This window comes from Eriocheir sinensis, chromosome 15, assembly GCF_024679095.1.
Source record: "Eriocheir sinensis breed Jianghai 21 chromosome 15, ASM2467909v1, whole genome shotgun sequence".
Classification (NCBI taxonomy): Eukaryota; Metazoa; Arthropoda; class Malacostraca; order Decapoda; family Varunidae; genus Eriocheir; species Eriocheir sinensis.
In genome coordinates this window covers 13,952,214-14,024,302 of record NC_066523.1, presented here as the reverse complement: position 1 = coordinate 14,024,302, position 72,089 = coordinate 13,952,214, and the positions used below count along the sequence as shown (strand labels likewise).

Here is a 72,089-nt window from a genome sequence, read left to right as displayed (position 1 = left end):
CTCCATTTTCACCTCTCACACATCTTTCTATTCGACCCCATTCTTGCTTCCTTTCAGCGATATCCCATTCCACTGAGCTGACGTCTTGACCCTATTCCAGTTATATTCCAGTTACAAGTCCATTTCATCTTTTCGCTAATTGCTCTTCCCTAATTACTCTTCATTCCAGGAGTTTTCATAATTGTAGAGCATCACATAACTAGTCCTTCCTCGGTACATCCCTTTCCGTTCCTCTTCCAGTTACAGTTCATTCATGACTATTATTTCGGTAACGCAGCACGCATTCCACTTTCAGTAAGACTACGCGCGAAACCACTTTCTTTAACACACTTTCCTTTCCCATTCCAGTAACGCTTTACACTTGCCCCATTCTACCTTTTATACTCTGTTCTGGTAACACTCGCTTTCTCCCTCCAATATATATATCACTATAAGCTTTGCTCTTTCCGTAGTATTCCACGCCCTTTACCTCTTTTCAGCACTGTTTCATGATTTCCTGTACCACAACATGCTTTTCCTTTGCAATGAAACCTCACTCTGGCTCCCCTTTTAGCATGAGTAAACTTTATGCTCTCCTCTTGTACCTCACCCCACAGCCTTCCACTTCCACCTAACACCACCGTCAAAACACACCCAAGACCATATATACCTCGTCATATAAATGTTCCAACAACGCCCAAACTCCCTTGCTACTCTGGAACCTCTCCCGCTTATTCCCCCCCCACCCCACACACACACACACACTCCTGTTCACACACACACACACACACACACACACACACACACACACACGCACACGCACACGCAAAGGTAACATGCACACAGTCACCTCCTCACCCTCATATCACACGCGCGACAATGATCTGGTGTTCAAAACCAGCGCTTGAAAATCACGGATCGGCATCACGGCTTGTCCTCCACCCAGCCGCTGACATCCTCGCAGGCGACGATCAGGACAAACACACGACTTGTAATATTAATGGGTGCGTCAGCCGCCCCTTGATTTAGGCGTGGTGATGGATTTATGGGCGGCGAGGGTGAAGGCAATGGAAGGGGAAGCAAAGGAGATGGTGGCCGCCAGTGATTAGTGCTTTGAAAAATTAATGAAGAGGTCCCTCGGGTAAACAGGCGGCCCCTTCCGATCGCGCAAACACACACACACACACACAAACACAAAGACACACACACACACACACACACACACAGTCTCGTTTGAGAATAACATTGATGAATAACAGGAGTGGGTGATAGAACAGAGCCCTGTGGAACACCATTGTTGATAGGTTTAGGGGAAGAACAGTGGCCGTCTACCATTTTTTACAGTGAAAAAAGGGATTAGTGTGCGGCATCAGTCCAGCTCATTACACCGCCGCGTCACGAGGACCACAATCTGTTTCTTTCCCTATTGACCTCAGACCCACCCAGGACTTCCGAGATGATTTTAATCGTAGTCTTCTTATTGTTCTTTCCCTATAATGAAATGGTTTTGAATTTAGCTGCTTGTTTTCTTGCATCCCGAGCCCAGGGTCTCTACGTTCCATGATATAGGAAACAGAAGAGCGATGTTGCACTCAGCATGTCTTGACTGGGAGTGACTTAGTTTTACGGAAATGAGACAAATCAATGCCTAGAAAAACAAAAGCCCGCAGTATGATGTTTCTATTGATACAAAAGGCAGACTGTGCCCTCAAAAAATAATCAAGTTAATGGTGTCAGAAAACCATGGGGATCAGGAATAGGAGATCGTATCCCATTTTCTTATAGTAACCAAGAAGCAAATGCCACGATCTGGACCCCTTCAGCACCCACCAGACGTTAATTAATGTCACTGGGGAGGAGAGGAAAGGTTAAGCGGGGCTGGTGCGTGCTCGATGTTGGACTTCGAACGCCTTCCTTTGTACGCATTGACTTTTACATTGTTGCTGCATCGCTCAGAGCATTGTTTTATCGATCCTTATTGACCATTACATTGTTGCTGCATCGCTCAGAGCATTGTTTTATCGATCCTTATTGACCATTACATTGTTGCTGCCTTGTTCCATGTATTCTACTCTTGTTCTCTTGTTTTTCATTGACCACTACATCGGTGTATATTTTTCCCACGTCTTTCAGTAGCCTATTGTATTCTCTTAATCATCAGTGCCATGTGTGTTGTTGCTACCTCGTTCAGTGGCTATTATTTTGTTCGTCTCGTTCAGTATATTGTTTTCTTAATCATCAGTAGAAAGATGCGAAGAATATTTCCAACCGTGGCTCTGCGAGGACTGGCGGGAGGTGTGGCTGGTGGTGCCTTCACACACACCGCAGATGATTTATTACATATTCATTTTTACTGTACCCGCCGGCGTGTGGAAATGACTGTTGTGTGGAGAAAATAAAATATCGTTGTTATTAATATTAGTATTAGTGGTAGTTGAAGGAATGAATAATAGTAATAGCACAAGTAGGGGAAGCAATAATCGTAAATCTTGAAACTACACTTCATTGTCGAAAAGTGAAGCTATAGCGGCGAGAGCAATATTATTCTGTTGCAGCGGCAAACTCGACTGGTAGTGTTAAGAGCCTTGAAATATTGCCACACGTGGGTTGATCCTTTCGACGTTACCTTCCGGGAAATTAATAAATGCTGCTGTTTCCTGATACAACTCTGGCAGATTTGGCGGCGTGCATGCTCTTTCCTCATCAGAGTAGCATCTGCATGCGTCCTCCCCTCCCCCACACCCGCTGCCTCCTACAGCCACCTGCATGAAAGTCTCTCACACTCGAGAAAGTAACAGTATATGAAATGTCGAACTCATTTCGCTTATTCTCTGCTGCATCGCTCTTAAGTGTTCAGTACATTTATGACCGGCAGGGCAACTGGCGAATGGTATTGGCAGGGCAGCTGGAAAATGTATTCAGTTTCGCTTTTAAATATTCTCATCGCGGAGTGTTGATAGTGTTCGTAGTTTCCCGACGCTTTGTTACAGCAGCTGTGTGGGCGGCGCGCTGCTTCACTGTCCCGCCGCCTCTCCTGGCGTCTGTGGCCGTGAAATAGTTTTCTTTATACTGTGTAGCAGGAAGGGAAAGACACGCCCGTTCCTCTCATCAACATATGTCTCTATCGATACTAATGATTGATTTTACACACGGCCACCCGTTGGAGGTGTGCCGCCGTGCCGGTGATCACAGGTATACCTTACCTTGGCGTCCCTGACAGGTGTTCCCGCACACACATTCACACCTGTGTACAGCGAGACGGATGCCAAAACTCTTTCACTTTATATGAGTCGCTATCGCCAGAACGTCAATAATATAGGAAACTTGCATTTTGAAATTACATGTTCATTGCTTTTGAGACTAAACACACTTTGATAATTTCTTTCTATCATATATTTGTTGCTCTACAAGAAGTAGAAAGAAAGCTCTGGGGAACGGATCATTCACGTATTTCATATTCCCCGTGAACACTGACATGGGAATATAACGCAGAATGAGGCGACCACTATTGAAAATCATCGTATACCAGGGCGAGGCAGGCGTCTAGTGTGTGTGTGTGTGTGTGTGTGTGTGTGTGTGTGTGTGTGTGTGTGTGTGTGTGTGTGTGCCGCGCGCGCGCGCGCGCTCCCCCTCCCCTCATGGCCTCCACGCGCCGCCAACACCTGTGCCGCGCCTGGCCGGCCCTGGATTGGCCTGTCGCGGGTGGCGTCGCGTCACTCCCACGTGGAGACAAACCCAACACGCCCACACCTGCTGCTGGGCTTGGGCGTTTATTTCGCGGTTAAACAAACAAGATCATTACGATGGAGTCTTCCAAGGGTTGTGCAGATTTTGTTAAGCTCGTAGATGCATAAATATAAACACACACACACACACTCACTCACGCACTGCACACACACACACACACACACACACACACACACACACACACACACTCACACTCACACGAGAGAGAGAGAGAGAGAGAGAGAGAGAGAGAGAGAGAGAGAGAGAGAGAGAGAGAGAGAGAGAGAGAGAGAGAGAGAGAGAGAGAGAGAGAGAGAGAGCGAGAGAGAGAGAGAGAGAGAGAGAGAGAGAGAGAGAGAGAGAGAGAGAGAGAGAGAGAGAGAGAGAGAGAGAGAGAGAGAGAGAGAGAGAGAGAGAGAGAGAGAGAGAGAGAGAGAGAGAGAGAGAGAGAGAGAGAGAGAGAGAGAGAGAGAGAGAGAGAGAGAGAGAGAGAGAGAGAGAGAGAGAGAGAGAGAGAGAGATTTTTACTCTAGTGTGATGCCATCGTTTTGTAAGTTTGCTTCTATTTTCTCGGGACTATAGTCATGGAGTTCATTCACTTATTCTTCTGTTATTTATAGCATGTTGGCTCACAAACATTGCAAATAGACTTCAACATTCCACCGCCAATATTTGTTGTATATCGGTGGGATGGTTCGGTCTTTACACAATGTTTGCATTATGGTTGCAGCAACATGACAGAAACGCAATAACGTTCAGAGATCTACAAACAAATACACTTTCAGGAATATAATTCAGGTACAAATATAGTATCTTTTTATCATTGTGTTTGTCACCATAGCGGAATTGTTTTGGCGACCGCAGAGCAAGATGGTGGGTCATCGTAACGCGAACCGTTGGTGGCTAAGCGTTACGCAACAAAGTATTTGCCACTGCATATTAACGCGACCCTATAAATCAATGGCTGGTGCTTTTAGACGGTTTGAACATGGAACTTCGTTCAGTACACTGCATACGTTGCCCAAGCGCATAAAACCCCGTTTATGTATTCATTTATTGTTTGTTGAAAACTTTGTATGACCTTATTTGTTGTCAGCCCATGTCTGATTACAAGACATTCACTTGATATATTTATCCCCTTCACCCAAAACTTCGTTGTTTTCATTGGTCTAGATGGCCTAAGAGTGTTAGCTGAGGTAATATGCTACAGTCTTTACTGAACTGTAAGCATATGGCCACAATACTCGTCATTATTGGAAACTGAATTTGATAATTGTCTTTTGCATTTTCCTCTTTCTTTTTTTTCTAATTTAGCAGCGCGTCATCTGTCTTCTGTACTTGAAAAAAAAATTGACTTTGAATTCTTCGAGTTTATAAAATTATCTCGTTTTTTTTTTTTTCAACAGGACTCTTCGGTGCTGAAGAGGACTGGAGGCAAGCCTCAAAATTATTTGATTTTCTGCATGAAAATTACTTTTATTCATAAAGGGAGTTCGTGAAGATTTCAACATGAATTTTATTATTTTAAGGAAGGTTTGAACAGATTGCCGGTGCAGGGGCAGCAGTGTTTGAGGGGGCGGGGCGGGGTTGGGGCGGGGCGGGGCGGGGCTGAGCGGACGTGGAGTGTGCACGCGGGCGGGGACGCTCGGCTGAGTCATACATACCATTTGATATGGCTTTGATCGCGAAATGAAATCCTGCACTAACTAAATTGAATTTTATCTCGTGTTATTCGGAAAAATAAAAATGTTTGTGACGTTAAAGACCGAAAGCTCTAATATGAGAACCATCAAAGCGGCGCCTGCCAGAGCCAGCCTGGGACAGCTCCGCCGTGTTGCCGCCCCGGCTGGCCGGCGACTGCCTGCTGGGCCCTTCACCACCCTATACTGACCTGCCGAGAAAAGCAGACGGTGCTCAGTGTGTTGCCAGACACTAAAATTATTAATAAAATTGCTCAAAATGATTGGAAAACATGCACGGTAATCCTTCCATTTCTCGCCGCGCCACACAAAGACAGGGAAACGCCGCAGGAGTAATGGTAAAAAGATTTGACGCCGTTCAGGGGATTTAGAGCCTCTTTGACGCCCTCGACTTTCACACACACACACACACACACACACACACACACACACACACACACACACACACACACACACACACACACACACACACACACTTCTGAAGTACATGTCACGGTCCAAGATGAAATGTGTACCTTTGAACAGTGCTAGGGCCTTCAGAATATATGATTGTCAAGAATTATAGTGCCTGGCCTACCATTTGAACTCCCCAAATATAGGAATGTTGAGTGTTTGTGTGCCCGGCATATAACGGCGACACTGCTGAGCTGCGACCTGCTGGGTTTGTCCGCGTGCTCCTGCTGGCTTTGGTGTCCGCAGTCTGATCGATGGCCTCGCGGCGTACAAGTATTTGCTCATCATTTATTTAGCACGCTAATGCCCCGGAGAGTATTTGTTGTTCTATTTATGTGACGCACTTCATTTTTTATTAAGAGTTGTCGTCTTTGTTCCCGCCCTATTTTTCGTCATCGTCTTCGTCGTTGTCATCGTTACCTTTTTCTTCTTTTCTTCTTATTCTCCTTCTGTAGCAGTGTTCCCGTTTAGATGATGGAAGGAGGAGGAAGGGTTAAGTACAGTCTCGAAAAAAAAGAACAAAATTGGTCATGAGAGTAACCACTGCACAGGTAAATCAGTTACTTTATTTCAGGTTAATTATGTGAAGCAAAGACTTCCGCTGAAATTACTAAACACTTCGAACAGCTGCCTTCACAATGCGTCACCTGGCCAGCCTTTGCAAGGTCTTGGTTCCCACACGATGAAGCTGAACATTCTTCTGGACTGACATAAAAGTGAGGACAGGGAACCTTGCACTCGTGAAGTCCGTTTTCCTCGTCGTGTCGGACCGTGTAGCTCGTCATGTCGCAGCAGGGTTGGTGATTTTTTTTATAAAAAAAAAAAAAAAAAAAAAAAAAAAAATCAGATTTTTTTTATTTAAATCAGATTTTTTTTTACATTCATCACCATAAAATATATATATATATATATATATATATATATATATATATATATATATATATATATATATAGAGAGAGAGAGAGAGAGATAGAGAGAGAGAGAGAGAGAGAGAGAGAGAGAGAGAGAGAGAGAGAGAGAGAGAGAGAGAGAGAGAGAGAGAGAGAGAGAGAGAGAGAGAGAGAGAGAGAGAGAGAGAGAGAGAGAGAGAGAGAGAGAGAGGAGAGAGAGTGAGGAGACTTGATCGAAGTTTATAAATGGATGAAGGGATTTAATAAAGGGGATGTCAATAAAATTTTGAGAGTGAAAGAGCCAGGTAGGACGCGTGGCAATGGTTTTAAGTTAGACACATTCAGATTCAACAAAGACATAGGCAAGAATTGGTTCACCAATAGAGTGGTGGATGAATGGAACAAGCTTGGGATCCATGTTGTGGGTGCCAATACAGTAGATACATTCAAGAAGAGGTTAGATAAAGCCATGGATGGTGAGGTAAGGTGGGGTTGAGTGTGCAGGAGCTGCCTTGTATAGACCAACCGGCCTCTTGCAGACTCCTTACGTTTTTATATATATATATATATATATATATATATATATATATATATATATATATATATATATATATATATATATATATATATATATATATATATATATATATATATATATATATATATATATATATATATATATATATATATATATATATATATATATATATATATATATATATATATATATATATATATATATATATATATATATATATATATATATATATATATATATATATATATATATATATATATATATATATATATATATATATATATATATATATATATATATATATATATATATATATATATATATATATATATATATATATATAGCCACTGACCAGGATTGTATCATCTCTCTCAGGCTCTGTTCTGTTTCTCTTACATCATATAAGGACATAGCCGGACTTGTGCCACTGTGTAGTAGTTTGACTGTTTAGGTGTTACAGGTCAGCCACTCATTCCTGAGCTAACAGCAAGAGCGTAGAGATGTCAATGACCACAAGGATTAATGTATCTGGTAGGAAGAGTGATCCAGTGTGGGAACATTTTAACAGAATTCCTTCAAAGTCTGGGAAAGCATGAAGAGCTATATGCAAACAGTGTAAACTGGAGTTACAAGTAATAGTAGCAAGACTGAAAAGAACCAAAATTATTGTCATAAGAATTAAAATCCTTATTTTTTAAAGATTTTGAATTTCGATTTCAAAGAATTTTTATGAACTACTTTCAAAGAAGTGTATCATTATTTTTCAAAGACTGCTTTTACAGCATAAATTTAATGTGCTTTTGTTTTAAATACAGGCCGTAAATTTTCTTTTAAATTCATTACTTCAGGAAATAAGTACAGTTCATTATAAGTAAACCTCTTTGATTTCCTTTTTTCAATAGCATGTGGAATTTTTTGTTATGCTGTATTGTAAAAGGAAGTGCTTTAATATTCTACTCCTCAGAAATAAGTACAGTTCATTACAAGTAAAACCCTTTGATTTAATTTTTTAATGAAATGTGGAATTTTTTGTTGTATTGTAAAAGGAAGCTTTTAGTGTTCTATTCCTCAGGAATATATAAAGCAGGTGTATGTGTTTGTTTTTATATTTTTCCTTTACATTCCATGTTGGTTTGGGCAGAAGTAAATATAGATTTAAATCAATGATTTAAAAAAAAATCATTTGATTTAAATCTTGATTTCAAATACTGATTTAAATCGGCCAACCCTGTGTCGCAGTAACGGTAAAGGGCAAACTATCAAGGCGCAGTTCTCTTGTTGCGTGTGCGTGTGCGTGTGCGTGTGCATGTGCGTGCGTGCGTGCGTGCGTGCGCGCGCGCGCTACCTTCGTCAGAGAAGGTGGCCTTAAATCGGGATGAGCGGTCATGACGGTACCTGACCCCGCCCTGAACACAACTTGAATTAAGGGTGAAATCTGGAGTTTGGCTTTGTTAGTTTATATGTAAATTGGTGTTGGCGGTGAGGGCGGGCGGAATAGTAGCGTGAGGATGGTTTGTGTGGTGGTGATGGGGGCAGCCTCTGTCCACCACCACTAGGGACAGCTCTAAGTTGCTTATTGGACGTCAGCAGTCCGAGGAACAAACGTTAGCTTTATGGCCTCGTGTTCGCCTGACGATGGAGAGGCGATTGCTAAGCTGTTTATGCGTATGTGACGGAACCTGTAAGCTTTATGGAGCGTGGCTTCAACAAGACTTTCCCAGCGTCAGGTGTCCTAACGAGGGAAGGTCCATGTAGGCGATGTGGAGGTGTTGTGTTGCCCAAGTCCACGCCTGTCGCTCCCTGTTGGTCGTGTCTGACTGTGGTGCCGCCACATGTTCCGTTATTGTGGTTTTGCTCCGCTTCCCAAATATGCCTGCATCTCTCCCTCCCATCTCAACATAACCTGCCACTAACCACACACTCCGTATGACTCCTTCCCCACCTTATTCTTCGCATAACATCCGGTGTATTGTTAATAACGCAGACTCCCTCCGCAGTATTGTTGTTTGTTAATTGTTACAACGGCAGACGGTTGCAACAAACATTAAAAATATACGTATTTCAGCAACGTCGCTATCAGGTGTCTCGACGCTTTTTATGGGTGAGATGAAATATGAATTAATGTTTTGTTTCCCTTTGTCTCACTGATATAAGCGGAATATGTAGACATTTTATATTTTTGTTTACAGAGGATAAATAATTCATTTCCCATCAACAGATTATCAAGGATATTTTAATGGAAGCTATTCTTTTCCGCTTGAGCTTGTATGTCTGTATATTTTACATCAACATTGTGAGGCGAGGCGGAAGGGTTACTCAATTGCACTTCAGTGGAACGAGAATAGTGTCTCTTGGTCTTTGTTCGTCACAGTGTTTCTAGGAAAGCCTGTCCTTCGGGGGGGTTCCGGGCAAGTCACATAAGAACATAAGAAGAACATAAGAACGCAGGAGTCTGCAAGAGGCCGGTAGGCCTGTACGAGGCAGCTCCTTTGACCCTAAGCATTAGGTCTCACCGACACACACCTCCATTTTGCATGACCCGGCGGCAAGACTTGTGACGCTGTTTTACCAAAAAGGAGTCTGTTGGCCCGAGAGGGACAGGGATCCCCGTTTTTGTTTACAGAGGATAAATAATTTATTTTCCAACGACAGATTATCAAACGTATTTTATTGGAAGCTATTCTTTTCTTTTCTTTTTTGCAGTGCACCAAGGTGCACTGCAAAATAAACAGCGAGAAGGAGCAAGTTGGAAAGAATTGCCTGCGCCATGACGGGCTTGGGCCGACCACCCGGCCCCTGAAGAAAGCCTAGCGGTTACAAATATGTAACCGGTTCCAGCACTGAGAGTCATGAGATTATATGGAGTTCAGTTGCGGCAAAAGTACAATCAACAGTGTCAGCAGGAGGCAAAGAGTAGATGGACGGCAGGCCATTCCCCATTTTCTGGCTTACGGAGGCATGAATGGGACAGCCCGCGCAGTGACACGTAGACACTACAACTTCAGTTTTTAATGCAGGGAGGCGGCATTCAGCAAGGACTAGGCTGCGGCTAGTGCTATTTCTGTAATCAAAGTGACGTTGTATGTTCGACATTTTGTACGAACCTTTCTAATCAGTGCCCATATCAGGGGAAGAATACAAGCTGTCGAAAACTGATGTGAGGTACAAACATGAGAGTCGAGAAAATCATCGTTCTTTATTTTCGTGTTTATTAACTGTTACATCTTGGCTCCATAATTTTCCAGAGAATTATTTCCCCCCCATTTTCGTTTTCCTTTCATGGTAACTGTAGTTTTTTTCTGTGTGTGGCTATTTGACTCTTTGTACACTATAAACTTTTCTGTAGTAATTGGAATGGTGCACATGGGAATAAGCGAACATAACCCAATAGTTTACCGCGTCCCAGTCATTTTGGGTTCAGCATCTTCTTGCTGAGCTAGTAAAAAAGATAAAACGGACCGGAGGAGGCGGCGGCGATGATGAGGGTGCTGTCCGGAGTCCCATTCACTCCTGCTCATGGCCGTGATGGGAGCGTCGAGGGAACTGAATTTGTTGGAAATGACTGTAATTGCTCGTTATTGTCCGCGATAATTGGCATGTGTTCCGGCGGGGAAGTTTTCTTTTCTTTTCTTCCATTAACTGATGCGAGTGAGTGAGGGAAGGAAGGAAGGAAGGAAGGAAATTGGGAGGGAGGGAGGGGTGACGGATGAAGGGGGGTGGGGGTGGGGTCTTGGGGAGGCTGTGTTGGTAATTGTTTCCTCGAAGCTGCATGGAGACTAATGGTAGTGTGTGTGTGTGTGTGTGTGTGTGTGTGTGTGTGTGTGTGTGTGTGTGTGTGTGTGTGTGTGTGTGTGTGTGTGTTGCCGTGTTATACAACCCAACCAGCGACAGACGGACATGCTAAACCAGTACACATTCCTTTTTACATGTTGAACACTGGCAAGACTTTTAGGGGGAACTTTAAAGTTTTTGTAGGAGGAAAGATCTCGGGTTCGGCGCGCGTGAGTGGTGTCTGTGTTTGGTCTCTTTACACCCTCTTCCCGTAAGATTTTCTCTCTTCGTCCTGCTCTCACGTTTCTCTGAGCGTTCCTCATCCCTGTTTATCGCCTTCCTCTCATCTCTCCCTTCTGTTTCCCCATTACCATCCTCTTCTTTCCCTTTCGTTCCCTAATGACAATAATTTACCAATTCTCATGCAGCACACGAGGGGAATAGATGCAGAACCATTTAGAAGAAATTCCCCGCCATTAGGGAATAACTCTGATAAAGTAGAGGTTGAGCGTAACGAATGCCTCGGCTCGGCGCGTTACCCGTGTCATCAAGGGTGTTGGTTTTTAGCACCTGTGTCCTCGAGCACACAGCGAGGGGAACGTGGAAAAAATGTAGATGCCCTCGATACGCAGGGAGAATATTTAACGTGATAGAGGTACAAGGTTCTGCTCCTTCTCTTTCATCTTCTCTGTTTATCTTGTCCTTTCTTGGTTCTCTTCCTCTTCCTCATTCGCTCTCTGGAACATCTGGTCATTTTTCTTCCTTTTTAAAAATTTGTATCCTCCCTTTAGCTATCTTCCCTGCTTTCCTCTCCTCTCTTCTTCTCTGTTATTTATGTTCCTCACCGCTTTCTCTAAGGCGCCGTGTCCCCTGTACCACGTTTCTTATTCTGCGTTGTTTTGAGAGCACAAAGAACGGCTTGAACTGCCAAGTGAATATATTATACATATATTCCAACGTCAGCAAGATCATTCCCCGATAAATTCACGGTAATGATTATACTCGCACGGTCGTAGTTTCGAAAATCCATATCCGTTTACTGCTGGGATATCACTTTTGCCGCACTAAGCCTGAGGAAGCCAGCTACGTGCATTTCGTGACTTGCTAGTGCCGATATTATGTGGCTGCATTAAGATATCGCCCGCATGCCCCCACGTACCGTCCAAATCATAACTTCCTCCGTAAAATATCTCATCCCTTCCCCCAGAACTTCCCCAGCTAACGTATAACTCATCTCCTTCCCCTAAGCCTTTCCCAGTCGATGTCTAGCTCCACCTTTCCCCAAGGCTCACCCCAGACTGGCTCAGATCTCCTCCTCAGCGGCGTTCAGTTCTGGGTGCAACGTCAAGGCGGCGGCTGACTTCACCTTCCACCTCAATTTCAACGCCACCTGAAATCAATGTTACGCGCTATTCATCTTCCGTCACGTATTGCAGCATTGCTTTCATCTATAATGGAAAGCAAATAAACAGACAGGCAAAGGTTGGGAGTGAAGGTGATGGGATGGGAGCTACGTTTTGTTGGTGTCAAGAGTCAGGGGTGAAGGGTTTCGAGATTAGGTTTTGTTGGTATTGGAAGGCTGTGGTTTCGAGGTTGAGGGGTTGGGTGTTGGATCTCATGGGGTTTATGGTTACCGGTTGGGGTCATGCTCTTTTGTCATGCATTTTGCATGAGTGAAAGGTTGGGGTTTATGGGGGCTTGGCTCGCTTTGTCGGTGAGTGCAAGTTGTTGATCGTGGCGTCATGAGCACCAGCAGGTCGAGTGAGCAATCAAGGCATTGGTGACACAAATGTAGCTGAGCGTTATTACCTGCGTTGCAAAGCGAGTATCGTTCAATATTCCTTTCGCTTTCATCTGACTTTATATCAAGTGTTTCTCTGTGGCCGGGGTGAAGGGGTACTTAGCGTGGCATTACCATGATCCCTGCCGGAGTGTCTGTCCTTTGATCTGAGCGGCCATGGAGCGTCACCGTTGTTCTTTATTTTATGCCCATCACAGGCAGAAAACAATATAAAAAAACACAACACAATGGACAAAGCTTAGCGCTCATGAGGTAATGTTCAGGTGAAACGGAAAGCAGTCAAATAATAGTACCCTCCTTTTTCTTACCGTCAAGGAGGAGAGCCAAGAGCATAAAAAAAAAAAATAATAATAATAATATAAGAATACTTGTAATGTTTTGTTCCCATAAAAATAGACAGAGGAAGACGCCTAAAAAAAAGGTTGAACTCCATAGGCGCTTTCATGCTCCCATAACCTTGTACTTGTCTGACTAATGATTTTGTGGAGGAAAGAGCGAAACGTAATAAAGCAAGGAGAGTATGAAAACTATAGCAAGGAAAATATGGAAACTAAAACACGGAAAATATGGAAACTAAAACACGGAAAATATGGAAACTAAAACACGGGAAATATGGAAACTAAAACACGGGAAATATGGAAACTAAAACACGAAAAATATGGAAACTAAAACACGGAAAATATGGAAACTAAAACACGGAAAATATGATAACTAAAACACGGGAAATATGGAAACTAAAACACGGGAAATATGGAAACTAAAACACGGGAAATATGGAAACTAAAACACGGGAAATATTGAAACTAAAACACGGGAAATATGGAAACTAAAACACGGGAAATATGGAAACTAAAACACGGAAATATGTAAACTAATACACGGAAATATTGAAACTAAAACACGGAAAATATGGAAACTAAAACACGGGAAATATGGAAACTAAAACACGGAAAATATGGAAACTAAAACACGGAAAATATGGAAACTAAAACACGGAAAATATGGAAACTAAAACACGGAAAATATGGAAACTAAAACACGGGAAATATGGAAACTAAAACACGGGAAATATGGAAACTAAAACACGGAAAATATGGAAACTAAAACACGGAAAATATGGAAACTAAAACACGGGAAATATGGAAACTAAAACACGGGAAATATGGAAACTAAAACACGGGAAATATGGAAACTAAAACACGGGAAATATGGAAACTAAAACACGGGAAATATGGAAACTAAAACACGGGAAATATGGAAACTAAAACACGGGAAGTATGGAAACTAAAACACGGAAAATATGGAAACTAAAACACGGGAAATATGGAAACTAAAACACGGAAAATATGGAAACTAAAACACGCGAAATATTGAAACTAAAACACGGAAAATATGGAAACTAAAACACGGGATATATGGGAAATAAAACACGCGAAATATTGAAACTAAAACACGGAAAATATGGAAACTAAAACACGGGATATATGGGAAATAAAACACGCGAAATATTGAAACAAAAACACGGAAAATATGGAAACTTAAACACGGGAAATATGGAAACTAAAACACGAGAAGTATGGAAACTAAAACACGGGATATATGGGAAATAAAACACGCGAAATATTGAAACTAAAACACGCGAAATATTGAAACAAAAACACGGAAAATATGGAAACTTAAACACGGGAAATATGGAAACTAAAACACGAGAAGTATGGAAACTAAAACACGGGAAATATTGAAACTTAAACACGGGAAATATGGAAACTAAAAAACGAGAAATATGGAAACTAAAACACGAGAAATATTGAAACTAAAAAACGAGAAATATGCAAACTAAAACACGGGAAGTATGGAAACTAAAACACGGGAAATATTGAAACTAAACCACGAGAAGTATGGAAACTAAAACACGGGAAATATTGAAACTAAAACACGGGAAGTATGGAAACTAAAACACGGGAAATATTGAAACTAAAACACGGGAAATATTGAAACTAAAACACGGGAAATATTGAAACTAAAACACGGGAAGTATGGAAACTAAAACACGGGAAATATTGAAACTAAAACACGGGAAATATTGAAACTAAAACACGGGAAGTATGGAAACTAAAACACGGGAAGTATGGAAACTAAAACACGGGAAGTATGGAAACTAAAACACGGGATATATGGGAAATAAAACACGCGAAATATTGAAACAAAAACACGGAAAATATATAAACTTAAACACGGTAAATATTTAAACTAAAACACGAGAAGTATTGAATCTAAAACACGGGAAATATTGAAACTAAAACACGGGAAATATTGAAACTAAAACACGGGAAATATGGAAACTAAAACACGGGAAGTATGGAAACTAAAACACGGGAAGTATGGAAACTAAAACACGGGAAATATTGAAACTAAAACACGGGAAGTATGGAAACTAAAACACGGGAAATATTGAAACTAAAACACGGGAAGTATGGAAACTAAAACACGGGAAATATGGAAACTAAAACACGGGAAGTATGGAAACTAAAACACGGGAAGTATGGAAACTAAAACACGGGAAGTATGGAAACTAAAACACGGGAAGTATGGAAACTAAAACACGGGAAATATTGAAACTAAAACACGGGAAATATTGAAACTAAAACACGGGAAGTATGGAAACTAAAACACGGGAAGTATGGAAGCTAAAACACGAGAAGTATGGAAACTAAAACACGGGAAATATTGAAACTAAAACACGGGAAATATTGAAACTAAAACACGGGAAGTATGGAAACTAAAACACGAGAAGTATGGAAACTAAAACACGGGAAGTATGGAAACTAAAACACGGGAAGTATGGAAACTAAAACACGGGAAGTATGGAAACTAAAACACGGGAAGTATGGAAACTAAAACACGGGAAATATGGAAACTAAAACACGAAAAATATGGAAACTAAAACACGGAAAATATGGAAACTAAAACACAGAATATGGAAACTAAAACACGGAAAATATGGAAACTAAAACACGGGAAATATGGAAACTAAAACACGGGAAATATGGAAACTAAAACACGGAAAATATGGAAACTAAAACACGGAAAATATGGAAACTAAAACACGGGAAATATGGAAACTAAAACACGGAAAATATGGAAACTAAAACACGGGAAATATGGAAACTAAAACACGGGAAATATGGAAACTAAAACACGGGAAATATGGAAACTAAAACACGGGAAATATGGAAACTAAAACACGGGAAATATGGAAACTAAAACACGGGAAATATGGAAACTAAAACACGGGAAATATGGAAACTAAAACACGGGAAATATGGAACCTAAAACACGGGAAATTTGGAAACTAAAACACGGGAAATATGGAAACTAAAACACGGGAAATATGGAAACTAAAACACGGGAAATATGGAAACTAAAACACGGGAAATATTGAAACTAAAACACGGGAAATATTGAAACTAAAACACGGGAAATATGGAAACTAAAACACGGGAAATATGGAAACTAAAACACGGGAAATATGGAAACTAAAACACGGGAAATATGGAAACTAAAACACGGGAAATATGGAAACTAAAACACGGGAAATATGGAAACTAAAACACGGGAAATATGGAAACTAAAACACGGGAAGTATGGAAACTAAAACACGGGAAGTATGGAAACTAAAACACGGAAAATATGGAAACTAAAACACGGGAAATATGGAAACTAAAACACGGAAAATATGGAAACTAAAACACGCGAAATATTGAAACTAAAACACGGAAAATATGGAAACTAAAACACGGGATATATGGGAAATAAAACACGGAAAATATAGAAACTTAAACACGGGAAATATGGAAACTAAAACACGAGAAGTATGGAAACTAAAACACGGGAAATATTGAAACTAAAACACGGGAAATATTGAAACTAAAACACGGGAAGTATGGAAACTAAAACACGGGAAGTATGGAAACTAAAACACGGGAAGTATGGAAACTAAAACACGGGAAGTATGGAAACTAAAACACGAGAAGTATGGAAACTAAAACACGGGAAGTATGGAAACTAAAACACGGGAAGTATGGAAACTAAAACACGGGAAGTATGGAAACTAAAACACGGGAAGTATGGAAACTAAAACACGGGAAGTATGGAAACTAAAACACGGGAAGTATGGAAACTAAAACACGGGAAGTATGGAAACTAAAACACGGGAAGTATGGAAACTAAAACACGGGAAGTATGGAAACTAAAACACGGGAAGTATGGAAACTAAAACACGGGAAATATTGAAACTAAAACACGGGAAATATTGAAACTAAAACACGGGAAGTATGGAAACTAAAACACGGGAAGTATGGAAACTAAAACACGGGAAGTATGGAAACTAAAACACGGGAAATATTGAAACTAAAACACGGGAAGTATGGAAACTAAAACACGAGAAGTATGGAAACTAAAACACGGGAAGTATGGAAACTAAAACACGAGAAGTATGGAAACTAAAACACGGGAAGTATGGAAACTAAAACACGGGAAATATTGAAACTAAAACACGGGAAGTATGGAAACTAAAACACGGGAAGTATGGAAACTAAAACACGAGAAGTATGGAAACTAAAACACGGGAAGTATGGAAACTAAAACACGGGAAGTATGGAAACTAAAACACGGGAAGTATGGAAACTAAAACACGAGAAGTATGGAAACTAAAACACGAGAAGTATGGAAACTAAAACACGGGAAGTATGGAAACTAAAACACGAGAAGTATGGAAACTAAAACACGAGAAGTATGGAAACTAAAACACGGGAAGTATGGAAACTAAAACACGGGAAGTATGGAAACTAAAACACGAGAAGTATGGAAACTAAAACACGGGAAGTATGGAAACTAAAACACGAGAAGTATGGAAACTAAAACACGAGAAGTATGGAAACTAAAACACTGGAAGTATGGAAACTAAAACACGAGAAGTATGGAAACTAAAACACGAGAAGTATGGAAACTAAAACACGGGAAGTATGGAAACTAAAACACGGGAAATATGAAAGATAGAACTCTAAAATTATATAAATGAAAGCTCAAAAAATGTGGAAAAACTAAAGCAAAGAAAATAAAAGAAATTGTAAAGCTCGAAAAATGTAAAATAAAAAAAAAATGAAAAATATGAAAAGTGAAACTCTGAAAAAAAAAAATATATATAGAAAAATAGATGCCTGGCTGTTATCTTTTTGTTTGTGTACATTATGGATGGGTGTTAGTTTACCTGTATGTATGTGTGTATGTACGTATGTATGTATGTATGTATGTATGTGTGTATGTATGTATGTACGTATGTATGTATGTATATGTATGTACGTGCGAACAAGAGGGTGTGGAAGATGCAAGTATAATGAGAATGGAGTAGTCGGCGAGAGGAAGGGGAGGAAGCTATGTTGTTGTTGTTGTTGTTGTTGTTGTTGTTGTTGTAACAATTATCAACCACCGCCACCACCACCACCACTGCAACAACAACAACAACAACAACAACAACTACAACTACAACTACTACTACTACTACTACTACAGCAGCTCTAACTGGTTTGCTCCTCTTGTTTTCAGTAATGCTGTTGATTTAAATGTTGATGATGAGGGATAAGGCACAACCAGTAGCCCAATATTGAAGAAGAAAACAGCGAAAAAAAAAAATCTATATCTATATCTATATCTATATCTATCTATATCTATATATATCTATATCTATATCTATATCTATATCTATATCTATATATATAACGAAGTCAAGGTAGCACAAGAAGGTGTCTTGGGCGCGGCCGCCACCGTGTCTCTCCCCGTCCCCTTGTCACGGGAAGAGGATTATGCAAATGGCTCCTCTTGATCAAATTTCCTAACCACCGAAACGGATTTTGAATATATTTGAGTCCCCCACATGAATAATATGCTAAGGCCGAGTGGGGAAGAGGGGAGAGAGTCTTAAATGAACTCAAAAAGGGAAAAAAAGAGATTGATCAGCCTATAGGATGGCAGTTCCTTATGATGGGATCTGTGTATAGTTGCATCTTCCCTGTTGATTATTACAAGGGCAGGTGGGACAACAGACTGATTACGGTACTTCCAGATGCTTCCGGCTCTTACATCAATTATTTCTCAGGGCCAATATGTTAAGCTCGTTCTCGTGGGTGTTTGTTCACTTTCATGATACAGAGGCTTTGTCTGACTACCACCAGGCTCATAGAACTAACCAGGAAAATGCCGACAATTCTTACGAAAGCCTTATAGAATGTATGTGCTTCGGCGCCGAAAATGTTGAAGAAAACGGTCCTGAGAATCTTCAAAGAGCGCAAATATAAAATAGGGGTATTGATTAACCGAGAATTTATATATGTCAGAGCTAAACAATTATGTTTTCAAATATTTCACGGTTCGAGAAAAAAGGTCAGAAAATTAAGTAAAGTTCCAAAGAAAAACCCCAGGCTAAGTCTAAAAAACATGAGGTTTATGAAATTGAGTACAGTGGACGGCTTTTACAACAAGTCAGACACGAATCATCCAAGATATACACACAGGAAACGTCATTAAGGGTTCTAAAGTCCAGAGATGACTCCTACAGAAAGAAGAGAGACATTATTAAGTTCTGATTAAGTTTTATTACCAACTACAGGAGATAAGGCGAGGATTTAAGGGAAGTGCAGGGAGAGATTGAGGGGGAGGAGGAGGAGAAGTAGGATTAGGATTAGGAGGAGGAGGAAAGAGAGAGAGATTAGGATGAAGAAGAGGAAAAAGATGATGATGAGGAAGAGGATTATGAGAAGGATGGAGCAAAAGAGGAAAAGGAGAAGGATCAGAAACACGAGAAAGAGGAGGAGAAGTAGGGATAGGAGTAAAAAAAAAATGGAAATAAGGAGAGAGACGCTGAAGAAAAGGAGGGAAAGCGTGGAAGACGAGAAGCAGGAGGAGGAGGAGCAGACGGTGGAAGAAGAAGAAGAAGAAGAGGAGTAACGTGATAAAAACAAAAGGGGATCATAAATTTGGGTTGTCAAGTCCACCTCAAAGATCAGCGTGTTTTGAGTGAGGACGTTGTGAAAATACGGAGACCAAGCTTCTGAGAGACCCTGTATGTGTGTGTGTGTGTGTGTGTGTGTGTGTGTGTGTGTGTGTGTGTGTGTGTGTGTGTGTGTTTGTGTGTTTGTTTTAGCCTGGCCGTCGTCCGTGTGTGGGAAGATTGTGTGTGGCGAGATCAGGGGCGAGGGATGGACGCTTGCCCTTGATCTGCCCCGCGCGTGCCTCCTGCCTGGCGTTTGTGATTCTTTCAGTCTCGAAGCTGATAAGAAGGAGCACTTTTTATCGTGGGCTTTAGGATTGCTTTCTTCTTTATCTGATTTAATTCTTGGTGACTCAAATGCACGGCTCCCCCCTATCTCTCCTTTCCACTCATTCACACACACACACACGCACACACACACACACACACACACACACACACACACACACACACACACACACACACACACACACACACACACACGAAAAATGAGCTCCCGTTACCGTGGCAGACGAGGCATATCTTGGGTCACCGCCAGACTGATCTATGGAGTCTTGGTCGTGGTCTGGGTCAGGGTGAGGAGTTTCCCGCTGTTGAGGAGACGGAATATTATGTCATCATAACCTCCCTTATGATTCATGTTAGCTTTTCTTGTTCTTGTTCCTGATGATGATGATGGGGATGCTGGGTAGGCGGTGGCCGAACTGGTAGCGTACTGGGCCCACATTCACCGCGTGATGGACGACGCGGGCTCGAATCCCCACGCTACCACTCGGATTTTTCAGTCACCGCCGAGTGGCTTAAAACTACCCACATGCTGTCCTGAAGACCACCCATCAATCCGGACTCTAGAGGAAGCCGTCCAAGCGAATCAAGAACGAGTTCCGGGGGGCAGCATGAGCCAATGCAAGATGGCGCCACTATAAACACTCGCCTGCGCCAGAACGGGCTGGGCCGACCATCAGGCCCCACCTGGAAGAAGCCTTGGGCCGACCATCAGGCCCCACCAGGAAGATGCCTACCGGCGCAACAGGCAACGACGTAAAAAAAAAAAAGAGAGAGAGAGAGAGAGAGAGAGAGAGAGAGAGAGAGAGAGAGAGAGAGAGAGAGAGAGAGAGAGAGAGAGAGAGAGAGATGACACTTAATAGGCTCCCATTTGCTCACTAAACACCATGATTAATGTGTCATTATTATATTTATCGAATGAAGCATAACGAGATAACGCGCTGTCGTGTCACTGAGGACGATGAATGCAAATGACTGGATCGTTTTAATAAGGTGATTGTTATTATTTAATTGAGTTGACTGGGCGAGTATTTAGCGCCATGGGGTACACTTAGAGTCCAGCTCAATTTATAGACGGAAAATGCCAGATATAGATGAAGATAATTTTATTTCCATCAGTAAAGCCGTATCTCCAACCTCGGATGCAAATTCTGGTTGAAAGGAAGGAAGGAAGAGGAGGAAACGAAGGGAGGAGGAAGGAAGGGAAAGATGAAGGAAAGAAAAGAAGAGAATCAGAAAATCATTGTAGTGGAAATATAATAAAAATGGCACAGGAGTAAGTAGAAGATGCGGTGTGAATGAATGAATTATAGAGAAAGAAAAGGGAAGTGTGAGGGAAGAAAAAAAAAGAGGGAGGGAAAACGATAAATGGAAAAAGAAAGGAGGGAAAGGGAGGAAAAGAGAGCAAAATGTGAATCGTTGTTACGGAAATAGAAAAAAAAACAATGTCATAAGGTTAAGAGTGGGTGCAGTGTGAGTTGATGCAGTATAGAGGAAGAAAAGGGAGATGTGAGGGAAAAAAAAGAAGAGGGAGGAAAAGCGATAAATAAAGAAGAAAAGGAGGGAGAAAAGGTGTGTAGAATGTGAACTGACTCTGCACAGTTTTCATTCCCGCTTCCTCTTATCACTTCAGAGACAGGTGTTGTGTTGCTTACCTGGGGGAATCAAGGGATGCTATGTAGATCCAGGAACGGCGATGTGTTAATATTAAGTTGCTCTCTCTCTCTCTCTCTCTCTCTCTCTCTCTCTCTCTCTCTCTCTCTCTCTCTCTCTCTCTCTCGTGTTTTTGTCTATTAAGTGTTAAAGAGGAAGTTAGTGTGGAAAGCAGAGAAAGATAAATAAATAGAATCCGTGAGTTGGAGATAGAGAAGAGGCTTGGGAAAGAGACAGACAGACAGAGGAAAGAAGGGGCAGAAAGGGAGGAAGGGAGTGAAGGATAAGGGGATGATGAACAATGACAAGGAGGAAGGTCACGAGACGGAGGAGGCGGAGGAAGAGGAAGAGGAAAAGGAGGCGCCAGTCGGGGTTGGTGGGCAGCTGGGTTGTGTGATTGATGCTGAGTGGGCGAGGCTGACTCATTGCGTTCAGCTGGCAGGGGAAGGAAAGGGGTGGGAGAAGAACAGCTAGTAGGGAAATATGATAGAAACAGAAAGAAGGAAAGGCGTGAGCGGAGGAGGAGGGAGCAGGGGTGGCGATGGAGAGAGGGAGAGTAAAAGAAAAAAAGGAGAATGTTAGATAAAGAGGATGAAAAGTATGTTTGAGGGATAAGGAGGAGTAGGCGAAAGAGTAAGCATGGAAATAGAAGAGAAATAGGAACAAGGGAGGGGGGTGAGGAGGCAACAGGGGGTGACGATGGAGGGAGGGAGAGGAAAAAAAGCGAAGTTAGATAAAAGGAATAAATAATGGGGAGAAAAGATGTGCTGGAAAGGAAGGAGTGGAAGAAGAAACAAATAGGGAAATGGGATAGACACAGGAGTAAGGAAAGGGTTGGAAGGAGGAGGGAGCAGGGATGGCGATGGAGGGAAGAAAAGTATGAGAAAAATAATAGAATGTTGGATTAGAGGAATAAAGAAGGGAGAGGGTAGGGGTAAAGAGGAAAAAGGAGGAAGAAGAAGAAAGGAAAATACGGAGGAAATGAAAAAGGAAGGTAAGGGAGGGAGGGAGAGAGGAAGGGAGAGTAAAAGAAAAAAAAGAAAATTGGATAAGAGAAGTAAGGGCAAGAATATGTGGGAGGGAAAGGGAGGCGGGCGAGGGAGATAAAATTACAAAAAAAAAGAACGAAAGAAGGAGGAAGAGGGGGAAGAGCGAGGGTGTGTGAGGGGCATTTGTAAGGGAGTTAAAGTATAAATAGAAAAAGGAAAAAGGCTAATCAGAAAAAATGGAGGAAGTGTAAAAACGTTAGGAAAGGTTACGTGGAGGGTCGAAAGCCAAAACTCAACAACCAAACAAAAAAAAGTGATAAACGGAAATTGCGGTGGATGTTTTTTTTTTTTTTTTTTTAACGGAAAGAGAAAAGTGTCAAAAACTAGGCATGATATATAGAAGTAATTGTGGTAAGTCGCAGTTTGGTAAGGAAAATAAGAGCGTTGTGAGTCTTTGCAGTTACTGATTACGAAAAGTGAGAAAGGAAGAATGGATGCGAGGAAAGAAGGAAGGAAGGAAGGAAGGAGGGAATAAAGGAAGGAAAGAAGGAAGGAAGGAAGAAAGGAAGAAAGGAAGGAAGAAAGGAAGAAAGGAAGGAAGGAAGGAAGAAAGGAAGAAAGGAAGAAAGGAAGAAAGGAAGAGAGGAAGAAAGGCAGAAAGGAAGGCAGAAAGGAAGGCAGGAAGGAAGGAAGGAAGGAAGGAAAGAGTGAACTGAAGGGAGAGGGCAAATAGAGAGAAAAAAAGAAAAAAAAACCGTTGTGAGAGTGCAGTTATTGAGGACGAAAAATAAAAGAAGGAAGGAGGAGAAAATGAATGAATGAAAGAAGGAAGGAAGGAAAGAGTGAACTGAAGGGGCAAAGGGCAACTATGTGTTAAAGTCGAGAAAATAGGAAAGGGAAAGGAAGGGTGGGGGTTAAGAGGACGATTAGAGGGTTTGAGGAGGAAGGAAAACGAAGGAGAGAGGGAAGGAATGAGGAATGTGGAAGAAAGGAAAATGAGAAAATGGAGGAGATAGGAAGTGGGGGAAAGAAGAAAGGAAAGGAGGGAAGCCGGGAGGGAAAAAGAGTGGAGGAGTGGAGGAAAAAAGGAGTGGGCGTTGGAGAGAGAAAGAGCAGAAGAGAGAGGAAAAGAGGGAGGCTAAGGTTAAAAAGTAGATGAAGGAGATAAGGAAAGTCGGGAGAGAGGCGGGAGGAAGACCAGGAGTAAAAGGTCAAAGAAGGAGGAAGGGAATGAGAGAATGATGAAACGAGGGGAAGAGGAAACACGAAAAAGAGGAAAGAGAGGGAAGGTGAGAGAAAGGAATAGAGAAGATAACGGAGAACAGGAGAGCAAGGGAATGTGTAAAGGAGGGAGGGAGAGAGGGAAAGGTTGAGGGAGGGTGGAGGAAGGTAAGGGAGGAGTATGAGAGGAGGAAGAGGGAGAGAGGGAAAGGCTGAGGGAGGAGGGAGAAGGGTGAAGGGGGACTACGAAGAGGAGGAAGAGGGGAGGGAGAGAGGGAAAGGCTGGAGTGATGCGGGAGGAAGGAAAACTTAATATCCCTTCTGTAAAAGGATTCATTACGGAGGTGGTGTGAGTAGGGAGATCAAGTTCGTTGATTTATATTGAGTCAGACTCGTTCCCGGGGATAGAATGAGAGACGGCTTCTACGTGGCTGGGAGGAAAGGATGATGGAGGAAATAGAGGAGAGAGGAAAAGGAGGAGGAGGAGGAAGAGGGAGGGAGGGAAGGAGACGAAGAATATGTGGAGTAAGGAGAGGAGAGAAGCATGGATGGAAATGTAAGGGTAGGAAGAGAAGAAAAAGATGGGAGGAGCAGGTTAGAGAAAATTTGAAGGAGAGGATCTTGGAAAAAGGCGAAAAGATGAACGGAAAAGGCGAAAGGAGGGATAGGAGGAAAAACAGGAAGTGAAGAAGAAACTGACGCTGGAAGAGGAGGGAGGAGGTGAAGGAAGGAAGAAAGGAGGAACGAAGGGAAGGAAAGGAAATAGGAGGGAAGACGTGCAGGCATGAAAAGAGAAGGGAAGGAAAATAGAACGGAACGATATTTTCCGTAAACATCCAACCACACCTGAAAACAACAACAACAACAACAACAACAACAACAACAACAACAACAACAACAACAACAACAACAACACGGTACCACCACCACCATCACCTCCACCGTCATCAGTGCTCAAGGCGTTCCGAGAAGCGGGCAAAGAAACATTGAACGTGGCTGGTTGGTGTTCCCCGATGCGACGAAACTCACCGAGGAAGAGTCACGCATGGATCGCCCGACGGGGAACCACCACCAGGGGCGCTGCTCTCGTGTTGCCTTGTTATTGGTGTATGTGGTGGTTATGGCGTTCCTGGTGGTGGAGGTGGTGGTTTGGGTATATTCCACTCTTCCACCGTCTTTTTGTTTTCATTATTAGTGTTATTTTTTACCATTCTGTTCATTGTACGATATATTGTTAGTGGTGGTGGTGGTAGTGTTGGTATATTCCACTCGTCCACGTCCTTTTGTTTTCATTACTGTTGTTACTTTTTTATGCTTCTGTTCATTGTGAGAAATATTGGTTGCTTGTTGCTTGTTACTGCTCGTGCTGTTACTGCTGTTGTTGTTGATTTTGTTTTTTGTTGTCATTATTGTTTTTGTATTCCTAGTATGTTGTTGTTCATGTAAATTTGTTGTTATTTTTGTTGCTACTGTTGTTGTGGTGGTGGTGGTGGTGGGGATTTTGCTCAACTTTTTTTGCTGTGTGAATTTGATATTGATGTCAGTGGTGGTGGTGGTGGTGGTGAGGACGGGGTGGTGGTAGTGGTTTTGCTGCTGATTATTGTGTGTTATTGTTGTTGTTGGTGGTGGTAGTAGTGGTGGTGGTGGTGGTGGTGATGGTGGTAATGGTGGTGGAGGTGGATTTTTTTTTTTAATTTCGTTGACAGCGGGATTGCTTTCATATTGCTCTTTGTGTCGTCGTGTCTGATGTTGTTTTTCACATTAAATTTTCATATTTCTCTTATGCGTTTGTTGTGTTGTGCACTTTCGTTACGCTTCAGGAGAGTATAAAAGCATCCGTGACAACACCCAAAGAAAAAAAAAATTACGAACCTGTGAGAATGTTCTAAAGCTTATATATGTAAATAGGTTTCGATACTTTTCAGGGGTATCTCTTTGTCTTCTCTCCCCTCCCCCCCAACTCCCTCTCCAAGAAACAATGCACGCATTACCAAAGGGTGTGTCTAATAAAGTGTGTTTGTAGCAAGGCGGTAATCGGTCTGTTCTGCGTCCTTTCCTTTCATCCCCTTCCTGTATGTATTGTTAAGCTCATGATGGGTACACACACACACATACACACACACACACACACACACACACACACACACACAAACGAGGAATAATCTTAGTTAAAGGGACACTGATCCCCTTCATGCTCTGTTTCCTGCATATCGTTCCTGTTTCAACGCTATTTTTTCCCACTCGCTTATTGTCCGGATGGCGTAAAAAACATTGTCATATTGCAAAGTCAACTACAAGTAGAGAGCATACCGTATCACTTGTTGAGTTCGGCCTTTGTGTATGTGTGTGTTTTGTAAGTGCGGTTTGACGCTCGTATAAGCAAAGATTAAAAGGGCGTGTGGTTGCACAGCTTCATTTACAAACGTGCTGCCGCACTTGACGTGGAAAGAGACTATTCCTTTGATGCCGCCCAGGACTAGTGTGTGTGTTTGTGTGTGTATGAAGCTGTTACTTTGTGTGTGTGTGTGTGTGCGTGTGTGTGTGAGTGTGTGAGTGTGTTGGTGTATGTTTGTGTGTTGTGTTTTTTTGTGTGTGACAGCGATAAAAAAACATAGGTACATATATACATACATTCACACTGACATACATACACATGCCCACACACTCACACACTGAATTCATGGATGCGTTGGAGTTGTCGTGATGAATAGTGGTGCAGCAGCTGTGGTGGTGGAGCGGCGTGGTGATGATTGTGGTGGGGGTGAGGCGTGGTGATGGCTGTGGTGGTGAGGCGTGGTGATGATTGTGGTGGTGAGGCGTGGTGATGGTTGTGGTGGTGAGGCGTGGTGATGATTGTGGTGGTGAGGCGTGGTGATGGTTGTGGTGGTGAGGCGTGGTGATGGTTGTGGTGGTGTGTGTCCAGCTGGTTTCATACGACTCTATCTTAATTATGTTTAGTTTTAGTTTAGTAACGGTAGGTATGGTTAGGATAGGTTTTGTTATGTCATGGCGTGTTTGGGGTTGGTTTAATTAAGGTTGTGTGCGAGTCAGTAAGTGCTGGAGGAGGAGGAGGAGGAGGATATGGAGGCGGCATGATTGTGGCGTAATGGAGGTGCGATAGAACTGTTTGCGTGGCGAGGAAGGTTAATTGTCGATAATCAATATCCTCGCTTATATCGTTAATGCATCAGTGGACCCTCAGTGGAGACATGGAATGAGGAAGGAAGGATAGAAGGAAGGAAGAAAGGAAGGAAAGAAGGATGGAGGCAAGATACAGAGGAGGAGTGATAGGAGTGAAAGAGGAGAGTGACCTGGAGAAGGAGTGCAGGGAAAGGGAGGGAGAGGAGGAAAGAAGGATTCAACTGAGGAGGGAAAGAGGCGAGAGAGAAGAAGGAAGATGGTAGAATGCTGGGAAAGAGGAGAAGGAATTAAGAAAGGAGGCGTGAGAGAGAGAGAGAGAGAGAGAGAGAGAGAGAGAGAGAGAGAGAGAGAGAGAGAGAGAGAGAGAGAGAGAGAGAGAGAGAGAGAGAGAGAGAGAGAGAGAGAGAGAGAGAGAGAGAGAGAGAGAGAGAGAGAGAGAGAGAGAATGGAGATAAGGAAGTTGGAGATAGGAGGGAATAAAGAGGTAAAAGACGAGGGGGAAGGAAAATAGGTAAAAAACGAAGAGAGGGAGTTTGTGATGGGAGGACGGAAGAAGAGAGGCAGCAACGAGATCTCGAGTAACATTATTAATATTTTTCTATTCGCATCCCACAGGCCCGAAATGAAAAGGTAAGATCTCTGTAATGACTTTTCTCTCCACATCCTCTTACCTCCCAAACCCCATTTTCTTTCTTTTTCACCCTTGCTCTTTACGTATATTTTTTTCAGTATCCTGTTTTTTCCTCCATTCACTCTTTTTCATGTGTATTTTTCCTCTTCATTTCCTCAGCAACTCTCCTCTCCTTTTTTTCCCTTCTTGCCGACTGACTTATTTTTTTCTCGTAATATTTATCATTTTTGTTTTTTTAATTATATTTCTTTCATCTAAACACGCGGAATTCTCGCATGTCAACACTATAACGCATCAAAACAAAGAAAAATAAATTAAAAGCGAAAAAAAAGCAACTCTGAATTTCCCGACCTCGTGGAAAATAGTGCATCAAAGACTCGATTTATCAGTCATTTTCTTTATTGGGACAAAGTGGCGGACTATTTGTTGTTCTTTTCCCAACACAGCCTTTGATCAGTCTTTTCTAACGCAGGAAAAGGCGACTACTCACACATTTCCACTTTCCTTTTGGCTTCCTTTCATAGCGTATGCTCTCAACTTTTCCTTTCATCCAAACTCTTTCCCGAGGTTTAGGCCGCGTGAAGCTATCTCTATAAACACAGCCAGACCATCACCGCCATCAGCATCGTCATCCGCCACCCTCGTCGGCTCCTGCTGAGTGTGTAATAATCAGGAGTGTGATGGCATTACTAGAATCCTGTTAAGAGGGAGTTTAGTGGTAAGACTCCAGCAGGAAGGCGCGAGGGGTTTCCGGCAGCCTATTTCTGGAAACGACGTGCTGGAACCCACACCTCGAGGTTCTGGAAGGTGCCGCCGCTGCAGGGTCCAGGATATGAGACTCGCTGGCACGGAAAGTTAGTCAGCACTCGCGTCCGACTCACTGAGGTGGAAAATGTGAGTCGTCTAATTGGAAGTGAAAGTAAGACTTCTCACATGTTGCAGAGAGAGAGAGAGAGAGAGAGAGAGAGAGAGAGAGAGAGAGAGAGGGAGAGGGAGAGGGAGAGGGAAAAAATTTGCTCGTTACTATTATTATCATTATTATTATTATTATTATTATTATTATTATTATTATTATTATTATTATTATTATTATTATTATTATTATTATTATTATTATTATTATTATTATTATTATTATTATTATTATTATTATTATTATTATTATTATTATGTACCTTTGAAGTTAATGATGCCCGTAAATTTTTTCCCGCGAGCGTTGTGAGCGGAGAGTGACTGACATGTTTGGCGCGGCTTGCAGCAACACGCGCACCCTTGGGAAAAACCTGCACTGAAGATTTCCTGACTACATGCATTACGTTTGATGCATGATGCTTCTTAATGTTGGCAGGGCTTTGTTACCTGTGCGGGAAAGACTTTGTAAGGTAAATAAAAAAATTAAAGAAACTTGGCAGCAAAGGAGGTATATGTATATAATTATATGAATAAATTGGCATATATTTATTATTATTTTGTTTATCCATATATCTTATGTATGTATGTATGTATGTATGTATGTATGTATGTATGCAGTTTCGTTTGAAGATTTGATGTTGGATGAGTTTCTTATTTTAGTGATCCGTGGAAGGCTTGAGTAACCGTTCAATAATCCTAATCGGTGTGAACTTTTTGGAAAATGCAAGAACGTTCGAAAAAATAGTTGGGTAAAATTTTCAAGTATATTTTATGCATAGACAAGTTTTGCAAGCCTTTTTTGCCGATAGCACTAATGTTTATCTGCTACTGTTTACTTCATCTTGCGTGGGTTTTCATATTAATCAACAACGATCCATAAGAACTCTCGTTACTAACACACACAATACTTTGATTTATGCAGTTTGAGTAACTTTTCTTCGTGTGTAGTATTTAGTGTTATAATTATCTGCCACCGTATTGCTGCATTTAGAGACATCAGTGGTTGGAACGTTCCCTGTAGCGCGAAATTAGGCCGCCGTTGGTTCTCAGTGGTTTATTTTCACCATCTTACTGTAGCGGCTGCACAGGCTGAAGGGGCTGTCGCTGCTCGGCTCGGCTCGGCTCTGTTCTCCTGTGGGGTTGGGAGGAGAAATGACATGTTGGTGATACTGGGCAGACGTTCCATGCATCCTTCATCAAAACTTTCTTTACACACACACACACACACACACTCACACACACACACACACACACACACACACACACACACACACACACACACACACACACACACACACACACACACACACACACACACACACACACACACACACACACATACTCACTCACACACTCACACACTCACTCACTCACTCGAGAGAGAGAAGCATTTCATAAAAAGAAAATCACATCTTTAACATCGCACGGTTCATTAAATTCTAAGAAGGCCTTTCATTGTTTTACTATTCCGGACTTAATGAAAGGAAATATTCATCACCACCCAAACGGAGCATGAAAAAGGGAAACAGTGTAGAGAGCAGAAAGTGTTGGGAGTTTGGTTGGAGGAAACTGCGGTGAAGTGTTGCCCGCCGAGTTTATAACATGGAAAGATTTAACCGATCTGGACACGGTGTTGGTTAGCTGTCCTCTGCTGTACTGTCTTTCCCTTGGCGGGGTAAGATGATGGGGTCTGATAGTAAGTAAATAGGTAGGAAAGAAGAGGAACGGGAGGAGGAAGCACGAATAGAAAGAGGAAGGAGACTAGAAGGAGGTTTTGGTGGTTTGGGGAGAAATGTTGAAAAGGCAGGTGTGAGAATGAGAACAGGAGGAGGAATAAGAGAAGGGAAAAGAGGAGGAAGATGACAGTGCGGGATGTAGTAGGATGCTGCAGTGTGGTGAGAATTGCATTGCGGTGGAATGAGGTTAGTTAGTGTAATGGGGCTGATGTGGTGTGTGGTGACTCCATTCTAGCTGTGGATTGCGGTGCTGTGATCGTTGGGTGGAGTGTGAATTGTGTTTTTAGAGATGGTGTTGTGATGTGAACTGATGTGGTCAGGTGCTGATGTGTCATGTTGTGCAGTCAGGTGCTGAGGACGTGCTGGAAGTGGAAGTGGCGCAATGACCATTTCTAAGAAAATGGATTTATTTATTTTATCTCCTGGAGGCATCACGTGAAATAATGAACAGATACTGGTCGTGTTCCTTCGCGGTGCAGTGGTTAGCGTCCCTGCCTATGAATCTGCGGGCCTGAGTTCGAATCCCGGCCTAGGCAGCTCGTACAGCCCATCCATCTGTTCATCCTTCCTCTCGGCTTGGTCGATAAATGGGTATCTGAAGAAACCTGGGGAAGGTAAACTGCAGCGTTGCCAAATTGTCGTACTCAGAGCATTGCATTTATCATTTATCGGGTTAAGGGTTCTTCCCCACCACATGCTCCAAGGGCCAACGCGACGGAAATGAGCACCGCCGCCACGCGCAGCTATAGGGTGGGCTAGGCTCCCAACCTTACCTTTATCTGACCTTCGTAGCTACAGTAACATTTCCATGGTAACATATCCTTTGTTTGAGGTGGAGGACATAATGTGTTCCCGTGCGTAATGTGTGATGAAAATTTAATGCATGTATAATGGAATCTGTCAGTGGAATGAAACGGATACATCTAAAAAAAAAGTCATGAATATTTTGAAGTACAGCAAAGCATTTCCCAGAATCGTCATCAAGCGGGGGCGTCTTGTTTGTCCCACACCTTTAGTCTGGAAACGAATAGAGCAAGAAAGAGAGAGAGAGAGAGAGAGAGAGAGAGAGAGAGAGAGAGAGAGAGAGAGAGAGAGAGAGAGAGAGAGAGAGAGAGAGAGAGAGAAAGAGAAAGAGAAAGAGAAAGAGAAAGAGAAAGAGAAAGAGAAAGAGAAAGAGAAAATTGAAAACGGCAGCAGCAGTACCACCACCACCACCACCACCGACGTTAACAGCGGCGAGCGAGAGAGAGGGAGGGAGAAAAAAAAACGTACATATGAAGAGGAAAACCAAATACTAATGCGAAGGGGCGATGACGGGGGCGAAGGCGAGTGTGCTGGCGAGCCTTGCATAATGCCGGAGGGGAAGCTTGATTTTTTGTTTTATCTGAATCGAGCGAGTGGAAGGGTCATTGGGAGAAGAGGGGGAGGAGGAGGCGTCAGGGGGTGCTGCGTATATGATCTATGCAGGGAGGAGGAGGAGGAGGAGGAGGAGGAGGCAGTGATGGTGGTGGTGTTGGCGTTTGTGGTGGAGAGGAGTCTATGATCTAAGCTGGAGGAGGAGGAGGAGGAGGAGGAGGAGGCGTAGTTGGAGAAGGGAAATGATGATGATAATGATAATGATGATGGAAAAGAGAGAAGTAAGGCGTAGAGGAGGAGGAGGAGAAGAAGAGAGGAGGAGGAGGAGGAGGATGGAAGTGTTTCGTACTAGAAGAGAATAAGAAAGATGAGGAGGAGGAGGAGGAGGAGTGTGGTGGGTGCGAGAGGAGGAGGAGGAGGACCAGAAGGAAGAGGATTGCTGGATGGGTGTCTGAGGGTGCAGTGCGTGGTGGCGCCGGTAAGAGGAGTTCGTGGAAGACTCGCGTCAACTCAACACAAGATCGTGAATCGAGGGAGAGTGACAGTGACGGCCGACCCTAAAGGCGTGAGTGAAGGGCGATGGAATGGGCGGAAATTTGAGGGGCCGGTGACGAACTGGGGATGGCGAAGGTGTGAAGAAGCACTAAAGGAGGGGCTTGTGTCCTACTATTACTGGTGGTGGTACTGGGGCTGAAGGACTAAGAGATGGAGGGGTCACATGGTAGTACGTAGGTAGGAAAGAAGAAGAACGGGAGGAAGAACAATAGAAAGAGAGGGATAAGTAGGAAGAGTTGGTGGTTTTGGGGAGAAACTTTGAAAAGGCAGGAAAGATAAGAAAGAACGGAATGAGGAAGAAGATAAAGGAAAAGATGAGGGAGAAGAGAAATGGTGAATAAGGGAGAGGAGGAAGAGGTTTAGGAAGGAAGTCACGAGTCTGTTGTCCTGCCGAGCTTTCATCCGAGCCATAGAAAGAAAAATTTGAAGGCAACGGTGTGAACAGCCATCCAGGTAATCGCTCCCCCCTCCCTCCCCCCGTCCCCGAGTGCTACAGAAAGAGTCAAGCAGATGGACAAAAATGATTGACTTTTTTAGCTGTCACGCTCTCGGTCCCATTAATCGTGAGCGTGTGAAGGGCTGTCATAGGGCCAAGAATGGCTTCCAAATGTACCTCGACTTCGTTATCCTCGCGCGCATTTTATTTTATTTTGCTTTTTTTTTTTCTCTCTGTCGACGTTCAGTGACGTGACGTGACTCTGATGTATCACCTCTGTGCTGATTTATGGCATGCCGACCTCCAATAATTCCCGGTTTTGCGAGTTGTGCTGATATATTACTCTTCCATTTTCTTTCTTCCTGCCGAGTGAGGTTGAGCGATGATGGCGCTCTCCCAGCCGGCGTGAGGAGTGCGGGAAGGCGGCGGCGGCGGCGGTGCTCACTCGTTCTTAATCTATCATTCCCGCAGCAGCTTGTCCACGCCCGCGCCAACCCTTCACGGGACTGACACTTAGCAGGCCTCCAGGGTTTGCTTCTTACGCAGGAGTATTGTTGTTATGTTGAATTTCTGCTACTGATACTGATGTCGAAAAATGTGGGTATTGTGTTTAGATCTGTGTTCGCTGCTAATGTGCCGGGGATGAGATATATGGGGCGTTAATCCTCTATTAGAAATAAGTAAACTATAAGCAGTTTTGCAGAGGCAGGAATTAAAAAAAAAAAAATCACGTGCAAAGCTCAAGTGTGGTCACCTCTCAGCCGTATTGAACAGGAGTCATGTCTCGCGATGGTGTTGCTGAGAGCGCCTGTGAAGAGGTCGAAATTCCTTTCTTGGCTACTTATGAGGTTGTGGCTGTGAGGCAATGCAAATAGTGCTAACAGACAGCAACACATGACCACCTTCGTCTGGCGCGCTATGAGTAGCGAGCAGCAGCCCTGCTCGTACCCGCCACCCAGCCATGCTCACTCCCTGGGACCCACCGCCTGCTTGTGCCTCGTTTCATCACGGCCTCCATCCCTGCCAAGGAAGTGCTCCAGAGAATGAGTGATGACTGTCAAGGCTTTACTAAGGAAAGCAAGACCTCGAGTAGCTGACGATTAGATTGTGTAGTGCAGCACATTGTGTAGTGCTGGGGCTTTGGTCCTGGATGTCTGCTAATTATCTAGGGAATATTTTCATCTTTACATCTGCGTCTTTTATCCTGTTTTGTAACCCAGGTTAGGAGAGACGAGAGGGAGGATTCGGGTGCCAAGCCGTGGGTGGCAGGGAGGGTGTAATTCCGAAGAATAATAGCCACTTCCGCCGATGGGGCCGCGGGTCGTCAGGGCTGTGTGTCTTGGCGCCAGGTGAGCCGCTGCAACTTACTAGGTCTGTGTCGGCGATAAAGCATCAGGGAAATAAACGTAACATGCACAGCAACCCATTCCTGTTGTCGTAAAGCCAAATGGGAGGGGAAGAACTGTAACGCGACTCTCAGATTAATTACTTGTACGTACAGGATTACCACACGCCAGCAACAGCAACAGCAACGATAGCAGCACTCTTTCCACCTTAGGTAAAACAACAGCAACGACAACATCAGCAACAACAACAACAACAACAAAAACAACAACAAAAAAAAAGAAACATCATCAATACTAACAAGCAAAATCACCAACAAAATGCCTCCCACAAGCTTCACCAGCATGAAAACGACAACAAAAGCAAACTAATAAGGAGAACATGAGCAGTAGCAGCAGCAGTGGAGGCGGCAGAGGCGGAGGCTGCCGCTGCGCTATTCTTGTATGTAAATGCGCCCGGAAACTCGTCCATTAGGCCGCCGTATGTATGGGTAATGGCCCGACCACCTGCCTCGTCCTGATCCATCTTCCTCGTGGGCGTGCAGGGCCCCTTACCTACCCTTTCCCTCTCCCCCGCTGCCTTTCCTTTCTTGCTCCACTTTTTTTTTCACCTCCATACTCTTTCTTCCGTTTTCTGATGAACCTCTATATAGATATTTCTTCTACGGTACGGAATAAGGGAATATAATCGTTAGTTTCCCATGGGTCGTTGAGGGATGCGAGGCGTTCAGTGAGCTGTGGCGGCGAGGCGACAGGGAGGCTCGATGCCAATAAAAATGGAGTGTGTGTGAATGGCGATTAAGTGCAGCGTCGAGATAAGAGATGGGAGAGTCATGACGGCACTTCAGTCTTCATCTGTTATCTCTGCTCACTCCAGCGCGCGAGAGGGTGAGGGATGGGCCCGCAAGAGCTTAATACACCGGTAAAAGCAACATAAATCTTAATGAACAAAACCCGAATCCGTTTTTCAGAGAGAAGGGTTACGAAGTGCATCACAATTAACTTGATGGAGGGGGCGTTTCCCTTTGGAGCGACGAAGAGGGCGAGGAAGGAGTGGCTGAGAGGCGGGGAGTAGCCATTGCAGGAGGAACGAAACAGAGGCGGATGGAGTGTAAGCAGAAGGATGTTAGATAGCGTAGAAGAGGAGTGACGGCGATATGGAGCGACTACGGGGGCCTCAATTGACGTGTTTGTGTGTCCAAGTTTGCATAGTTCAGGAGAGGGGAGAGTGAGGGTTGGCATGTGCGATTGAATGGAGTAAGAGGGTCGAGAAATTACCGATTCATGATGCTGTAGGATTAAAATCAAACCCTACCGTCGTTTCTCCCTTACACTAGGATTCAGCTTCCCCGCGACGCGAATCTAACCATACCATCATTTTGCCGCTACCCCAAAATCCAGCTTACCCGCAACGCACCACCGAAAACCTGCACCTGAAAACAGAATCTGAACCCCAGCGCGCGTTACCCTAGGCTCCCTTACTCCCCTCAGCACGGCCAGGATGTGACACAGGCAGGGGACGACAACTTTTCCTCGCGGCCAGCACAGAACAAAGCCTCGACTTGCTGAGACCGGGCTAGGTGGTGGAGGGTGGAGGGCTGAAGCATGGGTGGAAGGGACGGTACGGTGATGGTGAACGGGTGATCGTGGAGGGATGGACAAGTTAGAAGGGTGGTGGTGGTGGTGGTGGGATGGTGGTGGAAAAGGCTTGAGGTCGTGGTGGAGAAGACGAGTATATTAGGGGAGTGAGTGGAGAAGTGGAGGGTGGAGGGTGGGAAGGTTAGAGGCTATGGAGTGGTGGTGGTAGAGGAAAACAAAGTAGTGGTGGTGATGGTAGTGGGATGGTGGTGAAAGGAGGTTGAGGTGGTGGTGGAGAAGACTGGAGTGCATTAGGGTAGTGGTTGGAGTAGTGGAGGATGGAGGGTGGGAAGGTTAGTGGCTGTGGAGTGGTGGTGGTGGTGGAGGACAAAGTAGTGGTGGTGGTGGAGAAGATTAGATTGTGTTAGGGTAGTGGGTGGAGTAGTGGAGGTTGGAGTGAGAGGCTTAGTGGCTGTGGAGCAGTGGTGGTGGTGAACGAAGTCGTGGCAGTGGTAGCCTCGAACGCAAAATGACCACATAAATATTCATTACGTGCTGTACACATTAGAGCACTTCATGGTGTTTAATTTCCTGATGAATTTTAGCGGCGCTGTTGCTTTCTGTGGCTGTTTGTGGACCCACGCTGGTTTACTGTCTCGTGCACATTATTATTATTATTATTATTATTATTATTATTATTATTATTATTATTATTGTTATTATTATTATTGTTATCGCTCTTGTTGTTGTTGTTGTTGTTGTTGTTGTTGTTGTTGTTGTTGTTGTTGTTGTTGTTGTTGTTGTCCCACCATTTGTTCGACCATTTCAACACAAATACTACTACTACTACTACTACTACTACTGCTACTACTACAACATAAATGATACCTCCACCCATGTTAATTTTTCCGACACATAATCATGGAGGGCTCCATAGCTTGGAGGTCATTAGCCCCAACTCTGTTCGCTAATGACTGTGGCATCCAACCATATCACTAATACTACCAAGCACTAAATCACCTACTACTACTACTACTACTACTACTACTACTATTATTATTATTATTATTAATACTCGAGTAAGTCACATTATTTAGCGGAGGTAATACGTATTTTACCTGTCACATTACAATAACGTATGAGAGCAGTTTTGGCGCGCCTGATGAAGCGAAACGAAATTCATCTCTGTCGAACCGCAGAGTAGAGGGTCGACGAGGCGGCCAGGCGGGAGCGAATGGAGATGGCAAGAATGTAGGCAGGCACGCGAGCAGGCAAGAAAATAGGAACGTAGATAGGTAGGTATAGGTAAACAGGCACGTAAGTTGGTAGGTAGACAGGATGAGAGGCAGAAAAGAGAAACACAAATTTAGGCAGGTTGGTAGCGAGGAGAAAGGGAGGAAAGAAGGCGAACACGAGTCTGACAAAAAGATTGATAGCCAGACATATAGGGCAAGGACGAGTAGACGATCAACAAAGACAGACAAACACACAAGCAGACAGACCGAAAAACAAGAGATGAGCCGTAACTTTGTGTATGCGTGTGTGTTTGTGTGTGTGTGTGTGTGGTGGTGGGAAGGAAGACTGACTTGTTGGTGGATGGACGTCGGGGGGTAAAAAAAGTGAAAATATCAAAATGTCAGATAAAAATGTAAAGGTGAAGACAGACGGACAGACAGGTATTGTGTTTCTCCCGTCTCGTGTTCATCTCACGCAGGGAAGAGGCGCATATGAGCTGTGTGGAGTCCGTTTGATCGATGGACTGAGGTGGGTTACTAAAAGACTTCGTGTGCTTTCCTGAATACTAAGTGGCATGCATTAGGGAAGATACACATATAGACAAAAAGAAAAGAAAATCAATTAGTATGAACAGCAAGACCAGACGGACACAACAACATCTTCACCCCACCCATCAGCTTCCCTTCGCCTTTTTTCTCTTCAAGGTTGAGTGAGTTTTCCCGGCGACATGACCTTCACCTCACCGCCTTCCGTCTCCCCTCCTCGACTTCAAGCCACTCTCGATGCTTTAGATTCTGCCGTTCTTCCTTCCTTTCTTTCTTTCTTTTTTTTCTTTCTTTCTTTCATATCTTTCTTTCTTTCTTTCTTTCTTTCTTTCCTTCCTTCCTTCCCTCCTCTTTCTCTCCTTCCTTTCTTCCTCCTTTCCTTCCTTCCTTCTTCCCTCTCTCCTTTCTTTCTCTCCTTTCTTCTTCCCTCTCCTCTCTTTCCTTTTCTCCTTCCATTCTCCCTTCTTCACTTGCCCTCTATCTCTCCTTCCTTCCATTCCCACTCTCTCCTCCGCTCCTTCCTTCCCTTCCTCCTCCCTCCTCCGCTCCGTCCTTCCCTTCCCCCTCCCTCCTCCGCTCCTTCCTTCCCTTCCCCTTCCCTCCTCCGCTCCTTCCTCCCTCCTCTCTCCCCCACGCTGCGTGTGTCTAGTACTTGTTTGCTATCGACACATTAGTTTCACCTCAGCTGCATCATAAGATTTGACGCGAGAATTAACACATTACCGAGAGATTAATCAGATGCTTTCCAGTTTATTTCCTTCTCCATATCTACTAATTAATTATCTTGTCAGTCAATTCGTTCCCCCTCCTCCTCCTCTTCCTCCTCTCTGCTTCCGTGAACGCTACCGCAGATAATGTATTTAACATGAAATACTCAGTAGTATTCTGCTATTTGCCTTTGTTTTGGTAAAATAATAATAATAATAATAATAATAATAATAATAATAATAATAATAATAATAATAATAATAATAATAATAATAATAATAATAATAATAATAATAATAATAATAATAATAATAATAATAATAATAATAATAATAATAATAATAATAATAATAATAATAATAATAATAATAATAATAATAATAATAATAATAATAATAATAATAATAATAATAATAATAATAATAATAATAATAATAATAATAATAATAATAATAATAATAATAATAATAATAATAATAATAATAATAATAATAATAATAATAATAATAATAATAATAATAATAATAATAATAATAATAATAATAATAATAATAATAATAATAATAGTTACAACAACAACAACAACATCATCAACAACAACAACAACAATAATAATAATAATAATAATGAAAAAAATAACATCTTATGATATTAAAAGTAACTGTAGTAATGAAAGAAGTAGTAGTGGCAGTAGTAGTAGTAATTGTTGTTCTTTTTGTAATTGTAGTAGTAATATATACTAAAAAAAAAAAAACATAATAGATAGCGATGGTAATAATGATAGTAATAATATTGGAAATGGTAATAATAAAAATAATAATAATAATAATAATAATAATAATAATAATAATAATAATAATAATAATAATAATAATAATAATAATAATAATAATAATAATAGCAACAACAACAATAGCAACATCCTTTCTCTCATTTGGCTCCCTTCACTTCCCTTTAAGCTGCTTTTTAAGGACAAAATTAGAAGCTGCCCCGCCGTGCACCAATCGTCGCGCTGTGTTGAAATATGCAAGTTAATTTTCGTTACACCGTGTGAAAACTCTCTAATTGATTTATTGTATTCTTGAAGTTTTATTGTCACTACACGAAGAAATGTGTCTTTTATTGTGAGGATGTAATGGGGTTCAGGAGAGTTAACTTTTTCTGGTATGATTGATGCAAAGGAAGAAATATAAATATTTAAATTGGCAAAAAATGTATAGATTGGTAGATGTAATCATATATATATATATATATATATATATATATATATATATATATATATATATATATATATAGAGAGAGAGAGAGAGAGAGAGAGAGAGAGAGAGAGAGAGAGAGAGAGAGAGAGAGAAGAGAGAGAGAGAGAGAGAGAGAGAGAGATTTAGAGAGAGAGAGAGAGAGAGAGAGAGAGAGAGAGAGAGAGAGAGAGAGAGAGAGAGAGAGAGAGAGAGAGAGAGAGAGAGAGACCCCATGGTCCAGACTAGGTGGTCAGTCCTTAAACCAGAGTGAATTTATATTAATCAGTTGGCACCAAAACTTTGCATTTCAACATTTGTAAATATTAAGTTGAAGGAAGTGTCAGTCGAGCTTAATTTTAAAGGAGTCAATCGTGTTGCACCGGACCGCTGAAGGTGGAAGCTTATTCCATTCTCGCACTACAACGTTGGTGAAGAAAATTTTTGTGCAGTCCGAATTTACTTGTCTACATCTGAGTTTTACGCCATTGTTCCTCGTGCGCAGACTGTCATCGATCATAAACAATGTTGATCTGTCTACATTCGTGAAACCATTAAGTATTTTAAAACATTCGATCAGTTTTCCTCGGAGGCGACGTTTCTCAAGAGAGAACATGTTAAGGGTAGAAAGCCTTTCTTCGTAGGATTTGTTGTTCAAGGAAGGGATCATTTTCGTTGCCCGACGCTGAACACCTTCTAATTTAGCAATATCCTTTGCATGGTGGGGGGACCAAAACTGTACCGCATATTCCAAGTGGGGTCTGACTAAACTGTTGTAGAGCGGGAGTATTACATCTATATTCTTGAATACAAAGTTTCTTTTAATGAAGCCCAACATTCTGTTCGCTTTATTTGCTGCATCGATGCATTGCTGTGAGAATTTGAGGTTTGACGCGATTTTGACCCCCAAGTCTTTGACGCATTGAACGCTTTTGAGTTTAACGCCGCGCATTTCGTATTCGAACTTCTTATTCCTCGTTCCAACTTGAAGGACCTGGCACTTGTCTACGTTAAAGGGCATCTCCCATCTATCCGACCAAGCTGAAATTTTGTGCAAATCCTCTTGGAGGCTTTGCCTGTCTTCGTCAGTGAGAACCGAGCTACCAATCTTTGTGTCGTCTGCAAGTTTACTAATGCGGTTATTGAGTCCAACATCCACGTCGTTGATGTAAATAATGAAGAGCACTGGGCCAAGGACCGAGCCCTGAGGGACGCCACTAGTGACAGGCGCCCACTCTGAGTTAAATCCGTCAATCACTACTCTTTGTTGTCTGTTGCTCAACCAATTCGCGATCCATTGGTTTACTTGACCGTCAATACCTATTTGCTTTAATTTGTAAAGTAATTTATGATGCGGGACTTTATCAAACGCTTTCTGGAAATCAAGATAGACTACGTCCAGTGATTTGGTTACGTCATAAACATTGAAGAGGTCGTTATAAAAGGTTAATAGGTTTGATAGGCAGGATCTTTTGTTTCGGAAGCCATGTTGTGAGTCCCCAATCAATGAGTGGCTTTCAAGGTAACTCACAATTTTGTCTCTAATTATGCCCTCAAGTAGCTTACCTACAACCGAAGTTAGACTAATGGGCCTGTAATTACCTGGTACTTTTTTGTCTCCTTTCTTGAAAATCGGTGTCACGTTAGCCTTTTTCCAATCTGAAGGGACGATGCCTTGTCGCAAGGACATATTGAATACGGTTGTGAGGGAGGAGAGTATTTCGCTCTTCGTTTCTTTTAGCAGAGTTGGATATACTTTGTCAGGTCCAGGACTTTTATTTGTTTTAAGTGAATGGAGAGCTTTAAGGACTTCATCCGTTGTTATTTCAAAATTAGGCAATGCATGCTCGAGATTTACAATAGCACTGGTGTTGGTGGTAGCGAGAGGAAGACTGTTAGTATTAAACACCGAGGAAAAGTAATTGTTTAAGAGGTTTGCAATGTGTTGGCTGTCAGTCACTAGTGCACCGTCGCTGTTTGTTAAAGGTCCAATACCACTTTTGATCGCCTTTCTGTTGTTTATGTAACTGAAGAAAGATTTCGGGTTATTTTTACAGTTAGCTGCAATATTTTCTTCATATCTACGCTTTGCCTGACCTACCAGTCTTTTTACTCGTCGCCTGGCATCATTATAAAGTCTAATGTTCTCGGGCGTGCTTTGTTCTTTCTTTAACCTGTAAAACAATTTTCTCTCATTGACTGATTGTTTAATTTCGCTATTAAACCACGGTGGGCTTTTATTAATGTTAATTCGCTTCTCGCACAAGGGGACGAATGTGTTCTGCTGAGTGAGTAAGTGATTTTTAAGGCTTAGCCAGGCTTCCTCTACGTTGCCGTCATCTGATAGTTGTATTTCTGTTAGTTTTTGTCGGATTTCTACGAAGTTAGCTCTTGAAATTGGGCACCTTTACTTTATTTTCAGTCACTGATGATTGAGCTTTAATGTCGACGCGCACTAATTTATGATCGCAAGAACCGAGGTGTTCTCCTACCGTGACACTACTGACAAGGTTATCTTGGGTCGTTATAACAAGGTCGAGTATATTATTTTGTCGAGTTGGCTCAGAAACCATTTGGCTTAGATAATTTTCTTCTAGAAATTCGATCATTCTGTGACTCGCCTTCTGTACCTGACAGTGTCGCCCAGTCGATATGGGGGAGGTTAAAGTCTCCTAATATCAGTGAGTCGCTGTTATTAAGTGACTGCCTTAAGACGCTGTACATTTCAAGGTCGTCATCGAGTGATTGCCCGGGAGGTCTGTAGGTGATAGATATATTTAAATTGACTTTTGCAATGTTTACTCGCACGCACAAATGTTCAACGTTACTGTTTCCCGGTGTTTTGTCAGTGGGTTGCAAATAGCTTTTGACATAAAGGGCGACGCCACCGCCTCTACGGTTTACACGATCTTTGTTGAAGAGTCTGTAGCCATCTATGTTGTATTCGGAACTTAAATCAATATTTGTGGTGTCGATAAATGTTTCAGTTATAGCAATTATGTCAAAATTTTCTGTTAAAGCAAGACATCTCAGTTCATCAAATTTGTGTCTTAGGCTACGCGCATTGAAACTAAGGATTTTAAAGTTATCTAGAGGCTTGGTAATAGAGGTGGTGGTACTTGCGGGATCACGGTTACGGGTTTGTTGCGATGCACGGCGTCTATTTACACGGGCGGGGTGGAGGGACGTGGCCGTGACTCGTTTTTTGCTCGGATGACACGCACTGCTTCGTTGAGGAGCCTTCCGAGTCTGGCTGCCCCGATGGGAGAAAGGTGCAATCCGTCAATCCAATCCAATCAAAAAGAGAGAGAGAGAGAGAGAGAGAGAGAGAGAGAGAGAGAGAGAGAGAGAGAGAGAGAGAGAGAGAGAGAGAGAGAGAGAGAGAGAGAGAGAGAGAGAGAGAGAGAGAGAGAGAGAGAGAGAGAGAGAGAGAGAGAGAGAGAGAGAGAGAGAGAGAGAGAGAGAGAGAGAGAGAGAGAATTTTTTTTTTTTACGTTTCTGCCCATGTCCCAGGAAGGCTTTCTTGGTGGGGCCTGCCCAGCCCGGTATGGCGCAGGCAAGTGTTTATAGTGGTACCATCTTTCTTGGCTCATGCTGCCCCCGGAGCCCATCTTTGAGCCTCTTTTTAGGGAGAGTATCTAGAGTCCGGGTTGATAGATGGTCTTCCGGACAGCATGTGGGTAGTCTTAGGCCACTAGGCGGTGACTGAAAAAACACCGGTACGCTAACCACACAGCCACCTTTTTTTTTTATATCTGTAGTAACATAAGAATGTTCTAATTTGAAAATGTTATCATAATTTTTATCATTATTACTTAAACATGTAAAGGCCTTACACAACGTTTGAGTAACACAGCTGTTTTGCCTCCACAGGGGTGACCTGGGCCATCAAGATCACCCGCCTGGAGGTGCCGACGCCGCTTGCTGTGGGTGACGGCGGCTGGCTGGAGTGCGAGTGGAAGGACGAGGGCGACCACGTGTACGCCCTCAAATGGTACGTCAGTGGCGAGGAGTTTTACCGCTGGACACCCCTGGAGACCCCCGCCATCAAGACTTTCCCTTCGCCGCACTTTGAGGTGGACAGCCGCGACTCACACCGAGGGCGCGTCCGGATACGCAATGTGACGGTGAGCGCCGGAGGGAAGTACCGCTGCGAGATATCAGGAGAGGCACCCAAGTTCAAGACGTCCTTCGCCACCGCGGACATGACAGTCGTGGGTGAGTGTTAGTGAGGTGGTGCTGAGAGATGTTGCTGTCTTGGGGGGAGAATCTTGTGGCTCCTAAATTTGATATAACTTTGTCAGTCTGTATTTGGACGCTTGGTGTTTGTAAAGATTTCTTCAGTGATTACCTGCCAGCGTCTCTGCAGTGTGTGTGTGTGTGTGTGTGTGTGTGTGTGTGTGTGTGTGTGTGTGTGTGTGTGCGCGCGCGCTCGCTCGCTCGCACGAGCGCGTAAATGCGTGGGTGTGTAGCGGGCAGCGATGTTTTTTTAAATGTCATGGTGGAGAGAGGGATATGTTTATTTTTTATTTTTTTATTTCCTGATGTACCCAATAATTGCGTCGATGTTATTCATGCGCCAGTTTTGAAAAGGAAAAAACATCGAATGATGAAGTGCGCGTGCATGAAGTACACACACTCTCTCTCTCTCTCTCTCTCTCTCTCTCTCTCTCTCTCTCTCTCTCTCTCTCTCTCCTGGGCCCAGTGCTCTTCATTATTTACATCAACGACGTGGATGTTGGACTCAATAACCGCATTAGTAAATTTGCAGACGACACAAAGATTGGTAACTCGGTTCTCACTGACGAAGACAGGCAAAGCCTCCAAGAGGATTTGCACAAAATTTCAGCTTGGTCGGATAGATGGGAGATGCCCTTTAACGTAGACAAGTGCCAGGTCCTTCAAGTTGGAACGAGGAATAAGAAGTTCGAATACGAAATGCGCGGCGTTAAACTCAAAAGCGTTCAATGCGTCAAAGACTTGGGGGTCAAAATCGCGTCAAACCTCAAATTCTCACAGCAATGCATCGATGCAGCAAATAAAGCGAACAGAATGTTGGGCTTCATTAAAAGAAACTTTGTATTCAAGAATATAGATGTAATACTCCCGCTCTACAACAGTTTAGTCAGACCCCACTTGGAATATGCGGTACAGTTTTGGTCCCCCCACCATGCAAAGGATATTGCTAAATTAGAAGGTGTTCAGCGTCGGGCAACTAAAATGATCCCTTCCTTGCGCAACAAATCCTACGAAGAAAGGCTTTCTACCCTTAACATGTTCTCTCCTGAGAAACGTCGCCTCCGAGGAAAACTGATCGAATGTTTTAAAATACTTAATGGTTTCACGAATGTAGACAGATCAACATTGTTTATGATCGATGACAGTCTGCGCACGAGGAACAATGGCGTAAAACTCAGATGTAGACAAGTAAATTCGGACTGCACAAAATTTTTCTTCACCAACGTTGTAGTGCGAGAATGGAATAAGCTTCCACCATCAGTGGTCCAGTGTAACACGATTGACTCCTTCAAAAATAAGCTCGACCATCACTTCCTTCAACTTAATATCAACTAGAGTAGAAGTGCAACGTTTTGGAGTCTTCTGATTAATGTAAAATCACTTAGGTTTAAGGACAGACCACCAAGTCTGGACCATGGGGTCTGTGTGGTCTGATTTTCTATGTAAATCTATGTAAATCTCTCTCTCTCTCTCGCTTGCTCCCGGTAACCTTTGTTCATACTCGTGCAAACATACATGAAAAGGTTCCAGTACACCATAAGTAACCTGCGCAATTTAGCTCCGTAGAATTAACTATCACCCGGCTCGTCTGGGTTACATAAGAACATAAGAACGTAAGGAGCCTGCAAGAGGCCGGTTGGCCTATACAAGACAGCTCCTAATATCCTAACCCCACCTTACCCCACTATCCATGAATTTATCCAAACTCTTCTTGAATGTATCTATGGCATTGGCACCCACAACATGACTGTTAAGCCTGTTGCGTTCATTCACCACTCTATTTGTGAACTAATTCTTGCCTATGTCTTTGCTGAATCTGAGTTTGTCTAACCTGAGACCACTGCTACATGTCCTACCTGGCTCTTTTACTACCAGCACCCTACTGACATCCCCTTTATTAACCCGGTAGCAGCGACGGGCCAAATTTGTGTCTCTAAAGCCCTTCATCCATTTATAGACCTCGATAAGATCTCTTCGCAACTTTCGCCTTTCTAGAGAGTGTAGATTTAAATGCTGAAGAGTATCCTCATAGGGCAAGATTCTCACACCGTGAATCATTTTTGTCATCCTTCTCTGTACATATTCTAACATCTTGATATTCATTCTATAGTAGGGTGATCAGAACTGGACCGCGTAATCAAGTTGAGGTCTAACTAAAGCTAAGTAAATTTTGAGAATGACCTCAGCGCTCCTACTGCTTACGTTATTTGAGATGAAACCAAGTACCCTGTTTGCACGATTCTTAGCCTGAATGCATTAGGTCCTTGGACGAAGGTCAGTGCTCACTAGGCTTCTAATTCCCTCTCACACCTAGACCTGTTTAGAGAAGTGCCATTTAAGGAGTAATTATGTGAGGGGTTATTCCTACCTACACTCAGAATACTACACTCCCCGATATTGAATTCCATCTGCCACTTCCCCGCCCAATCATAAAGTCTGTCAAGCTCATCCTGGAGAACGCTAACGTCCTAGTTTGATTGGATTATTCCACCGATCTTGGTATCATCTGCGAACTTACTCACAGCACGACTAATTCCTGTGTCCAAGCCATTGATGTAAATGATAAAAAGCAGCGGACCCAGCATCGACCCTTGTGGGATTCCACTCGTAACACTGCCCCATTGAGATTTTTTACCATTGATTTGCACTCTGCTTTCTACCACTAAGCCACGCCCTGATCCAGTTCAAGACTTTCCCATCTACGCCGTGAGCCGTGAGCCAGTGATGAGGGACTTTGTCGAACGCTTTTTTTTTTTTTTTCAACAAAGGAGGCAGCTCAAGGGCACCAAAAAAGGAAACAATAATAAAAAAAAAGCCCGCTACTCGCTGCTCCTAAAAAAGAATCAAAAGAGGTGGCCGAAAGAGAGGTCAATTTCGGGAGAAGAGGTGTCCTGATACTCTTCTCTTGAAAGAGTTTAAGTCGTAGGTAGGAGGAAATACAGATGAAGGAAGATTGTTCCAGAGTGTACCAGCGTGAGGGATGAAAGAGTGAAGATGCTGGTTAACTCTTGCATAAGGGGTTTGGACAGTATAGGGATGAGCATGAGTAGAAAGTCATGTGCAGCGGGTCCGCGGGAGGGGGGGAAGCATGCAGTTAGCAAGTTCAGAAGAGCAGTCAGCGTGGAAATATCGATAGAAGATAGAAAGAGAGGCAACATTGCGACGGAATTTAAGAGGTAGAAGACTATCAGTAGGAGGAGGAGAGCTGATGAGACGAAGAGCCTTAGACTCCACTCTGTCCAGAAGAGCTGTGTGAGTGGAGCCCCCCCACACGTGAGATGCATACTCCATACGAGGGCGGACAAGGCCCCTTTATATGGATAGCAACTGCGCGGGGAAGAAGAACTGGCGGAGACGATACAGAACGCTCAACCTCGAGGAAGCTGATTTAGCGAGAGAGATGTGAAGTTTCCAGTTGAGATTTTGAGTAAAGGATAGACCGAGGATGTTTAGTGTTGAAGATGGTGATAGCTGAGTGTTGTCGAAGAATAGGGGATAGGTGTTTGGAAGATTGTGTCGAGTTGATAGGTGGAGATATTGAGTTTTTGAGGCATTGAAGGACACACGGTTCCTTCTGCCGCGGAGAGAACAGTTTGACAGAGTAAGCAGAAGGATTAGAAGTAAGGAAGAGGTCTAGAATGTTGGGCCTGTCTCAGAGATGGTCGGGAATACGTGTAGGGTTGTTCACCAGGCTGGTCAGTGAAAGAGGATGAAAGCCAAAGCTGGTGGTGAACATTGAAATCTCCCAAGATGGAGATTTCAGCGAAGGGAGAGTGAGTCAAGATGTGCTCCACTTTAGAATTCAAATAGTCAAAGAATTTTACATAGTTAGTAAAGTTAGGTGAGAGATAAACAGCACAGATGTATTTAGTAATAGAATGACAATGAAGTCTTAGCCAGATGGTGGAAAATTCAGAAGAGTCAAGGTCGTGGGCACGAGAGCAAGTGATGCCGTCATCCAGCTTTGGATTGAAATTTAGGATAGAGATAGTAGGAGGGAACAGAGTAGAGGTTGCTGTCAGTAGCCTCAGAAACCTGTGTTTCGGTGAGGAAGAGAAGATGAGGTTTAGAGGAGGAGAGATGGTGTTCCACAGAATGAAAATTAGAACGAAGACCACGAATGTTGCAGAAATTGATAAGGAGGAGGTTCGAGGAGTTATCAGGACACCTCTCAAGTCGGCAGCCAGAAGGGGAGTCCTCCCTGGGGGAATTTATGGTCCCCCCCCCCAGGCGGGGACTCCGAGGCAGTGTTGTTTTTCGCCATTTTGAATTTTGAATTTTGGGAAAAGGTGTGTGTGTTGTGTGAATGTAGTGTGGTGTAGAAAGAGAGAGGAACTGTCTTTAGAGAGCATGCTGAACTGCTCTCTGGTGTTGATGAGACAAAAGGGAAACGGTTAGTGAGGACATGGGAAGGGTCTTTGAAGGGCTTCAGCACCCTCCTCGCTTCCCATATATCCTCACCGGGAGTAGCTCACGCCCGTTCGGTTGGTGTCTTCTTACCTCCTCCTTCCTACCTCCGTTTACTGAAATCTAGATATAATATGTCATGGTTTTCATCTCGGTCAACCGCCTCGATTACTTTAGTTTAGAAGGATAACAGATTGGTTTAGGAGCAACCACTGCATAATTATTGCCGCTTTTGCGTATTTTGGTGGTGGTTGCTGCTGGTGGATGTGTGATGGTAATTAAATACAATGGGTTTATGACCAATAAAATAATAATCGCAGTAATTGGGTATAAAGAACTACCTAAAAGAATCGTGGTCCTTGTCCATGTCATCTTCATGTGGGCCAACAGTATGAAATTCATATAAATGTTAAAGACCTAAGTGTATCGTCAAGGGTAAATGAATAACAGAGAACATACAGAATAGTTTTCTAAGCTGATTGCCGTTTGATGTATGGCGCTGTTATAACATGAAGCAAGCGTGTGTTTGTGAAGGTGCATGTGTGTGTGTGTGTGTGTGTGTGTGTGTGTGTGTGTGTGTTACAGTCCACAGCAGTGTTAAGTCACCAGTGTTTTAGTGTTTCTGGTGCAGAAAAAAAGCGATCATCATCATCATCTTTATCATTATTGTTCACTCATTCATACATACATACATACATACATACATACAAGGCTACTAATGACTAGTCATCTGCATAAGAATGACTAAGTGATTAGTCATTTATCTGACTGACACCTCTGGTCCAGTTTACTAATGCGGTTAGTAAAAGCAATGACCAGTACGAAGAGGTTAGTCATTTTACTTTGACTAAGGCCATACTCGGCTTTAGTAGTCACTTAGTCATAAATTGACTAACAATGTTACTCATCGTGACTAATCTTGCCACTCCTCTTGGACTACACGGACTTTACTAAGAAAGTTGGTCAGCATGACTAACTTTGGTTTTGTGTGACATAAGTACATTTAATCAGTCATTGTCCAGCAGTAAGTCGTTTAATTACTCACTTATCACCCATTTACCACTCATTAACTCACTCACCATCACCCGCTGCACATGTCTGTTCGCTCACTCAATCACTCACTCACTCTCCTCTCTGCACAGACCTACCTGACAGCCGCCCCCGGATCGAGGGCAACGAGGCGATCCCCTACCAGTTGCACCAGACCATCACCATCAACTGCTCCTCCCACGATGCCCTGCCAGCTCCCAGCCTCACCTTCTACATCAATGACCAGCCTGTGAGTCCCGCCCCCTGCGTGACATCCTTAGTGTGTCGCTTGCATGCCAGTCTTCTTGTGTATGAGAGCTTTTGTTACTCGACGCGAAAAATAGCTCAGGATTAGATTATTTTTTTCTCCAACCTAACTCATATTTTGATATCCTAGCATTGCGCGTGTTTTAACGAACTACTAGGTTAGTGTTTCTTTTAACCCACTTTTTACTAGTATATCGATGCCGTAGTGGTGTGCGTGTTTTAGCTACCGATGTTTAATGTGTGTGTGTGTGTGTGTGTGTGTGTGTGTGTGTGTGTAATTTTTTTTTGTTTAGTATAAATAATGTACATGCGGAGATGACTCATCTTTGCTTACTCTCGGGAGATTCCTTCATAAGAGCAAGTTTTGGTCATTGATTTTCATGGAAAGTAGTCTTCCTCAAACGAATTTTGCCAACTTATCGAGGACATATAAAACTGGCCAGGAATATCAGCTATGGTTTGGCTTAGCAGCTTTATCAACAGGTCGCAGGTTTATTGAGTAAATATACTTCCAGGCAGCTTAATTCATAAATCTAGTATGTATTCTGTATCGGGACTATCTCAGTGAATTATTGATAATCGGGATATTATGCAATAATTATATATTTGCACTATCTTATAGTAATTATGTTTAGTGGTAAAAATATGACGCAGATAAAGCAGTCAGTCGTCGAGGAGAGCAACAGTGCAACAGAGGTGCAACACTGTTGCTTAGTTGAACTTGGTGTCTGAGTCTCATGTGTGATGCAGGTTGACCCGGAGTGGGAGGACCTCAACCAGGTGCTAGTCAACGAGACTTCGGGGCTCGAGACAAGTCACAAGAGTTTGCACTTCAGGCTGCAGCCCAGTATGGTGCCACTGGGGCTGCTGCAGGTGAAGTGTGTGGCGTCGTACCCCCAGCTGTACTGGGAGAGCAGCGAGAAGACCTTCAGAGTCCTGGCGGGGCAGAGCTCAGGCCTCCCACTCGGCTCCCAAGGTGAGTAAACCTCGTCAGTCGCGTGATGGTAGGTAGGCAGGCAGGATGGCAGATGGGAATAGGTAAGATAGGTGTGAAAAAGGGAGGCCGAAATGGAAAAAAAAGAATGAAAAATATGATAGGAGTGATTGACGTCATTCAGATTCACACATTGTTCACGTCAATTTCGAGAATGAAAACTTCACTTTTCCCATTAAGTTTATAAGTGTATTTCATTGGTCAGTCTACAATCCAGCCGCGCTCCCACTCCATGACAGGTGAGTAATAGTTCAGCACAAAGGGTAACGAAAGAGAATAAAATAAGATGGGCATCAGGATAGAGCCATTCAGTGAAGAGTAATAAGGAGATTAAAGTAATTCAGCCACGCATATAAGATAGTCTACCACCACGACAGAGACTAATGGCGAGAAAAGTCAGCTTAGCACAAGACAAAGTAATGCACAGAAATAGAGCAGGTTAGCATAGGACAAAACCATCCATATAATAGTTTAACTCAAGACTGGCAAATAATAAAGCCAGGCAGAGCAGAGTAATAGACTTAGCTGAGCTAAATAGAGAAGAGGAATAGACATAATTGAGTCATATAAAGCAGAGGAATAGACTTAGCTGAGCCAGTCTGAGAAGTTGAATAAACTTTGATGAGCCATGCAGAGAAGAGGAATAGACTTAGCTGAGCCATTCTGAGAAGAGTGATTGACTTAGATGAGCCATGCTGAGAAGATGAATAGACTTAGCTGAGCCATTCTGAGAAGAGTAACTGACTTAGATGAGCCATGCTGAGAAGAGGAATAGACTGAGCTGAGCCATGCTGAGAAGAGGAATAAACTTAGCTGAGCCATGCTGAGAAGAGGAATAGACTTAGCTGAGCCATGCTGAGAAGAGGAATAGATTTAACTGAGCCATGCTGAAAAGAGGAACAGACTTAGTTAAGCCATGCTGAGAAGAGGAATAGACTTAGCTGAGCCATGCTGAGAAGAGGAACAGTCTTGGCTGAGCCATGCAGAGAAGGGGAATAGATTTATCTGAACCACGCAGGGAAGAGGAACAGAATTATCTGAGCCATACAGAGAATGAGAATAGATTTAGCTGAATCAGAGAAGAGGAATAGACTTAACTGAGCCACGCAGAGAAGAGGAACAAGCTTAGCTGAGCCATACAGAGAATGAGAATAGATTTAGCTGAATCAGAGAAGTGGAATAGACTTAACTGAGCCACGCAGAGAAGAGGAACAAGCTTGGGTGAGCCATACAGAGAATGAGAATAGATTTAGCTGAATCGGAGAAGAGGAATAGACTTAGCTGAGCCATGTAGGAAAGGGGAATAGCCTTTAGCCATGCAGAGAAGAGGAACAGACTTGAGCCATGCATAGGGAAGTAACATGCTTGACTGAGCCATGCATATATTTGTAATGGACTTTATTTATCTTACGTTTCAGGGTTTGTGCTGCAGGGCGAAGCAAGGCGTTCCGAGGCTAGCATGCACTTCCTTTCCGTACTCCTCCTCGCCCCACTTATCATGCGGTAGCCGGGTGACCTCAGTACTCTTTTTCCTTCCTTCTTCCCTAACCTAGTTCCCCTATTTATTTCTTATTAGATCATTGTTTTACCTCCGGTTTCTTTGCCCCTTATCTATCGGTCTTAACTCTAACCCTCACGTTCCCTGTAGTAGTTATTGCACTCCTAACTAACATCTCTTCTTAGCCATGTCCAAACAGTTTTGCATCCTGGTGGTTTTCGGATTCACGTTTGATATCTTGTAAGAAATAGTATTAGGTCACAGGCTGCGTTTGATAATCTAAAGTAATAACTATTATGGAAGAGATTGCATTCTGGAAAGTTGAGTCTTAACTTTAACGTGTAAAAACAAATAGCAGGCGTGTTTGTGTGTAAAACCATGTGTGTATCGACGTTTCCGGTTCCCGTGCTCGATATGGTATTCAAACCTCGTTACTTTTTTTGCCACATTAATGAATAGTCTGATACACCAAAGCGTTCCACCCAACGTATGTTCCTGCACGACTTTAGGCTGCCTCCCACGATTCACTTGTTACTGCATCAGCAAAAAATTGCAAAGAGAACTGCGGACTGTCCTGCTGGCTCATCATCACTGTCTTCATCGCCATTGTCATCATCGTCATTATCGTCATCACCATCAAACCTTTATCTTCGTCATCATCAGCATCATGTACGACGGGACTCGAGCCCCGAGAGCAGCAGGTGGTTGGTCAGCCTGAAGCCGCCTTGTTAATGTGATGGGCATCGTTGTGTGTCCAGTGTTCTGACGGAATTGTGTCGATTATTAATTTCGTTTTATTTGTATTAGGCTAAATTTGCCAATTTGTACGTACCCTTCCAATTTGTACCCCAAAGAAATAAAATCCTCTGGAAAAGGAAGCTGAGGCATAAAATATAAACTATTGTCGAATGATGAATGTTAATGAACCGTTATAATGACAGTGCTGAAGTTCATTTTATGCCTCAGCTCAACCCTCAAACATTTCTTTCCTGCAGTGAGTGCTAATCGGAATGGTGCGTACATATTGGAGGACACGCCCTAGTTAGGTGACTGGATAACCTGATTCTTTTTAACTGGCGTGTGGGTGATTTAGTGTTTGTTTAGTTTGCTTATGAAGCATAAACGACTGATTACGCAGTTATGAGTATGGTGAGGAATGTGTTGCGTTACGGGTGCTACGACCCAATAAGAGACAATGTGTAGGACGTGAGATGAAAAAACTGACTCTTCAGACCCAACTTTGTGTGTGGATAGTAATTTTTCGTGTCTTCATGGTTGCAGTGGAAGCCATGTCCGTGTTCGCTAATCTTTTCACGAGGAGAGTCCAGAGGAGAGAGAGGGGCGTTAATATATTCATCAGCTTGCCTTACTTTTCTCACCCTGTCCTTACCCGCTGTGCACGCGTTATCTATTGCTTCACCCTTTCATGTAAAAGATGGTGCTGATAACGCTCTCGCCAGTTGGCCCTTATCCAGAGGAACAGAAAATGAGTAGTTCAGTGCTGAAAACAGCAAGGACAACCCTTTGAAAGTACAAGATATATAGGGATAAGATAGCCTTGGAGATGCATGTTTTGTGTACCATGACCTAAATGAAGGAAGTCACGTTTCCTTCAGCACAGGGTATCTAATGTAATGCCTGGAACAGTTTGCTGCTGGGAGAACCGTAGCGGTAGCTTTTGGTTGCATTTTGCTGTGTAGGTTTTCAATTGTGTGACTTTCCATTGGGTTAATAGTGTGAGGCATTTGTCAACATGGTCTTTGTGTCACCACTGTTAAAGGATAACTTTTAAATTACCCTTGATCATTGGTGTTGGTGGATGTTTGTGGTGTGAAACGTTCTTTTCTGAAATCTACTGTCAGACATTGTACAGTTTTATTATTTGATAATATGTTCTGTTTGCCCTTGCCTATGTGTGTGTGTGTGTGTGTGTGTGTGTGTGTGTGTGTGTGTGTAGACATATATATATATATATATATATATATATATATATATATATATATATATATATATATATATATATATATATATATATATATATATATATATATATATATATATATATATATATATATATATATATATATATATATATATATATATATATATATATATATATATATATATATATATATATATATATATATATATATATATATATATATATATATATATATATATATATATATATATATATATATATATATATATATATATATATATATATATATATATATATATATATATATATATATATATATATATATATATATATATATATATATATATATATATATATATATATATGTGTGTGTGTGTGTGTGTGTGTGTGAACTCTTTATAGTACCATCCATGACTTTCCGTCCTTTTTCTGAGGTGAACCAAATCTTCTGTATCAATTTTCAAGTCGTGCCTCTCATCTGTGATGCAAAGCATTTAAAGATTCTTACTTTCATTACTCTTCTCTATTGTCTTCAAAGATGTTTATTTTCTGAACGAAATCTGCTCTGTATATAGAAGTGAATGCCTATTTAAAACAATGTAAGTGTATTTGATATTGAATGTTAATAAATGTACAAAGGTTCAGCAACTTGATTCAACATCATTACTGTGTTATGATTCCAGACAGCAGAGTCGTTGGACATGGGATAATGATAGTAGTTGTAGAATTATGATATTTAAGTAGTCCAGTAAAGTGACACAGTAGTTGTAGAATTATGATATTTAAGTAGTCCAGTAAAGTGACACAGTAGTTGTAGGATTATGATATTTAAGTAGTCCAGTAAAGTGACACAGTAGCACTAGAAGGGATTGGTAGCAGCTGTGGGTGTTCTTAGAGGAACTATAGTCGGTTTCATTTCATCTGTCCACCTACCACCTGGGATATTTCAGTCTCCGCCGAGTGGCCTAAGACTGCCCACAAGCTGTCCAGGAGACCACCTATCAACCCGCACGGTGACCACTCGGCCAGCATCTCCCCTTATGTATGGTATATTATCGATGTGAAGCGGCCTGTGAGAGAGCGAGAGAGAGAGAGCGAGAGAGAGAGAGCGAGAGAGCGAGAGCGAGAGCGAGAGAGCGAGAGAGAGAGAGCGAGAGAGAGAGAGAGAGAGAGAGAGAGAGAGAGAGAGAGAGAGAGAGAGAGAGAGAGAGAGAGACCTTTATCGCCTGTTACTAAAATACTTCAAAGACCGTCCGGGGAATAAGTGCCATGGTATTTCTCCAAAGTTTTTATTAAAAAAAAAGAAAAGAAAAAGAAAGTCTCTCGAACTCTTACATACACAATCATTAACCAGCAAAACACCGCCAGTCCATTAGAGGTACTGGAAGGTGGCCCCTCCACGCCAGGGAATGGAGGGAACACCGGGTGGAGTAGAGGTAAAAGTCGGTGGCCCACACTGGCGCTGTCAAGGTCCACTCCATGGTAAGTCTGGATCGCGCAGGTGTGCGATGGCTGGGTGCGCGCACACCTGGAAGATTCAAAAGGGTGGAGCTGCCATGACAAACTGTCACGTTCTCCAAGGGTACGCCGCAGTCAGTGTAAAAAAAAAGCGAAACCAAATAACTTATTGCTACCATTCTTAAAAACTGTCGCTTATTTCCACTGCCATTAATTATTACATGCTTGAGCATAATAAATGATACTGTACAACCAAAGTAGTGCAGTACCATCAAATACTTACAGCCATGGTGTACAGAACGAATGAGAACATGACTTATTCAATGAACGCTAGCAATAAATACTTTTAATTTTCTCTCAAGGGTACTGTGTGTTTGCGGTGTACTGAGGTCACTGGAGAACATGGCAGCTTACCCGGCAGCTCAGCATTAGCGATGCGACGGGGAAAAAATGACTTAGATATATAGATGGGGGGAAAAAATGACAGATATACAGATGGAGTAAACGACTACCAAGTTGCAACTAAGGAACACTATCCAAAAGTATCTACTAATTCTCAAATACGATATTACGCCTCCATATTATAGTTAAGGGACGAAATACATGTCCCTCAACCATAATATGAAGGCGCAAGTACTTAAAAGTAAAGAAAAAGCCTAATCCCCTTCCCCTAACGATCTTGGGGGACCCGTGGGAAATCGGTGTTTTTGGGTGGGGGAGCATATTTAAACTACTCCAATCGAACTTTACATAACCAAACCTCTAACGAGATGAGGGATGTTTTATATATTCGGGTGGAGCCACAGATGAAAGGAGTGTGGGGGTAATACTTACGAAGATTATTTTTGCAAGCCTAGTTGGATACTGGGCGATATCAGATCGAGTGTTGCTGGTGAACATTAATAGAAACCCCATTGATGTCAATATTATACAAGTTTACGCACCTACCACGGAAAGTAGCGAAGAGGAAATAAATCATTTCTATTACAACTTGAACTCTGCAAAACAACAATGTAAGGCTCATGAAATAATAATGATTATGGGAGACTTAAATGCGAAAGTGGGAAGAGGAAGAGTGGGAGATACAGTCGGCCCTTTCGGACTTGATGACAGAAGGGATGTGTGGATTGAATGGTGCGGGGAAAATAGTCAAATGATCGCGAACACCTGGTTCCGATTGCATCCAAGGAGACTGTATGCATGGAAGAGCCCTGGAGACAGTTATAGAAATCAAATAGATTACATAACTATAAATAAAAGGTTCAGAAACTCGATAATTGCAAAACTTATCCCAGTGATTGCAGTGACTAGATTAAACTTAAAAAGCATACAGAAAAGTAAAACCCCCAAATGAATTTAAAAGAACTTAGGAAGGAAGGAGGACAAAGACATAGTGTAGCAGTTCAAAATAGATGAGGCTCTTTTGGAGGAAAATTAATGATAAACTAGAAAATGAATGGACATGCTTACAAAAAGCATATGTGGAAGTGGCTGAGGAAATAATACCAAGGAAAGAAAGAAGAGCAAGACGAGCGTGGATGACAGAAGATATCCTCGACCTGATGGAAGATCGAAGGGCGTTTAAGCATAGGAATGCAGTAAGATACAGAGAACTGAACGGATAAGTAAAAAGACGATATTCTGCTGCAAAGGAAAAGTGGGTAAATGTGATGATAGAAGACTTGGCAAGTAGGGATACTCAAGTGATGTACGAAAGCGTGAAGAAGTTTACTGGCAGAAGAAATATAAGTACAGGAGAAGCAATAATGAAACGAAATAGAAAGATAGCAATGGAAAAGGAGGAAGTTGGAAGGTTTCGTTTAGTCGGCGCAACATCTGTGGTCATATGCCGGAGAGAGTCAGAAGGGGAAGGAATTATAGAAGGAAACATATCCCAGGAAACGGGACACAACCCCCGATTAAGACAGGGGCGTGGGTTTTCGGAAAAGCCGCCAATTTTTTTCCTCCTTGCGAACGAACCAGCTTCTCTCTCGGTAGCCGAGGTGCTGTGTGCTAACAACTTTCACAAAGCCCCTGGAAATGAAGTCAATAAGAACAAGAAGTAGAGCGGTTAAAACCTGTGTGTCGGTGTTTGATGTACGGATCAGAAACCCTGACGATTAGTAAAAAAGAGGAAAAAAGCTGAAAGCCTTGAATGTGCTGCTAAAGAAAGTTGTGTTGAAATATCCGTGGATAGAGGACATCAAATGAAGTGCTAAGGAGAATGGATGGAGTGGATGAGAGCTACTGGTAAATGAGCAAAAACAGTGAGTTGTTGTTGTTGGATGAAGAAGGAGAGAAGGGAATGGAAGAATAACAGGAAGAAGAGAATCCCAGGGAGCAGAGAAGAGGCAACAAGAGGATGGAAGGAAACGGGAGAACACTGGGAGGCACACTGGGAGGGGACAGCTGCTGCAATTAACGAGAGAGGTGTGGCAGTCCATGGTCGCCAACGTCTGCAGGGGCACGGCACTTCAGTAAGTAGCCTCTACCGGGGGCTTCGCCCCCCTCGACCCCCCTCCTAACCAGGGGGGGTGCAGCCCCCCTATTATGCGCCGGTAAAACTAGTTTAGTACAACAGTATGCAAGACTTTGGAAAGGTTATTATTCTCGTGGAGGCAATATTGGAGGTGCGTAGCGAATCTCCATATTTACCCTCAAATTAGATGGAGTAAACGACTACCATCTTTCACCAGTTAGTTGCAACTAACACTATCCAAAAGTATCTACTAATTCTCAAAACTTGTAATAAGCACAACTTGGGCTAATCTTACAAAACATTAAAAACTAGTCAGGCAATAACTGATAAGAGTATCAGGGGTCTGCATACCTTCACTCAACCGTCGCGTCAGTCGACCTGCGAGGCACAATGACAAGCCATCTCGGCAGTCTCACTTGTGTGGGTCAACCAACTCGGGACTGCGACCGCTGCAATACAATAACAGGAAATTAGTTGACATTTATAATACACATTTGTTTAACATTACTCAAGAAATAAAGTTATGAGGATACACATACGACCCTTCCCACATGGTTCTGCAGGCGAGTCACGTACCACCAACAGGACAACCACCACCACACCCTGGGAACACCACAACACGTAAAACACCGCAACACAAGCACCACACGCAGAACCGCCTCCTTCCCCCGGTCGCCAGCCAGGAACTGCGTCCCTTTTACTGCTGCACTAGCCTCGTACTTATCCCTACGAATCTCTGAACATCGACTCATGAATCACAAGATAAACCCCGAAGCATATTCGTTCTTTTTGCTCATTTATTACAAACCACTCTACTTTTAGTTTTCCTTTATGTGAAAAATACAACCGTGATGGGTTTATGATGACACCATGCAATGCTTGTCCTACATTTTTCACCCAAGAAGCTGATATGACATCTCATCTGTGACGGCTTGACCAGTGGAGGCCTCTGATTGGCTCTCTCAGACGCTCATGTAAGCTAGTGATAGAAAACGGGATAAAACGCTTTTTTAGAGCATCTAGGTAATTACGTGGTTACAATAAGAATTATGTTTTCGTTTCAATTACATGACAATCAGCTAAATACTTATATAAATATAGAAATGCAATGCAAAACAATGCAATGTGGCATTTGTACAATCATGAAAACATTTAACATAGCAACTTGTGCCACACCTCATCTTCCTTTAGATAACTTAACTAACGTCTATCACCAATGTGCCGACACCAAGACGCCTCAGTGGCACGGGTGCAAAGCACAACTCTGCCTAGCGACTTGGTGCACGACCGTCTTCGGCATCACCTACGTACAGGAGTCAGGGTCATTGGGTAGTTACTGGCTTCGTTTTATCTATTATCTTAATGCTATGTTAGAGAAATATATTCACTCTCTAGTGCAGTGGCTCTTAACCTTTTCAGAGGCGTTGAACCCTAACGAAAACCTCCGCACAGTAAGCGAAACCCTCAAGTATGAAGAAAAAAAAAAAGAAGAAAAAAAAATACAAAAATGCAGAAAAATAGCTTTAAAATTCGAGTATATTTAGATAATACAAAAAATAAATCTAATTTTAATTAATACAAAAATAAAAGAAAACCGGCTTAAAATTCAATTGCAAAATTGCAGTGTGTTCCGGAGAGCTTTCGCCGAACCCCTGATACTGGCTCAACGAGCCCCTGGGGTTCGGTCGAACCCAGGTTAAGAACCACTGCTCTAGTGTATTAGGCTGGCGAACAAGGATAATAATTTCAGATTAGAACGATAGCATTAATTTTTCATGACTGCAGAGTTCCAGCGTGCACAGGACACTGATCTGGTTTTAAATTTTCTTGTGTGTGCTATCAGAACGAGAAGAACAAGAGCTGTGGGTCTCCAGCTTGCTCGGTGAAGATAGTGTCTGAATTATCGATGTTTTGCTAATGTTTGTTACAAACATTAGCAAAATATCGATAATAATAATAATAATTCTACTCACAGTATTTATTTCATACCTGCGGCAAAATACAAGATGCTGCTTTTCAATTGCAAGCAAATGACTGAAACATTTAAGTTCAGCGGTGTCAAAATCATCAAAGTACACATTACTATAACTACTTCTCGCTAACTTCAATTTTCATAAATATGCGCTATGGCAACAATGAACACGAGCAGGCAATCATCAAATTAGAACTGTACCGTACTTAGAACCACTGCAAGCATAAATACAAAAGCTTCATCTTCTCTGTGCTGCAGCTTGGTCATGGCAAGGCAATGCTTAATAATATTCTCACGAAAATCACGATATTTTCAATTCGAACAACGCTCAGCCACGGCAGCCTTAATGTTTGCTCGGCAGATTCAATACCTTGTTCTGATTTATTCGTGCAGTTTAGCGAACAGACTACTGAGTATAATAATATTCAAACAGCAGAAATAAATATGGAAAGAGCTCACTTTGTTAGCTAGAAAGTCTCATTACTGAGAAAGCATATATGAAGTTACTAAATAAGCACATGGAAACTGTTCGGGGTTTGGATAGGGCAGGGTTTATGGTATCTTCAAACACATGATGGGCAGCAACTTACAGCATAAATTAGCAAAGAAAAAATTTACTTTTTGGTGTAGTAACTCAGTACTGTAGAGGCACATACCAATTAACTGAGTAAACGTATAACTACATGACCTTAACTGCTACAGGACCTTAATTACATACGCTGTTGAACAAGTGACGCTGCCAAAATAGGGTACTTAGACAAGCAATAGAACAACTATGTACACAAATGGCTCCCACAGGACTACAAAATTATCTGGTCCCTGAAATGCCGCAGTGAGCTCAGCATGACTTCAATTTGTGCTCTGAAAAGGTGACGCTAAAAAAGGAACACATTACTCCGGCTGACTTGAAAATAACATCCGATATGACTACAAAGTTATCCGCCTTCCTCTACCACGACACATTACCCCTCACACACCACGCCAACACCACCACCTTCCTCTACCATGCCGCAACATCCACCCACCCCACGCCCACCACTACCACCTTCCTCTACCATGACACACCACTCACACACCGCACGCCCACCACCCGATAAGGACTTATTCATCTACCTGACGCTGGCAAGAATTACTAATGACACCGATCGCCGTGGGAATGCGACGAAGTGGACAGAACAAATGATTATTGGTAAGCCATCTCTTCAGGTGTGTGCGTGTGCGTGTGTGTGTGTGTGTGTGTGTGTGTGTGTGTGTGTGTGTGTGTGTGTGAGTACTATATACAAATAAAAACAAACTCTGCCATGTATGTGTGTTTGCGTGTTGTTAATGAGTACTCCACACCGATCACGTAACGGACGGCGCGCCCTTGTGTGCCTAAGAAAGTATACATGAAAAGGAAAATTGGCTACTGTGGCACATGTACGCAATTTCCAACACCGTGTTTCCGAGTACTCGAGAACCCTGGGCTGCGTGATGTGCTGTGTGGGGTAGATAACAGGGGGTGCTTAAGAGAGTCCGGGAGGAAGTGGAGGAGCAAGGGAGCAGTATATGCCCGGGAGGATTTTTTTCTTTTTCAACGTACCGGTGGTGTTTGTTTACGCAGTGATTTTCTTAAGTCGTCCCTCGTGAACGCATCGAAAAGTATTAAATGTTTTTATACGCGAGAAGCTTCCGTGTTTAGTACTTGTTAATATCCTTGCGTGCGCGTGAGAAGGCTTGCTATAACCAGCCTTATGACCTCTATTATTAGAAGAGTAATTTGTTTTAAGGTGAGCAAGGTACTTTTTTCCTCTTTGTTTTTCTGGTTATAAAAGCCTTAACAGGTGCCTGATAAAGCTGGGCTCTTGATAATAGGGATCACGACTCTGTACTACTTCACGATAACCTATACTTTGTCGGTCACCACTTAGGCACAAGGAGATAACTTAATATCGGAAGGCGGGAGGCGCTAGCAAATGGTCGTGAAGGTAATAATGCTTAGAAAAAACTGCGTTGCAGGAAATAAGATAATACATCCTGTGTTGTGACCCCCCCCTTCTTTTTTTTACCCAGGCCTGCCATGTTGCATTCAGGGCTCGCTGGCGTGTGCTTCTGCTTTGTGTTCGTTGCTTCAGTAGAGTTATACGACCGGTAAACTAACGGTCCAGCTGAATTTATGAGGTTCGTCGATACCATTACATCCATTACGGTGGAAGTCTTGGTGAGCGGTACACAAATACACAAACATGCGCTAGACAAACACAGCTGACAAATGGAAGCTATATCAACAATTCTAATACGTATAACAATATTTTTTTAAACAATAACAATCCGAATAGGAAAATAGTGTAGTGATGAGGATAGAGCCAACGCCGTGATTAAATTTACTGTATCGTTTTGAAAATGTCTTGTTCAGTTCTATCCACGCTTTGCCCAATTCTGCTCTCCATGAATCAAAAAGATAAAAAACGTAGCATGTATTAGAATGAAAATCTTCAATGGTGATTTGTATTTAAAAAGGGCAATTTTTTATGTCTATTCGCTATTTTTATATTTACGGATTATTTTTTACAACTGGGAACTATTTTAGTTACTACACATTGTTATCTGGCCATTCCTTACTGCTAGATTTTTTTTTATATTTCTTTTTCTAGTTGCTCTAGAATCCAGATGTCCATGTCGCCACGTAAAAAGAGTGATGCTATTTTAGGGGTATTTAACTGTCATTATTATTCGTAAGACCTCACACGAAAAACATTATTATTATCATTGTTGTTGTTGTTGTTGTTGTTGTTGTTGTTATAGTTGTTATTATTGACCCTCAAATAGGTTGACTGCATCCACGCGCCACGTCGTATGAAGTTAATATCATGTAGGCTATATACCGTTGCCAAGCACGTCTCTGTTGCCCATAGGTGTGACGCGTCTCTCTCAACGAGGCATCGAGGGCAAGCCGGGTAGGGGGAGGAGGAAGCGTACGGGGAAAAAGTGGAGGTGGAGGGTGAGGAGTACGCCACGAGGGGAGAGTGTAGGGAGATTACTTTTCGTGCGTGCAACGTGTTTGAGTTTATGGCTGTCTAAAGACCGTATTTACAGTTACAGTTGTTAACTCTTGTGAGGGTGAAGAGAGTGCGTGCTAGCGAGGGGAGGTGGTTGTACTAAACGTTATGTGTGAGTATGTGGAGGATTCTAAAATGTGGTGTGTTTGTGTGAGGGGAATGGCAGGGACCTATGTGGTGGGAGGTATGGCGGGGAAGGAGGGACGCAGAGCAGGGGAGATGAGTGCAGGAGGGTTGGAGGGTGCGTGATAGAGGGGTGCTAGACAGGAAAAGGGTGGAAGGGCGAGAGGAGGAGGGGAAATGGAGGGAGCGCAGGAGAGGAGGGTAAGAAGGGGAAGGGGACCACTGCACGCACTTCTGAAGCTCGAAATTGGATATGGTACTTTAGACAATTGGGCAAAAAATCCTTACATAAGTGTAGAACTAAACGTTGGTGTCACTCATGTAGTACACGATCATTAGTCACTCCGTGCCTCCAAGCTTTGATGTCACACAACTTGAACAAGAGTTGCTCAGAAGTGTTCGCTTTCAAATTAGACAAAAATATATTTGTGTGTGTGTGTGTGTGTGTGTGTGTGTGTGTGTGTGTGTGTGTGTGTGTGTGTGTGTGTGTGTGTGTGTGTGTGTGTGTGTGTGTGTGTTACGCTGCTGATAAGATTATGCCTTGAAAACCTTACGAAATTTGAGCTAAGATCTTGGAGCCTCAGCTTAAGAAATCGATCGACAAAAAAAGCATTAAGGTCACGATTACTATAGAGTTTGAATGCAGATTAACCTTTTTCGTTAACTTGAGGCCCGCGTTCATTCACATCCTATCTCAGTACAAATGGTATTCCTATGGGATGTAATTCTCGGACCGTAGATGTGATAACGGAATTTCATTTACCGGCTTATCCTGATGATGTCCCGGGGCTGTGGCGCTACTTTCCTTGAGCTCCAAGTTATCCCCTCTCAAGGGACATATACTGTTGACAGCTGTGTAGGGAGCGGCACCAAAACATGCACCAGCCAGAAGGGGCAAGTGTCAAGCAAGATGGGAAACAGTCAGCCGACTTAGCATCTTATGTCCACTCTGCATCTGTAAATAAAATTTGACTCATCATAAATAAATCAGGACCCTGTCGATCTAAGGTAAGAACAAAATTCTACAACTTATTGAACTAAGAGATGACGACGGTTAAAATTATTCAGTCATTGGCGGGTTCCAGTATGATAAAATTTAGACCTTCTCCTAGCCGGATTTTTTTTGTCGCCTCGCGGGCTTTTGTAGTTTTCAGCCTTTGAGCCGCCTCCCTTGCCGTAAAAAAATAAACAAAACTCGTATACTCCATCCCTTACACATACACCATGCGCAGACTCTTATTATGCATGTATCTGTAATATAGACAACTGACACGTAATATAATAGGTAAACGAATATGATCGGCTTTAAATTTTAAAAACAACAATAAAGAATCAAAGTCTCACCCAGCGACTTGTGTGTCACCGGCCGGGACAATATTCTGCAAGTGCCTCGGTAAATCTCTTCCTTGATGGCGTGTTTGCAGGCGCAGTTCCATGTATCAGGTGGAGGAGGGCTGAGCCGACGTCGTGACCTTCCCCAGCCTGCACGCCGAGAAATATGGCCTCATCCGGCGCGCAACTCTGCAAAATTGGCTCCACTCAAAGTTAGGACCTGCCTTCAATATTGGCCACACCTGATCCACGACTACTACTGCGCCCTGTCCATCACCGCCGCTGCCTCGCCTCCTCGGCCTCCTCCCGCCCCAAACTTCGCCCATACTGACAGTAAACATTCACTTCGCCTAAACCAGGAGCGAACAATGTCCTTAACACCGTGAGGGACAGCCTGGCGAAGAAGAGCGCTTTGGGGGTGTAATGACGGTGCAGGAAGGCTCTCACCACTTTCCTGCTCTATGATGAATAAGCATAAAGAAACGTAACGCTACAATACATTAATGATGATAAAAAGTGTTCGGGGGATGTCAAGACCAAGTAAGAGCACTATACAACCTACCTACCCCTCACTCCTACTTCCCTGCCCAGCAACTTGGCAACATCAACTGAGGGAATATAATGATGTAATTCATAAAGAAGCAACATAGCCAACACTTTCCAGAGGAAATTGTCAAGACACATTTGGAATTAAGCCTGATTACATTAGTTAAGCGAACATGTATTCTGTTCTATCGGAGCTGTCTGTCGCTGACCCTTATAATATTTTATTGTTTGTCTCTTGATCTATTTCCATAATTGAAAAACTACGAATACTTAAAGAAACAGACTAATGATACAATCACATAGCAAGCAACAGACACAACACGAAGAAAATTAAACTATATTACACTTAAAAGCTGTACTCTTTCACACAGATTTTTGCTACAAAAACCGAAAGAAAAATAATTACATAATATTTCTGTGAGGAAGACTGCCAAAAATTTAGAGAAAATAAATATAGTATAATTACTACATCCTGTGTTTCCCGACACCACTCACACCACCCATTACAGAATGTAGCCTATTTAGGACAGCAGGATCCTCCCGTGTATTTCTGTTGTAATGAATAATGTGTAGGGCAGATTTATTGTTTGGCATCAAACGTTTAGGATCACCTCACTTATATCTTTAAGAAAATAACTACACTGACTTCAACCTCCGTAAATCACGAATGAGCTTAATCTACGGAGGCTAACTCAATCCTTGGTGAACTGGCTGACAGAACTAACGATCGATTTACTACCTGACTGAGCTTAACCTCCGAAAATAGACTCGCAAATTTTAACAACTTGGAATGAAGGGTTAATGAAGCTATACATAAAGCCATTTGAATACCTAAAATTGTGAATATCCTAGATTATGCCCAAAGACAGTGCACCTGGAGAGAAAGATCAGTTAGTCAAGAGGAAAGTTTTTCAGCTCAAATTAATTGACCTTTTTATTCCCCATCAAGATCGATTATATATTTGTTCCACCTATGAGAAAACTATTGGGTGTGTCTCACAATGTTGCTTCAACTTTCTGTCGGTATCGTTTCAACAAGCTAAAAAACAAGAAACTTGACCTTTACTGGCAACCCTGACTGTGATGGATGACATTTCCTCGACGCTCCAAAGTTTTGCTTCCTTAAAAGAAATAAGCCGGAAAGAAGAAGACTAGGATTAAATGGAGTAGAAAGCTGAGCAGGATGGACTTTTTGACCTCGCTTTTACTCTCTTCACAGTGACGGTACAGATCAACACAAGAAGAAGGAATTTGAAGAGAAATAGCACAAGAAGAAGGAATTTGAAGAGAAATAGCACAAGAAGAAGGAATTTGAAGAGAAATTGCACAAGAAGAAGGAATTTGAAAAGAAATAGCACAAGAAGAAGGAATTTGAAGAGAAATTGCACAAGAAGAAGGAATTTGAAGAGAAATAGCACAAGAAGAAGGAATTTGAAGAGAAATAGCACAAAAAAGAAGGAATTTGAAGAGAAATAGCACAAGAAGAAGGAATTTGAAGAGAAATAGCACAAAAAAGAAGGAATTTGAAGAGAAATAGCACAAGAAGAAGGAATTTGAAGTAACAAGAAGAAGGAATTTGAAGTAAAAAGAAGAAGGAATTTGAAGTAACAAGAAGAAGGAATTTGAAGTAACAAGAAGAAGGAATTTGAAGTAACAAGAAGAAGGAATTTGAAGTAACAAGAAGAAGGAATTTGAAGTAACAAGAAGGAATTTGAAATAACACCAGAAGAAGGAAAATGCAGAGAAGTAACACTAGAAAAATGAAAATGGAAATGAAAAGAATCATCCACCTTTCGGCCCAAACCAACATCACAAAATTATGGGCGAATCTCTTCTGGGAGGAAAGCGGCTCGTTCAGACCCAGGAACACCAGAAAGGATGATAGAAACATCAAGAAAAGGAAAAGAGAAAAATCATCCACCTTTCGGCCCAAACTAACATCACTAAATTATATTATGGGCGAGTCTCTTCTGGGAGAAAAGCGGCTCGTTCAGACCCAGGAACACCAGAAAGGATGATAGAAACATCAAGAAAAGGAAAACAAAAAAGTCATCCACCTTTCGGCTCCTGGGGCCGCAGGGTGGGTGTCGGGTGAATCTCCTATGGAGAGAAGGAGGCTAACCCACACAGTCAAGATAGAGGATAGAGAAAGGAAATTAAATCATCGAGAAAAGAAAATGAAATTACAATATCAAGAAAATAATAAAAAGTCACCCAGCTTTCGGCCCCTGGGGCCGAAAGCTGGGTGACGGGTGAGTCTTCCGGGGAGGCGGAGGCTTACCCACACCCAGCAACACCAACAGAAAGAAAGGGAAATATAACATCAAGAGAAAAGAAAAGAAGAAGAAATGAAAAACAAAGTAAACAAAGCAAAACAAGACAAAACAAAAGCAAAACAAAACAAAACAAATTAAAACAACATAATAAATAAATAAATAAACAACCCAGTAACAAACAATTTAATTTAGCTACTGGGATGGAGGTGGTGGTAGTGGTGGTGGTTGTGATGGTGGTGAATGGGTTTGGTGGTCGGGGTAGGAGTGGTGGTATGGTGGTGGAAACATGATAACATGGAAATGCAGGCAACAGAAAGCCTATTGGCTCATTACGAGGTTGCCTGCTTCGGTGATTTAATCTGCTCGACAGCCACTTGGGGCTTGAGGAGCAGATAAAAGCACCTCGATATTGAGGAGCAAATGAAAGCACCTCGATGTTCGTTTACTCCTGACGCAACGAAATGACGGTCGATTCGATATTTAAAGGAGTTGATGGTATTCGCATTTACTACTTCTGAGGGAAGATTGTTCCAGTGGCGGATGACTCGGTTTGAAAAGAAACTCCTTCCAATGTCTGTGTTACATCGACTCGACTGTATGGGTAAACCGTTATTTCTAGTTCTTGAGTTGGTTTGCAGTTCAAAGAATTTGGAGTAATCGACGTTACTGAACTTTTTCAGGTACTTGAAGACTTGAATCATATCCCCTCGTAGGCGTCTGTTCTCCAGTGTAAAGAAATTGAGTCGCTTGAGTCGTTCCTCGTGAATAGGTAGGGAGAGTAATAAAGGCAGCTAAACTGAGAAGCTGAAGGCAGGCACTAGAGGGTGACCTGTAGCCTAGCTGTGATGGTGACGGTGTGGTGGCGGCGGTTCGATAAACGTATGGTGATGTAAATGCATAAGTGTGGAGGGCGGGGAAGGGGAAAACGTGATCCATCAATTATGGTGGATATTACTGCGTTCAGAATAAGGTACTTGTGACACCCGTGAACGTTAAGAATTTATCACAAATGTCAAAACGTGTAGAGGGGCTGCCACTACAATGTAAATTTTGCCACATTTCTTAAGAAAAAAAAGTGTCATCAAGAACAGCTAACGGGACACCGACCTGTTCAAACGATTTTTTTTTTCTTGCGTCTAGGCGGCGTTTGTCAGGCCTCTCCTTATTGGCTGGAATCCTCTCCTTCTCAGGAGGTTGTCTGTCATTCACATGATTTTGTGCTACATGTCTGTATTATTTGTATTATATCTTGTATAAGAAATGAGCTAAGGAAAATAATATAGAAACATGTAGCACGAGAGCCAGAAAGAGATTCAGCCAATGACGAGAGGACACAAACACTGCCGAGGCGTCAGAGAAACACTTCGTCTGTACAGACTTAACCTGTTGGTTTGGTTAGTTATTTACATCAATACTACTATCCATATCAGACCCTATGACATACCGTTTTTCGCAAATATCTTTCAAACGAAGACTCGGATCAGCATGAGACTTTGGCACATATTGTTTCACACACTCCGCTAATTTTTGACGCTATTGTGCAATGCCAGATGCGGTTAATTATAGCGTTTACTCTTGACTGTGATGGCAAAACCTGCGTGAGCCACTTACACATTCGAACAGGTGAGGCGTGACGTATTTGTGACGTGTATCCACCACCTACCTCCACCCCTGGCTTCCCCTACTCCCATCCCTCCCTTTCCCTCCCTCCTCCTTTTCCCCCGCACTCTCTCCCACCGCCCACTTTCTCCCTCTCTCCTCCCTCTCTCTCTCTCTCTCTCTCTCTCTCTCTCTCTCTCTCTCTCTCTCTCTCTCTCTCTCTCTCGGTGTACATGAGATGTGAAGCGTTGCACACACATGACTTGTCTACAATGGCGGATAACTCGAAAGTATATGCTAAGTATGGTAGGGTGTTTTTTGCACACAACCCTGATTCCTGTTCCAGCGTAACTGGATGTTGCTTAAGTGCTGTGTGAGGTTTGTTTGGCAGTTATAGAACCATTGAAAGTTATACGAGTATATGACCCTCCTGCCCACAGGTTACGTTGAGCGTATGATGGGATGAAGCACGTAGCTGACGCTTGACCATTTATAGGAAATCACGTAAGAGACGGAAAGGAATGACGTTGGAATTGCAGCGGGAATTCATTGTAAAGTAAAAACGTGAAACGAAATTGGAGAAATATATGAATAATTTATTCTGATGTTCGGAAAAGACTGCCATACGATATGTGTTCATGTAGATATGTTAAAAAGTCATAGCAAACAAAAATAGATAGCGAGTATATGATGGGTGGATTAATAATGTAAATAACTGACCACATAGGCTGTTACTTCAACATTCATCACCATCGACAAACAGGTCATCCTCGTCACCACTGTTGATGCTGATGCAGACGGGATATAATTTATATTTATCTGCCATTAATTCAAGTCATACGTGTGCATGGATTCTTATCTCGTGTACAGCGCAAGTGTTAGAGAGAGAGAGAGAGAGAGAGAGAGAGAGAGAGAGAGAGAGAGAGAGAGAGAGAGAGAGAGAGAGAGAGAGAGAGAGAGAGAGAGAGAGAGAGAGAGAGAGAGAGAGAGAGAGAGAGAGAGAGAGAGAGAGAGAGAGAGAGGTATGGGGGAGAAAGAGGGCGGGGGGAGAGAGTGCGGGGGAGAAGGAGGAGGGAGGGAAAGGGAGGGATGGGAGTAGGGGAAGCCAGGGGTGGAGGTAGGTGGTGGATACACGTCACAAATACGTCACGCCTCACCTGTTCGAATGTGTAAGTGGCTCACGCAGGTTTTGCCATCACAGTCAAGAGTAAATGCCATAATTAACCGCATCTGGCATTGCACAACAGCGTCAAAAAGTGTGTGTGAAACAATCTGTGCCAAGGCCCCATGCTGATCCGAGTCTTCGTTTGAAAGATATTTGCGAAAAACGGCATGTCATAGGGTCTGATATGGATAGTAGTTCACCTTCATAATGGTACCATGAATTCATTAAATAAGCGTGTTGTGTGTGTGTGTGTGTGTGTGTGTGTGTGTGTGTGTGTGTGTGTGTGTGTGTGTGTGTGTATGTGCGTGCGTGCGCGCGTGCGTGCAATGAACTTATATGCCAGGTTGTGACACTTTGGGTTACAATTGAAGTATGTGGAGCACAAATAATTAAGCCCCAACGCTCATAAGTGACACTGGTAATATTTTGTACCGCCGCTTCTGTTTCCTTCATTGAACACTCATTCTCACAATGCCTCTGACACCGTCATGTTGGTGCAAAGCAAGCTTAGCCACCTTGGACTGGCTGGACGATGTCGATTCGCTTGATCTAACTTTGCACGTTCGCCTGCTTTGTCGTCTGAATCCAAACAGCCATGAACATTTACATCGCCAGCAAGAGAGCCAACGAAGTATTCGAGAGAGTCTGGGAAATGCTATATGAACCGACCCACTAGCCCTTCACACTTCATGCCCATCTACTATCACCCCCACCCACACAATGCTACACTCAGATGCTCCGTGACCCTTCCCCTTTCCCACTGGCTCTCCAAACCCCAGCATCACCCCATCCACGACACCCTTCAACCCTTCCCGCCTCGACACTTTCCGCTAACAACTCGTTCGTCGCTGGTGACAGGCTCCACACTTTTTTTTGCCCTGTTTTCAAAGGCTTAGGTTTGAGTGCTTGTGCCGGCGGCGTGATGGTGATGGTGGAGGCGAGCTAGAGGAAAAAAAGTTATTTAAAAGTGGTGAGGATTGGTGGTAGTGGAAGTGGTAGGTGGTAGTGGTTTGCTGTGATCCGGTGAGTTTGTGGTATACGGCAGCAGATGAATGGTGTACGGGCGCCCTTGTAATGGTGATCCGGTTAGTAGGGGTTAATTAACGATGGAGGAGTTAATTAATGGGTGTGTAATGAAAGTGGAGTGTAATGATTGTGGTGGAACTCAGTATTGATGCATGGTATGGTAATGGTACTGAAGAAGATAAACGAGGCAAAGGCGCGGCGATGATGGTGATTGAGCTGGTAGTGGTTGACGATGGTGGGCATGGGCAATTAGGTGTGCAAGAATGATGGCGTCGTGAGTCAAGTAGTGGCAGTAAAAACATTTCGGTCATTGGTACTTAGGTAACGGAAAATAAACTAACAGAGTGGTAGTGTGGTAGCAGTGCAAAGAAAGACGACAGAGAGCAAGTACTGCACGAGGCAACGACATTCCACTAAGCGCTCCCATTACAGACTCAATAATATTTCATTCTTTAGACTACCAGGAACGATAAACATGTGTCACGTGTTCCGTATCCCAAGATATACGGATGAAACTCCTTATATAGCACTAGATAATCATTACACGTCGTTTTCTTTCGAGATAATTAATAATATGAAAAAAAATGAATGGTAGTGTATAAGTCTCGTTGCGGGGGAGGTAGTTTTACGTAATGGGAGGGGATTGTAGCTGTGGTGGCTACAATGTGTTTTAGCGTTGCAAACTCCAAGGGGTAAATATGTTAATGATACGAACGTGAGTGACCGCCAATTAAGGTTTGTGAGGAAGTGGAAATAACGTTACACAGAAGACAACTGATAAATCGGAACCATTTACCTTTCTTAATGATCTCTATTCCAAAAGAGCAAGGGTAGTGACTGTCAAGGTATGAGTGAAAGTGGTATTTACAGTTCATGATTAAGACAACGGATACAACAGAACTATTCACGTATCACTTCCTCCTGCACCACAATAATTATATGCATATTACACAAAACAATTAAAAAAACTCTTCAACCATCTTTACAGCTATAATAATATGGGTGACTATTTCGCAGGTTTTCCCCCGTGAAGCCATAGTATATGGGCTACTTATAGAAATCTGGAAGTCATAAATGGATGACAAGATAGTTTTAATTAAGTCTGAAGAACGACGGGAAAACTAATACTCATCTGCGTCATCTCCACTACATAATCACTGACAGTTGTCGTGCAAGCTATCTACATACCTTATAATGTGCAGAATGCACGAGTGTTGCTGCAGGCGGCGAAGGAA

The 72,089-nt window shown here is 42.6% G+C and overlaps 1 protein-coding gene and 1 long non-coding RNA gene across 2 annotated transcripts; one reads left to right on the top strand and one right to left on the bottom strand.

Moving 5' to 3' along the window:
- The first annotated feature begins 33,201 nt into the window (after positions 1 to 33,201).
- LOC126998713 (uncharacterized) lies at positions 33,202 to 53,847 on the top strand. Its single transcript, XM_050860702.1, has 5 exons — positions 33,202 to 33,224; positions 43,321 to 43,682; positions 49,253 to 49,389; positions 50,157 to 50,382; positions 51,819 to 53,847. Exons 1-5 carry the CDS (start codon positions 33,202 to 33,204, stop codon positions 51,905 to 51,907), a joined length of 837 nt encoding a protein of 278 aa, XP_050716659.1. The 3' UTR covers positions 51,908 to 53,847.
- A 1,266-nt stretch (positions 53,848 to 55,113) lies between these two features.
- On the bottom strand, positions 55,114 to 58,490 carry LOC126998931 (uncharacterized). Its single transcript, XR_007753072.1, has 3 exons — positions 58,354 to 58,490; positions 58,129 to 58,226; positions 55,114 to 55,368 (listed from the first exon to the last, which is right to left on the bottom strand). It is a non-coding gene; the product is annotated as an uncharacterized LOC126998931 (long non-coding RNA).
- Between the last annotated feature and the right edge of the window lie 13,599 nt (positions 58,491 to 72,089).

Bases quoted from the DNA above. Each gene is read 5' to 3' on its own strand.
- LOC126998713 (XM_050860702.1), top strand. From the start codon at position 33,202: ATGATGGCGCTCTCCCAGCCGGC. The intron at 33,225-43,320 runs GTGAGGAGTGCG...TGAGTAACACAG, and splicing joins ATGGCGCTCTCCCAGCCGGC to CTGTTTTGCCTCCACAGGGG. The intron at 49,390-50,156 runs GTGAGTCCCGCC...TGTGTGATGCAG, and splicing joins TCTACATCAATGACCAGCCT to GTTGACCCGGAGTGGGAGGA.